At 46.4% G+C, this 72,089-nt stretch overlaps 1 protein-coding gene across 1 annotated transcript; it reads left to right on the top strand.

Moving 5' to 3' along the window:
* Positions 1–26,289: 26,289 nt before the first annotated feature.
* LOC126330608 (phenolphthiocerol/phthiocerol polyketide synthase subunit C-like) lies at positions 26,290–67,177 on the top strand (the record flags this gene model as incomplete). The annotated part of the gene is made up of 3 exons (XM_049996372.1): positions 26,290–26,295; positions 26,341–26,403; positions 66,986–67,177. Coding segments are annotated over exons 1-3 (261 nt in total), but the record flags the coding sequence as incomplete, so codon positions are not given.
* Between the last annotated feature and the right edge of the window lie 4,912 nt (positions 67,178–72,089).

The raw sequence follows: 72,089 nt of genomic DNA, 5'->3' as shown, positions 1-72,089 counted from the left end.
CACACGCTGCAGACTGAAAATTTCATTCTGGATACGTATGGTACACTGACAGCATTGCTGTTTACATAGCTCACATGGTTGTATGATACGTACTCTAAACGTGTTCCGGGATAACTCCATCAGTGTAGTACAATTGTAAGTAGGCTGTTTAGGTTCTTAGGTTGGTAACGTCATCTAGCGCTCTGTATCAAAATCACTGGCTGTGCTGTGTGCAGTATTAGTTACTCGAACTACTGGAGTACAGCGAGCGCCACTACTGCCAGCTAAATAAAATATTCTAACTACTGAGGACACTAACTACTGATAGGCATACTTAGCAAATGAAAGATTTTGATAGAGAACAAAAAATGTATTTACCTTAATAGCGTTCAAAAGTCGTAACACACAGATCAGTTCATGACATCCAATCTTACAAATTTGCTCTCCCTGATGGACACACGTCCAGATCATCCGCTCTCAAAACTCCATCTCACTCCCCACACCCACCACTGGTGGCGGCTCACCTCCAACTGCGCAACGCTACGCGCTGTTCACATCGAATTGCCCAACACTACAATAGCGACTATTTCAACAATGCTAACCAGCCACTGACTTCACAAAGCACATTCAGTGACTTTCATGTAGAGCGCTACGTGACGTTACCAACATAAAAACCTAAACAGCCTACTTACATAGTTTGTAGAGATTATTGAAAGTCAGATTGTGTTGAGCTAAAAATATTGTGTGTCAGTTTGGTGTTGATCAGAATAGGTAAAGAGCGAAATGTCTGAGTACGTTCAGTTCTGCTCAGCTGTTTGATAATAAAATGTTAGAGGTTTAGCAGCACAGTCGTTCATAAATTTTTCTAAGGGGACGTTTCACAGTCTATTTCTGCCTCATGTAGAAATTAATAAGACAACAGCAGCTTCATTTTACAATCAGAATTATTTCTGGACCTTGAGTCATGGTGAGCCAATGGGTTCTGCAGCCGTGGGTAATAAAAGCTGATCTGGCACCAGAATGAGCAGTATTAAAAAAAGTGGAGCTGTAGTCGGTAGCGCCAAAGTTAGCGTTTCATAATGGAAGCAATGTCTCGGGAACCATCAACTGTTAATAATGAAAAACGCCGTGAGGGTCGCTATTTCTTAATAACTACCGGTTTCGATCATAGTAGCAGATCATCAGATATCAGGCTGTAAGGTGCAGTCCCTCAGCAGTGGTAAGAATTCGTACCGCTACTGGCAGTCTTCGCCTTGCAGCACCAAATCGGAAGATGATCTGCTAGACAGAAGAAATCTTCAACATTTAGTAATGAGAACAGTAGTCCAGACGATTTTCATCATTGTAAAGCTATAAAGGGAGGTATACGACTGGATGCAGAGCGCCTCTCTTGCACAGTCTCCCAATTGAGTTGGCTAAATATCTCCGTAACGCTATCACGGTTACCAAATAACCCTGTGACGAAACGCGCAGCTCTTCTTCGGATCTTCTCTATCTCCTCCGTCAACCTGATCTAGTGCGGATCCCACACTGATGAGCAATACTCAAGTATAGATCGAACGAGTGTTTTGTAAGCCACCTCCTTTGTTGATGGACTACATTTTCTAAGGACTCTCCCAATAAATCTCAATGTGGCACCCGCCTTACCAACAATTTTATAAGATCATTCTACTTCAAATCGTTCCGTACGCATACTCCAGATATTTTACAGAATTAATTGCTACAAGTATTTGTTCCGCTATCAAATAATCTTACAGTAAATGATCCTTCTTTCTATGTAATCGCAATACATTACATTGGTCTATGTTAAGGGTCAGTTGCCACTCCCAGCACAAAGTGCATATCCGCTGCAGATCTTCCTGGGTTTCGCTAAAATTTTCTAATGCTGCTACTTCTGTGTATACTACATCATCCTCGATAAGCCGCATGGAGCTTCCGACACTATTTACTAGGTTATTTATATATATTGTGAAAAGTAATGGTCCCATAACACTCCCCTGTGGCACGCCAGAGGTTACTTTGTCTGTAGACGTCTCTCCATTGAGAACAACACGCTGTTTACTGTTTAATAAAACCTCTTTAATCTGATATTCGGTAGTGTAAGATGAATCATGTTTGTGGTGACTGAGACCGCCATCTCCATGTGGGAGAAGTCCTTGCACCACGCCACTAAAGTGTGTGAACTGTTCTTGCCACATTCTCCTTGCTCACCTGATTGTCTGACCTAAAAAAGGAAACGAATATTCAGGAATTTAATACTTTCGATTATTTGTCCTACTCAGAGGACTACTCCCTCCTTATCTCCATTCTGCTCCATTCCCTTTGCTCCTCCCTGATGGTCCTGTTCCATCACCTCCCACAACTGCTCCTTCTTCTCGACCAGAGGAAAACCATCTTCTCTAGCACTCACCCAGGATGGGGATGGGGCTCCCTTCCAGAATTCAATCGCTGTCGTCTTGGAGTCACACGGTACCTGATCTCTGTGGACCTTAGTGCTGCTCATTTCGGGTCCTGATATTGCTGACACTTGCTCCTATCACACACCAAATGAGAAGAAGAAAAAGCACAAGTCTCGGGGTGAGGTCTCTGGACATCTGAAGTGGTGACGCACAGTAGTTCTCAATCGCGATCCGATCTTACACTCGTAGATGTCCCTTCTGTCTTCGCTGATTAGACAATGACTGAGCACAATGACTGATTGCAGTATATTCGATGTCCATCTGGTCTCTTGTACTACTCTCCTCCAGTGGAACTGTAATGTTTACTATGGTTCCATTCGAGAATTGCAGTCTCTGCTTTCTCTCTATTCTGTGACTTGGGTTGCATTGCAGGAACCTCGGTTTGTGGGTAGTCATTCGCTGACTCTTCGCAGTTGCCAAGCCTTCTGCTGGAACAGGGTCAGCTCTTAGAGAGACCAAAGTGGTGTCTGTACGTCGGTTCACATGGAAATACACTCCTGGAAATTGAAATAAGAACACCGTTAATTCATTGTCCCAGGAAGGGGAAACTTTATTGACACATTCCTGGGGTCAGATACATCACATGATCACACTGATAGAACCACATGCACATAGATACAGGCAACATAGCATGCACAATGTCGGCACTAGTACAGTGTATATCCACCTTTCGCAGCAATGCAGGCTGCTATTCTCCCATGGAGACGATCGTAGAGATGCTGGATGCAGTCCTGTGGAACGGCTTGCCATGCCATTTCAACCTGGCGCCTCAGTTGGACCAGCGTTCGTGCTGGACGTGCAGACCGCGTGAGACGACGCTTCATCCAGTCCCAAACATGCTCAATGGGGGACAGATCCGGAGATCTTGCTGGCCAGGGTAGTTGATTTACACCTTCTAGAGCACGTTGGGTGGCACGGGAAACATGCGGACGTGCATTGTCCTGTTGGAACAGCAAGTTCCCTTGCCGGTCTAGGAATGGTAGAACGATGGGTTCGATGACGGTTTGGATGTACCGTGCACTATTCAGTGTCCCCTCGACGATCACCAGAGGTGTACGGCCAGTGTAAGAGATCGCTCCCCACACCTTGATGCCGGGTGTTGGCCCTGTGTGCCTCGGTCGTATGCAGTCCAGATTGCGGCGCTCACCTGCACGGCGCCAAACACGCATACGACCATCATTGGCACCAAGGCAGAAGCGACTCTCATCGCTGAAGACGACACGTCTCCATTCGTCCCTCCATTCACGCCTGTCGCGACACCACTAGAGGCGGTCTGCACGATGTTGGGGCGTGAGCGGAAGACGGCCTAACGGTGTGTGGGACCGTAGCCCAGCTTCATGGAGACGGTTGCGAATGGTCCTCGCCGATACCCCAGGAGCAACAGTGTCCCTAATTTGCTGGGAAGTGGCGGTGCGGTCCCCTACGGCACTGCGTAGGATCCTACGGTCTTGGCGTGCATCCGTGCGTCGCTACGGTCCGGTCCCAGGTCGACGGGCACGTGCACCTTCCGCCAACCACTGGCGACAACATCGATGTACTGTGGAGACCTCACGCCCCACGTGTTGAGCACTTCGGCGGTACGTCCACCCGGCCTCCCGCATGCCCACTATACGCCCTCGCTCAAAGTCCGTCAACTGCACATACGGTTCACGTCCACGCTGTCGCGGCATGCTACCAGTGTTAAAGACTGCGATGGAGCTCCGTATGCCACGGCAAACTGGCTGACACTGACGGCCGCGCTGCACAAATGCTGCGCAGCTAGCGCCATTCGACGGCCAACACCGCGGTTCCTGGTGTGTCCGCTGTGCCGTGCGTGTGATCATTGCTTGTACAGCCCTCTCGCAGTGTCTGGAGCAAGTATGGTGGGTCTGACACACCGGTGTCAATGTGTTCTTTTTTCCATTTCCAGGAGTGTAGTTGGTTCCTGAGTTCCCCTTTGTACCGCACTGGAAGCTGTGGGCTCTGTGGTGAAGACATGCAGCCTTTCTTCCTCCAGATTGGCCTATTCCACCAGCTCTTCTTGTCATCTTAGAGACTTCAAACCATCATCCCTCTCCTTCTTTCGCGTCGTCTCGTTGCAGTGTAGGCGTGTACAATGGGAAGCAAGGAGAGGATATTTTTTGGTGGCCGGTATCTTCTTTCTAGAACACAACTACAAGCACGTATTAACAGGGTTCTTTTGTACCATAAACTGAGCTACGTATGTTAAAGCAAGTTGTCGTGGTACAAGCTCAAGACAATGTGAGCCTCACTGATGGTGAAGCCCAAGTCCCACTGTGTACTCTACTCTGGTCGCCTGGAATGCAGACACTTTGTGTGACTGCAAGTGACTGGACTGCGACTGAGACTAGACTAGCTGACTCACTGGATGAGTGACTGACTGTGTTCTCTGGTTCGTGGCGGTGATCCAAATACTAGCGCTCCAGATGGTGTTGGCGGTGCATTGCTTGCGAGTGTGAAACCTGGTAGTCAAGAGAAGGCGGGATTCGGTTAAGATTGTGTCCGCAATCTATTATTATTGGTTGCTTTTACAGTTTCACACAATCTATTTTAAACCAGTGATTCCAGGCTCAACAATAAATAAAAATACAAGTTAGTAATGTACAAATTACAGGTACTGAAATATTAAAGGCAAATCGCCTCAAAGATAGTAGAAGGCTTCAGACTCCAGCAATGGCAATAAATAAGGTATTAAAGACTTACTGCGTAAATACGAATACCAAATTGGAATTTTTAGGCAAATGCCAACAATCACGGCTGAAGGCCTTACACGCCAGGAACGGAAATAATATAAAAAATTTAGAAACCTGCTGTAAAACAGCAAATACAATAGCAAAGGGTAATTTTTTAAAAAAGCAATTGATCACCGAACGGGTGAAATAAGATGGTAAACTTTGTAACACAACTCCACTGAACCTTACACCGTTCGATTTATTCCAGAAGGCGACCAGAACTATTAACTAGACACACATAACCTTTAATGTAGGCATTACGAGGTACTGTAATAAATAATAATAAAACACAAAAACCAGTACGTAAGTTGAAACTTCCTGGCAGATTAAAACTGGGTGCCCGACCGAGACTCGAACTCGGGACCTTCGCCTTTCGCTGAGCTACCGAAGCACGACTCACGCCCGGTACTCACAGCTTCACTTCTGCCAGTATCTCATCTCCTACCTTCCAAACTTTACAGAAGCTCTACTGCGAACCTTGCAGAACTAGCCCTACTGAAAGAAAGGATATAGCGGAGACATGGCTTAGCCACACCCTGGGGGATGTTTCCAGAATGAATGCCTGCAAGATCTGGTTTACGACGAGGTCGTGCGCCCTCGTGATCACATTCCTTCCATCCGGCAGTCCATGCGTGCCGCCAGCGGTCCCTCTCGTGTTTTTCCACTGCACGGACCTGGCTCCTGCTGGGTCCCTAACCGAACTGGCCCACTCACACCACCTGAAAAAACGATGACATCGCCCCAAAAAAGGGCAACAGTTACTACAAATCGATAACCGCCACTGCTGGCACTAGCGGACTGGCCACGCTCGCGAAACAGAGTGACGCCAGTGAACACGAGAAGAAAACAACCGTAACATGCCAACTAAACGATACCGTCTGGCCTCCAACAGACGGCGGAAACCTACAAACAGCACCAACGCGAGCCGCAGCACGGCTCAGTGTGTATTTGGCCTCTCCTGATAGGATCGCTTGCTTCAGTGCCTACCATCTATCTTCTTGCTTGTCTTTGCCGCATGGTGTGCTAGTGGCCGCTTATGCTAGCACACCTACGTTCTCCTTGAGGATTTTAACATTCATAACCCGCTGTGCCAGGTCGTACTGCGATCACTGTCTGGGGACGGATTGTTGAAGACCTGCTGGCAGGGCTTGATGAGTGCCTCTTCAACACTGGAGACCCCACACACTTTTGTATGGCAAACTGCACTCTCTCGGCCATTGATCTTTCAATCTGTAGCCCTGTATTCCTCCCTCCATGAATGGGGAATTCATTATGATCTGAGCAACAGCGATCATTTTCCGATCGTCTCGTCTTTTCTCCAGCATTACTTGAATGGATGCCCTTCCAGATAAACCGCTACTTATACAGACTGGAATGTCTTTTCCTTGGCTGCATCCCAACTAGTACTGTTGATATTTCAAAAAATGTCGGGCATTCGATATATCGATATTAAAAATACATTGCCTTCACACAGTGAAAGTAAAATTGTTTTACTACAGTTTCAAAAGAACAATTTCAAATATCTACCGGAAATTGCAAAAAAATATAAAATAAAATAATCGGCGTTCGATAATGCCATTTCACTATAGACATATCGGTGAAAATAATACCGCCAACGTATAGCGGTACTAATCTCACACACTACACCACAGAATGGCATTAATGAACCTGTACGGAGTTTGACCAACGCCCTTCTTTTGGCAGCTGCTTCGGCGTTTCGTTCTTAGAGTTCTCCGCAGCAGAAGACTGTCCCTTGGTGGACCCACAAAATTTCTACGGCTATTAAAGATTGCCGTTATGCTCTCCGACGCTAAAAATTTCATCCATCTCCCGACGACCCCTTGGCCTTTAAATGGCTTCTCCACTGGGCTCTTCATCTTCTTAAACACAAGAAAATTATTTTTTTGAGACGATATGTTTTTTCCATAGGGCTGCATACTCACTCTTTGCAGGTATGGGAAAAAATAAGCAGCATTTTTAGCCGCCGTCATGTCCCAGGAATTTCCGTGAATTGTTTTATTGCCACCAGCCTGGAATTTATTGGTGAACATTCTGCTTAGAATTTCGCCCAGGCCTCAGCGTCGGCCCACTATCCACCTATTTTCTGTCTTCTTAAATTATGTTGGGAATGAATCCTTTATCTTTCCTTCCCTGCTGCCTGGAAAATTAAAACACTCAGTTTAGTGAGTGGGGATTCACCAGCGCCCTTGATCTGTCCCATCACGTCTCCTGGACCGGATAGTTCAGTCAAATACTGCAACACTTACCAGTGGCTAGCCAACGTCGTATACGTGTCCTTTCTTAATAGCCTCTTGAGCGAAGGGGAATTCCCTTCCCAGTGGACTGCTACGGTCGCAGGTTCGAATCCTGCCTCGGGCATGGATGTGTGTGATGTCCTTAGGTTAATTAGGTTTAAGTTGTTCTAAGTTCTAGGGGACTAATGACCACAGCAGTTGAGTCCCACAGTGCTCAGAGCCATTTGAACCTTCCCAGTGGCGAGAAACTGTCGTCATTCCTGTTCTGAAATTGTGTAAACTGTCTGCCGTCTGATGATGGGTTTAATCAACGTCTTCTGCAAGTTACTTAAACATACGGTGAGTTGATGGCCGAGACCTTCTGGCTTTGTCCCAGGTTGGTCTCCTCTCAGGCAACTCTACTGCAGATAATTTAGTCCACTGGAGTCTGTTGTCCTAATGGTTTTTTTTATGGCTTCAACATCTTGTTCCGGTCTTCTTCGATCTACATAAAGTTTATAATACATGGCATCACAAGTTTCTTGCCACCTTACGTGAGTGCGGCCTCCATGGCCCACTCAAGACTTGCCGAGAACTTGCTTACACGTAACACTTCTCAGAAATAAGTTGGTGCCTTCTGTAATACCTATGGTTCTGCATGGCTGTTTGGAGTGTCCCTCTCTTTTCAATGTCTACCAATGGTTTGGTGCTCGCTGTGGGGCCTGTCGTGTCTCCCTGTTTGTATGTTCATGATTATTGCACTAATTTTCGTTTGTCCACTTGGTAATTGCTAAACGCAGACTGCAGGGAGAAATACACTGAGCACATGACTTAAACTTTTCGGTTACCAAGACCTGTGTTTCGTATTTCTGTCATCATATAGTGCACCACCATCCGGATCTGAACCATGATGGTTAGTATCTCAATGTGGTGTACTCTATTCTTTTGGGACATGGCTTTCCCAGCTTCATCAACTATAGGAGACATGTTGATAGCTCCTCAGTGCTCTTCACTACCTTACCAGCAGATCACTCTAGACAGCATTAATCCAGTCCCATCTAGGTTACAGGAGTCTCACTTTCTGCTTGACATCACTTTCGACGATACAGATTATGTACTCAATACCCGATAAAGGTATATGACCGATAAATGGTGCTTTTCAGACTAGATCCATGATTGCCTCACAACAGAAGCAGGAGTTCCATCATTGCAGATTCTGCAGCCACAACGATTGATTGCTTTTGTCTGAAGCATCTGCTGCTCCCTGGAGAAACCAAAATACCATGTCCTCTTTTCACATTTGGAGATCAACTTCCTGCAACAGCTACCAAAACCTGGGGTTACGCTCAGTCTCCATTCCACTGAACTCCAAATTTCCCCTTCACTACCTCTTCTTTCGGCCCACCCACGTAAACATCCATGGAGCATCCCCTGTCTACAGCTCTGTCTTGACCTATCACAAGGCCCAAAAGACCCGCCTCATCCTGAAGCCCTCTGCAGCAAATTTTTTATTCTCCATTCTCAGCACTTTTAAGGGTTCAAATTAGACTATACTGATGGCCCGATCATTGCCAGACATACTGACTTTACTTAGGATCATGTGAGATATAATGAACTCTCTTCCTTGCTGGATGGTTGCAGTGTTTTCACTGCAGAGTTGGTAGCCATCTCTCGTGTTCTTGAGCATATCTGTTCCTACACTCGTAAGGCCTTCCTCATCTGTAGCGACTGTTCGATCAGTTTATAAGCTTCTTGACTAGTGTCACCTGGGCCATCCTTGGTCCTGACTAATCAGGATTCCCTTCTTGCCCTTGAACAATGTGCACAATTGGACTTTAACTGTACCACAGGTCACATTGGGATCATGGGGAATGAACTCGCTAACAGGATGGCCAGATTGGCTGCTCAGTCATTTCTTGAGGTAGATATTCTAGAATAGGACCTTTGATCAGTATTACGGCATGACGTTCTAAGGATCTCGAATTCGGAGTAGTATACTCTGACTGAAAAACAAACTGAGGGTGATAAAGGAGACAAAGAATTTGTGGAGGTTCAAGTGGACCTCTTGCAAGGACTTCATCATCCTTTGCTGGCTCTGCATCAGCTATACTGTGCTGACTCATGGATGTTCTCCATCACTAGGATCATTCCATTATTGTTGTGATGTGCGTTTGACGGTGTTCCAAATTTTGCTAGATGTCCTAACCTGGTCACCTTGTTGTAGGTTCTTAATCTTCCTGACTTTCTACCCCTGGGGTCAATGGATGATGCTTGTGGCAGACCTGGACTTTGTTCGTGAAAGGGGTTTGTACCACTCTCTCTCTAAAGAAGGGTACCTCATCACTGTTATCATACTGAGAGGTTGACAGGGAGCCTTGTTGCCTTTCCTACCTGAAATACTCAGTGGCTTACTGGGCTTGGTGACCCACTGCATACCTTGCCCTACCAGCTCTTTTGCTCTTCTCCCCCTTTTAGTGTTTTGTTTGAGTTAGTAGTCTTCCTCTGTTTTCCTGTGCTTCTCTCACCCTATCCATATTGCTAGTAGTTCCTGAGTATCAACAAGTGGTGTGCCTCTGATAAGTGGCAGGAGATATGTCCTCTACAACACTTTGGCTTTAGGACTCTGCCCGCTGCAGAGAAGGTTTACCTTGCTGTTTCCCTTTCTCCCTTTTCTTCTTCCTCGTTCCCTTCTCTAGACTCTGTTGAAGTTGAGGTAGGCCTTGGGATGTTCTTTCTTTGGGTTTCGCGCACTAGGCCCTTTTTTGGTGTGTAGTTTTGTTGACTTGTCTGTTGCAGGTAGGAGGGACTGATGACCTCGTAGGCCTTCTAGTTTATTAGTCCCTTTCATCATTAAACACATCAACCATCCAAGCTACTAAAACAAAAGGGCGGAGAGACAAGTATACCCATTATCTTGTAAAAAATGGCGCAAGAATATCTACCTGTTTCACAAGAACACACAGTGAGGATCTGATACAGCAGTTATGTCTATTAAATGAATATGACAGAGTGAGGATAGAAGCCGTCCTTACGAACAATCTCACGTCGTAGCCTCATGCTAGCTTCCTTTAAATACTACAGTTTCCAGCTCTCATTAGCCGGTCATGGGGGTCGATGGCATACACAGCAATGCCACTCGATTCTACGATTACAATACTGTATGAACCTATGTTCCGACAACACTACATTTCAGTGTTGCCAGCACTGAATGTCTTCGGGTCCACATTCATGTTAAGCACCCAGCCCCCTCCAGATGCTGGAATCTACCAGGTCGATAGGGAGAAGATCAAGACACTAGATCATCGTAGAATTCGGAATCGGACAGAGAACATTCCAACAGCCAGCGCAATACCAAACACTCGTGCTAGGCACTGCTGCAACCTGCCATCCAGAAACACTCCATGGCATCGTGGTTATTGACACCATCGCCTGGGCGTGCCCATGTTCAGATGACTAAACAGACGTCAGTTGCAACCAACATGCAGTTGAATGAGTCATCAGTCGACGATAGTGCGGGACAGCAATGAATTGTAAACACTGTGAATAAGTGACTCAACTTTAATAAGGTTCTACTAGCGAATCAGGGGCTTCAAAAGTTCTTAGCCACCATCCAGACCGCACACAGGGGTTTCTCGCATCGGTGCACTTCGGTCTAAATGTCTCCAAAGATCCACTGCTCTGGAGACCGACAAAAATGTGCAGTTGTATATTTTGACCAGAAAAATAAAATCACCCAAAATAAAATTAGTGGTTTCAGACAGGTAGAGAGACGAAAAAGTTCCTTCCATTAGGGAGTAGTCCTTCGAGGCGAATGTTCGTACTATGTTTTACACAACTCCATGGTTAGGGGATACCAGGTAACTACACTACTGGCCATTAAAATTACTACACCACGAAGATTACGTGTTACAGACGGGAAGAATATGCTGTTTGACATGCAAATGATTAGCTTTTCAGAGCATTCACAAAAGGCTGGCGCCGGTGGCGAAACCTACAACGTGCTGACATGAGCAAAGTTTCCAACCGATTTCTCATACACAAACAGCAGTTGACCGGCGTTGCCTGGTGAAACGTTGTTGTGATGCCTCGTCTAAGAAATGCGTACCATCACGTTTACGACTTTGATAAAGGTCGATTGTAGCCTATCGCGATTGTGGTTTATCGTATCGCTAAATTGCTGCTCGCGTTGGTAGAGATCCAATGGTTGTTAGCAGAATATGGAATCTGTGGGTTCAGGAGGGTAATACGGAACGCCATGCTGGATCCCAATGGCCTCGTATCACTAGCAGTCGAGATGACAGGCATCTTATCCGCATGGCTGTAACGGATCGTGCAACCACGTCTCGATCCCTGAGTCAACAGATGGGGACGTTTGCAAGATAACAACCATCCGCACGAACAATTCGACGTTTGCAGCAGCATGGACTAACACCTCGGGGAGCGTGGCTGCGGTTACACTTGATGCTGCACCACAGACAGAAGCGCCTGCGATGGTGTACTCAACGACGAACCTGGCTGCACGAATGGGAAAAGGTCATTTTTTCGGATGAATCCAGGTTCTGTTTCCAGCATCATGATGGTCACATCCGTGTTTGCCGACATCGCGGTGAACGCACATTGGAAGCGTGTATTCGTCATCGCCATATTGGCGTATCACCTGGCGTGATGGTATGGGGTGCCATTGGTTACTCGTCTCGGTCAGCTCTTGTTCGCATTGACGGCACTTTCAACAGTGGACGTTACATTTCAGATGTTATGACCCGTGGCTCTACCCTTGATTGAATTCCTGCGAAACCCTACATTTCAGCAGGATAATGCACTACCGCATGTTGCAGGTCCTGTACGGGCCTTTCTGGATACAGAAAATGTTAGACTGCTGCCCTGGCCATCACATTCTCCAGATCTCTCACCAACTGAAAAAGTCTGGTCTATGGTGACCGAGCACCTGGCTCGTCACAATACGCCAGTCACTGCTCTTGATGACCTGTGGTATCGCGTTGAAGCTGCATGGGCAGCTGTACCTGTACACTTCATCCAAGCTCTGTTTGACTCAATGCCCAGGCGTACCAAGGCCGTTATTACGGCCAGAGGTGTTGGTTCTGGGTACTGATTACTCAGGTCTACGCACCCAAATTCCGTGACAATGTAATCATATGTCAGTTCTAGTATAATATATTTGTCCAATGAATACCCGTTTATCATCTGCATTTCTTCTTGGTGTAGCAGTTTTAATGGCCAGTAGTGTATAATTTTGAAGACAAGTGCAGTTACAAATAACTTTAGTAAAAATGAAAATGACACTCCCATCTCCAAAATAAGTAACAGCCATCATAAAATCCTTAAAATCAAAATATTCTTGTGGTTATTATGACATATCAATGAATTTAATGGAGGTGGTCTCATTTGACTTCTTACGTTGTTCTCTCATCAGTGGAACATGTCCAGGCTGGCTAAAATCTGCTACAGTTAAGTCTCTTTATAAGAATGTGGATAAAGAGGTACTATCAACCAATTTCACTTTTTCCTGCTTTCAAAAATATTTGGAACAAAAGTGTTAAAGCATCTTCTTAAGCATCTGAAGGCTGATGTATAGACAGACTCACAGTTTGCGTACCTTGGGGATCCCAGTATAGAGGTTATTTGCATGTACAGTGAGAATGTATTTATTAGATAACAAATTGTAGGCTATTGGCATATTCTCTGAGTTGTCAAAAGCATTCTACTGTGTGAATCTCAGAATTCTGTTAAGTGAATTAGAATATTATGTTATCGGCAGTGGTGCAAAATGGTTAGTCTTACGTAAGAGGAAACAAAGGATATCGTTGCGAAATACCTGCGGAGTGACCAGTCAGACTGGGAAATAATTACATGTGATGTTCCTCAATTCTATCCTGTTTCTGTTGCTGTTTGCTGTGTACCTTAATGACATATTGCCTGTTACATTGCGATGCTCAGTTTGATTTGTTCACATGATACGAACATTGCAGTAAATAGCAAGCAAAGCATGGGTTTAGAAATAGATTCTAATCAAACCTTCACTGCCTTTAATAAAGGGTTTAAAGCTAACTCACTCTCATTAAACTTGAAAATACCCATTCTACGCAGGTCAGAAACTGCTAGAGATTTCCTTCTAACATATGTATCACTTATGAAGAAATGCTGATAGAGGTTGACAAAGTGAGATTTCTGAGGCTGCAACTCGATAAAAAATTCAGTTCGGAAGTACACACGACATAATTGTTGAAGCATCTAAACAAGTATTTACGATGCAAATATTAGATTAGGAGATATTAATGTAAAAACACCTTCCGTGTGTTGCTGGCTTTCATATTCTGGGGAAAATCGGCAGACCAAGCAAAAGCTTCGAGCGCAAAAGCGTGTAATAAGATTATTTTGCGGTGTAAATTCAATATCATGATGTAGAAATCTGTTCAATAAGCTTTGTATTCTAACTACTGATTCTCAGTAGATTTATTCCTTAATGAAATTTATTGCAAGTAATATATCTCTATTTGCAACTAATAGCTCAATACATAGTATAAATATTAGGAATGAGAAAAATCTACATACAAGACCAAAAATCAAGACCAAGAAAGGGCGCAAATATTCAGGAACAACCGATTTCAATAAATTGTCAACCATCAAAAATTTGGTTTCACATAAAGCACAGTTTCAACAAAGTTCGAAAGACATTTTGCCTGGTAACTGTTTCTGCTCTATAGAGTACTGCCTTAACAGGGACTGTTAGACCACTTAAGTAAAAATGTCTTACGTTTTTACATCCCTTCGTCATAACATTGAAGATTTGGTATATTGTGTATTATAAATTTATTGAAAGTGCACAACTTTTTCATTCTGACTGTATTAATTCTGTAAATAACAGCAGTTCCAGTTTATTGTAATGTAGTCACTTATTTTGACAATATCCTGACAAATTAACAGGGAATTGAGTATCATCTTATTCTGGGCCTACGGAAAGAAACCTCTACCTCATCCAGTGTTACGTGTTTATCTGATGAAAGATTGGCAAGGATCATGCAGTGACTATTGGGATAGGTGGGGGGTATTTGCTGTCCAACTCCCTAATGTTGTTCACACAAATATGAAGATCGTATGTCTCGTTCAGTGATATGATAAGCCCCAAACTAAGTGTTCTGTTTAGTGTGTAAGTGCAAAGCTCCATGAGCCAACCTGGGGGGAAAAAATGGTAGGTTGGTCAGCACAAGGGTTAAAAATTTTTGCATTAGGACTTTCCTATCGAAACATTAAAAGCTCTTTCTGTGAAAAAAATAGCCCATATCAATTCAAAACAATGAAATATAATATATATTTCTAGAGATGGGCTCTGTTAACAGATTATTTGGAAATCAAAGAAATTGAACACCCACTACTAGATGGGGAGTAGCTGGATGCAAAAGCTATAGGCATTAATGAATACTACCTTCTCTGCCAGTCTGTAAGACCCCAACAGGAAACGTTAGCTTCACTAACCAAATCGAGGGTCTGCTAAAAGATTAAGTAAAAATAATTGGGAAGTGACTGTTTGCGTAAATCTATATTTAGATTTTGTTTTGGATGATAGTTCTAATAGAGGACTCTCCTTCTTGATGAGATTTATCTGACTGACTCACTTCACCATATCTCCCCCCCTTCCCTCCCTCAAGGGACTCAATACTCTTTCGTGGGTTCGTGTTTGGCTATTATGGGACCCCAGCCTTTGCAGCATTTTTCCTCTTCAGTGCTTCATGTCTATCCTATTGCTGTTCTTTTTCCCCTCCCTTGGTGAACATGTTTGGGGAGTTATTGGGAATGTTCTGCATTCTGTTACTGACATAAGTCTCACCATTGTTTTTCGCTCCCTTTTCCTTTCCTAGTTTCTTTTATCCTCTGATTCCTCCGCCTCGGCATTAGAGGTTACTCTTTTTCTGTTTCCTCCCTGTGTGCTCCTGGAGGCTGTCCCACACGTCTGACGTGTAACAGATGAAAGGGTAACGCGTAATTCTCAGCCCCAGATGGACAGGTACGGTTTGCACATACCCCTGGTACAGGCCAGGCCCAGGGAGGGGTGACTGCCTGAGGTGCAACATTCTCAAATTGAGGATTGGTCCCTCTGTCAGGTTTTCGGGAGGAGTGACTTGAGGTCTGAACAATCATTTAAGGTGGTTGGGCCCTCTTGTGAAGGGGGCCCCTGTTCGGAGGAGCACGCCATAAGGCATTGGCAATTATGGAGTATTTTCTCACAATGAGTCAATCATCTTCCCACTCAATGTCTACAAAACGTAAACATAACATGCTAATGTTTCAAAGATCCTTCCCGCTGCACCACTGTTACTCGTGGTCTCAAGTACTGAAGACTGTCAGTCCTTTGCCACGGTAATTCCGTTTATTATTCAGAAATGTGTTGACGCAATTGCTGGCCCTGTGAAATCTAGCTCTCGTTTATGGAATGGCACTTTGCTTTTGGAGACTACTTCTGATTCTCAAGCACAAAAACTGCTTGCTGCCTCGCTTCTCCATGGTTACCCTGCTCGTGTCGAGGCCCATAGAACTTCGAATTCTTCCCGTGGTGTAATTTACAACAGGCTGCTCGATGGTATGAGACCGTAATCCAGTCTTACTTCTCTGATCAGGGTGTCATTGCTGTCCATCGTATAATGAGAAAGGTAGATTCCTCCTTAGTTCTTACCCATATTCTTTCCCACCTTTGATAGTGGTGCTTCCATCCAAAATCAAAGCAGGCTATGAAATTATCACAGTTCCGCCGTGCATTTCGAACCCAATGCGCTGCTACCACACTGTAACGTCTTGGCGACACTTAGCCAAATGTCACCTGCGGTAGGATGTGCACGAGGGTGAATGTCCACTTCCTTCTCCCTGCTGTAAAACTACAATGGCAGCCATGCCACCTCCTCTCGGGGTTGTCCTATGTATCTTGATAAGCGAGCTGTTTAAGAGCTCCAAGTAATGCAAAAAAGTGCCTTACCCAGTCGGTCGCAAGTTACTGGCTAGTCGCAAATCTTGCGGTCTCCTGTCTGATACCTATAGTTCTGTTCTTGTTACCCCTGGCTCCATGAAGGACATGGCCATGCAGACATGCGACCGACAATTCAGCTCTGAGGGTGTGAAATCGCCCAGTGTCATAGTAGTATCGCCATCCCCCTATCAGCTGTACAACAAGCCGTCAAACTCTCACTTTAAGGGGTGAGGCCACCAGCAACACAACTGTTAGGCCGGAAAGTACAGGACTAGTACTCCCATGAAGACTTCCTTGTCCATCCAGCCCAACCACATCTGAGTCTTCCTCTAATCGGAAAGGCTCGAAGAAGTCCACCAAAGGTAACGGTCTTCTCATTTACCAGTGTGATACCTTAGCCCGGCCGGCCTCCATGTCGTCAGTGCGTACCAATAACCATTTTCCAGCGTCGGACTCCACAGACCGACCGCACAAGCAAGCTGATGCTTCTGTGGACCCCATGGAGCAGGATACTCCTCCATCTGTGTCCTGTAGCAGCGACTCTTCCCTGGCAGTCACTCGCCAGCCTCTGAGGTGACACCCCTACATCTCATCATCATGACTGTCCTCAATAGAACGTTTGCGGCCTTCAGTCCCACAAAGAGGATTTAAGACTGCTTTTAGCATCTCAGATCCCCTAGTATCCTAGTATTCTGCCTTCAGGAAACGAAATTGCATCCGCAGGTGGGTTGAACTTTCACGTTTCGTACCGATTCGTTTTGGCCTTCCCCATGAGGTTGGCATTCCATCTCTTGGGGGGGGTGGGGGGGGGAGTGTAATGCTGCTCATAAGGGATGACCTTCATAGTCAACCCATCTCCGTGACTACCCATCTTCGCTGGCCGCAGTGGTCGAGCGGATCTAGGTGCTTCAGTCTGGAACCACACGACCACTACAGTCGCAGGTTCGAATCCTGTCTCAGGCATGTGTGTGTGTGATGTCCTTAGAATAGTTAGGTTTAAGTAATTCTAAGTTCTAGGGGACTGATGACCTCAGACTTTAAGTCGCATAGTGCTCAGAGCCATTTGAATCATATTGAACTACCCATCTTCAAGTTGTTGCAGCTTGCCTTTTACTTCCCTGTCTGACTTTTCCCTCTGTACCGTTAATGTCCCTCAGCCATTCGCTGTCACCAAGGTAGACTACCTTTAGCTTACTGGGCAGCTACCCCCCACCCTGCCGTTTTTGCTACTCAGTGACTTTAAAGTGCATCATCCCCTTTGGGGTTCTCCCAGGACCTGTAAGAGATGCCCTCTTGCCTGACCTCCTTAACCAACTTAACCTCTTCTGCCTTAATACTGGAGCACTCACTTTCCGACTCCTCGTTCCCCTATTCCCATTTGAACCTATCCTTTTGAACAGCACAGTGTGCCCATCGTCTTGAGTGGTCCGTTCTTTCTGACACCTACTGGAGCGACCATTTCCCTGTGCTCTCCATCTGCTGACTCCTACCCCATCTGCATGCACGCCCAAATGGCAGATTACTAAGGCTGATTGGCAGGGTTCGCTCCTCTCCCCCCCCCCCCCCCCCCCCCCGGTGACTTTCAAAGAACAAGATTTCCCCAGTTGTGATGACCAGGTGGAATATCTCTCACACATTATCCTTAGTGCTGCAGAATGTTCCATTCCTCACCCTTCATCTTTACCATGTCGTGCCCCAGTCAGTCCCTTGGTGGACTGCGGCATGCTGTGACACAATTCGAGCATGGAGACGTGCTCTCCACGTTTTTAACCACTATCCTATGATGGCAAACTGCTTTCATCATAAACAGATGCGTCCAAAGTGTCGTAGAGTTCTTTGGGATAGCAAAAGAGCTAGCTGTATTTCATTCAGTAGTTCTTTTAAGAGTTCTACACCGTCCTCTCGTGTGGGCCAACCACCAGTGGCTCTTTGGAACCAAGATCCATTCTCCCATTTTGAGACTGACAATAAGTGCAATATCGTCATGGAGCCTGTTGCTATCTCAAACACCTTGGTCCGCCATTTTTGCGGAATTTTCGAGCTCTTTCCACTATTACCCTGCCTTAATTCATAGGAAAGAAGTGGAGGCGGCTCAGGCAATACCCTTCTCTTCTCAGTCGTGAATGCTACAATGACGCCTTTACTATTAGGGAGCTGGATCATGCTATCTGCCCCAGCACTAGACACTATAGACATTCGGATATTGCAGCACCTCTCTCTTGTGGGCAAGCACTTTCTGCTTAACACATACAACCGCATCTGGGCTGAGGGCACATTTCCTGGACGCTGGCGTGCAGCCACCGTCGTACTCCTACCTAAGCCTGGTAAGGACAAAAACCTTCCTTCTAGCTACCGCGACATCTCTTACCAGCTGCGTTAGCAAGGTCGTGGAACATATGATTCATGCCACGTTGGTGTGGTGGCTCGAGCCTCGCTATTTACTAATGCACAGTGTGGGTTTAGAGCGCGGCGTTCTGCAGTTGACCATCTCGTTACTTTGTTCACCACTGTCATGAACGATTTTCTGCGGAAATCCCAGACTGTGGCCATGTTTTTAGATTTAGAGAAGGCCTAAGACACTTGGAGCAGAACTGCTATTATCTGGACTCTTTACACGTGGGGCTTCCATGGCCGTCTTCACTTTTTTCTTCAGGCGTTTTTACAAGACCGAGTTTTCAAGATGTGTGTGGGTTCTGTCTTGCCGATATCTTTATCCAGGAAAACGATGTGCCTTAGGGTTCCATCCTGAGCGTCGACCTCTTTGCTATCGCCATTAACCCAATAATAGCCTGTCTCCCACAGGGCATCTCCGGCTCCGTTTCTGTCGATGATTTTGCTATTTATTGCAGTTCTCCACGGACCTGTCTCACTGAGTGGCGTCTTCGGCGCTGTCTTTGTTGACACTATGAAATTCCAGGGGCTCGTGCTCGTAGGAAACTTTCCTGATCCTACCATGTCTCTTACCTGGCAGCCCGCTGTACGCAGTTCAATGTAATACGTGTCCTCAATTGTACTTCTTGGGGTGCCGATCGAACCACCCTCCTCCATTTGTACTGGTCCCATGTCCGTTCAAAACTTTACTATGGGTGCTTTGTTTTTGCATCTGCACGCCCCTCCCTTTTACGCTGCCTCAGCACTATCAATCATCGCATCCCTTTGGTCACGGCCACCTTTTACATCAGCCTGTTTGCGTGTCAGTATGCTGAAGCTGCTGAACTACCACTGTCCTACTGCTGTGACTTTGTCCTGAGCAGGTATGAATGCCGTTTGCCATGCGTGGCCACCCCTCCTGTGTCTCCTCTTTTGATGATTCCTTTGATCGTCGGTATGGGGCTCGTCCCTCTTATCCATTACGTCGTTGAGACCGATTTCGCCACTTGGTATGGCAGTTTAACTTCACGCTACCTGCAACCTTCCCAGTGGGTGTGAACCATTCACCACCTCGGCTTCGCTAAGCACCCCTGGCCTTATTCACTTCCTAAGGACACTGCTCAAGCCTCGGTCTACCGCCTTCAGTTTCACTACCTTCACATGGAACTTAACGATAGTACCTTTGTATACACCGATGGCTCTCGGACTGACCATGGGGTCTGGTGTGCCTTGGTCATTGGCACCCGTTCCTTTTGATATCAACTTCAGACACATTCCTCACTATTTACAGCCGAGATTTTCGCCTTGTATCAGGGCACAGAGTACATCCAGGGACACAACCTTTCACAACTGTCCTCTGCTCGGACTCGCACAGCGCCCTCCAAAGCCTGTGTGCGATGTACACTGCTCATCCCTTAGTGCAGTGTACCGAGCGAGGTTGCTCAGTGGCTAGCACACTGGACTCACATTCGGGCGGACGACGGTTCAATCCCGCGTCTGGCCATCCTGATTTAGGTTTTCCGTGATTTCCCTAAATCGCTCAAGGCAAATGCCGATATGGTTCCTTTGAAAGGGCACAGCCGACTTCCTTCCCTAATCCGATGAATCCGATGACTTCGCTGTCTGGTTTCCTCTGCTCGGGTCCAGGAGAACTGTCACTTGTTCACTCTTGGTGGGGCCAATGTCATGTTCTGTGGGTCCCTGGTCATATCGGTCTGTCAGGAAACGAGGCTACTGACACTGCTGCCAAAGCTGCAGTCCTAGTACCTCAGCCTTCGAGAATCTATTCTCCTTCCGATCTCTGCGTTGCTGTCTGTCAGGGGGTGGTGTCCCTTTGGCATCGCCAATGGTCCTCTCTTCACGGGAATAAGCTTCGGCTTATTAAGCCCCTCCCGACGCCCTGGACGACCTCCTCTCGGCGCTCCTGTGGGGAGGAGATTATTTTAAGTTCGCTGGCTTTTGAGCACAGCCTCTTCAACCATCGTCATTTGCTCAGTGGCGCTCTCCGCCACTTTGTATACATTTCGTCCAAATTTTAACTGTCGGCCACTTCTTGCTGGAATGTCCTTTTTTTAACAATTTCAGTTCCAGCTTGGGTTTGCCACCTGATTTATCAGCCATTTTAGTGAATGACTCTTGGGCTGTCGACCGCGTTTCACTTTTTATCATCTGAAGCAATACGGCTAATTCCATTTTTTAGTTTTGGACCTCAATTTTAAAGGTTTTTAGCCCTTTCTCCACGTTTTTTTAGCTGTTTCCTATTCTGTCCATTAGGACTGACGTATTGTCATTTCCGTCCTCTGTGTTCGTGTTCTATCGTTTTGACTTGGGCGCGTGTGATCCAAGTTGCTTTTTGCGCCACAAAACAAATCGAGCAAAACGGGGCCCCAGCCTTTGCAGCATCTTTTCCCTTCCGTGCTGCATGTCTGTTCTCCTGCTATCCTTTTCCCCTGCCCTGGGGAATATGTCTACGGTGTTTTTGGAAAGTTGGTCTGCATTTTCACTCTTTTTCGTTTCTTATTTTTCATTCCCCTTTTCCTATCCTCCCTCCGCTTCAGTGTTTGCGGTACCTCTTTTTTTCCTTCCTCCACAAGCCCTCCTGAAGGCCAGCCCACGCATCTGACACGTAACAGGTGACTGGGTACGCATAATTCCCACCCTGAGGTTCACAGTTAGGGTACAAACGTATTCCCTGGTACAGGCCAGGCTAAGGGAGGGGTGATTGCCTCAGCTGTTACCTTCCCAAATCGCTAGTTGGTCCCTCTGTCAGATCTACAGAAAGTGTGACCTAAAGTGTGAACAATCACGTAAGTTGGATGCGACCCATATGGGGGTGGGGGGGGGGGGGGGCAGCTGGAAGGGGCGCACCATCGCAGATGCTGACATTCATGGGGATTTTCTCGCCATGAGCCAGTTATGTTCAGTCAATAGCTTCGAAACGTAAACGGAATGAGACGATTCAGACCCTCCCAGCTGCACCACAGTTCCTCATGGTTTCACATACTGAAGACAGGGAGTCTTTTGCTGCAGTAAATCCGTTTATTATTCAGAAAGATGCTGATGCAGTAAACGACCCTATGAAATCCTGCTCTCGTTTGTGCAATTGCACTTCTCTTTTAGAGACAACTTCTGATTCGCAAGGACAATAACTGCTTGCAGCTTCGCTCCTCCAAGTCTATTCTGCTCATGTGACGCCCAGCGAATGCAGAATTCTTCCTGTGGTGTTATTTACAGTAGGTTGCTCGATGAGCTGAATGAGGCAAAAATCCAAACGTATCTCTCTGATGAGGGCATCATTGTACTGCATTGAATGATGAAAAATATAGATGCGTCCTTAGTGTCCACACACACTCTTTCCTCACTTTTGAGACACTGTTGTTTCTGTCAAAGATCAAAGCAGGTTATGAAGTTACCAGTCTGGCTGTACATTTCGAAGCCAATGTGCTGCTATCAGTGTCATCATTCCAACCAAACTCGAATGTCCTGCTAACACAGTCCCGAATGTGTAGCCTATGGTAGGGATGCTCACGAGGGCGATTGTTTGCCGCCTCCTGTGTCAACTGCAATGGCGACCTTGCTGCCTTCTCCAGAGGTTGTCCCATGTATCTCGATGAGCAGTCTATCCAGAAGATCAAAGTGAAGGGAAAAGTACCTTACCCGGTCGCTCGCTAGATGTCGGCTAGTTTGAAACCGTGCTTTCTACCATCTGGCACTTGAGGTACTGTTCTTGCTACTCTTCCTTCACGAAGGACATGGCAACGCAGACATGCGACATCAGATTCAGCACTGCAGTTGTGAAATTGCACAGTGTCACGGCAGAGTTCCTGTCTCCCCCTCCTCCTCCTCCTCCTCCTCCTCCTCCTCCTCCTCCAGCATCGCAACAAGGCCCCAAACTTTTGCCTCACATGGCCAAGTCACCTGATAAACAAACTGGCAGGCCAGAAAGAACAGAAGGAACGCTCCTGCGAAGACTTCCTACGTCCCTCCAGCCAAAAAACAACTAAGTCTTCCTCTGACAACCGGAAAGGCTCGAAGTCCAATAAAGGCATACAGTCTTCTCCCTCGTTGACTAAGAGTGTCTCTTCGACGCTGTCGCCACGTGATACCCTCGCCCAGCCGACATCAGTGTCGCTGGTATGCACTGCCAACCGTTTGTCTACCCTGGACTCACCATACGAGGTGCATTCAAGTTCTAAGGCAACCGATTTTTTTTTCTCCGGACTGGAAAGAGATAGAAACATGCGCATTGTTTTAAAATGAGGCCGCGTTCATTGTCAATACGTCCCAGAGATGGCACCACCATACAGCAGATGGAATTTTACCGCCAGCGGCGAGAATGAGAACTGTTTTAAACACTTAAAGTGGGGACGTTTTCCTTACTTGAACAGCGTGCAATCATTCGTTTTCTGAATTTGCGTGGTGTGAAACCACTTAAAATTCATAGCCAGTTGAAGTTATGAATAAGTCGAAAGTGCGTTCGTGGGTGCGACAGTTTAATGAAGGCAGAACATCGTGTGACAACAAACCGAAACAAAGTCGGGCTCGCACAAGCCGGTCTGAAGACATGATCGAGAAAGTGGAAAGAATTGTTTTGGGGATCGCTGAATGACTGTTGAACAGATCGCCTCCAGAGTTGGCATTTCTGTGGGTTCTTTGCACACAATCCTGCAATACGACCTGAAAATGCGAAAAGTGTCATCCAGGTGGGTGCCACGAATGCTGACAGACGACCACATGGCTCCCCGTATGGCATGTTGCCAAGCAATGTTGACGCGCAACGACAGCATGAATGGGATTTTCTTTTCGTTGGTTGTGACAATGGATGAGACGTTGGTGCCATTTTTTCAATCCAGAAACAAAGCTCCAGTATGCTATTCGATTGCTACCTGCCACTTTCCCGATGGGTGTGAACCCTTCACCACCTTGGCTTCGTGCAGCTGTCGGTGTACATCTTGGCCTTCATTCGCTTCATAAAGACACTACTCCAGCCTCGCTCTACCGCTGTAAGTTTCACGACGTTCGCACAGAGCATTGAGATAATACTTCTGTGTACACAGATGGCTCTCGGACTGACCATGGTGTCGGATGTGCCTTCGTCATCGGCACCGACGATTTTCGGTATTGAAACGCTACTCGGTATTTACAGCAGAGCTCTTCGCCCTGTGTTGGGCCACGGAGTACATCCGGCGACAGAGGCTTTTCAATTGTGGCATCTGCTCAGAGTATCTCAGTGCCCTTCAGAGCCTCCGTGTGCAGCACACCTTCCATCCCATAGTGCAACGTGTCCGTGAAAACTGTCACTTGCTCATTCTTGATGGAGCCACAGTGATGTTTATGTGGGTTCCTTGTCATGTTGTTCTGATGGGGAAAAAGAGGCCGCTGGCGCTGCTTCCAAGGCTAAAGTCCTCGTACCTCGGCCCGCTAGTTCTTCCATTTCTTCTGATCTCTGTGTTTCCGTCTGTCAGCAGGTGCTCTCTCTTCATCACCACTTCAAGTGAATTAAGCCTCTCCCAGCGGCTTTGGACGACCTCCTCTCGGCCCTCTCACCGCAAGATCATTTTAGCTAGGTTGCGTATTGGACACTGTGTTTCTAGCCATTGCCATTCGGCGAATGATTTTTATTCTAGTCTTTGGTCACAATAAAAAGGTCCTTCTACATCTACATCTGCATCCATACTCCGCAGGCCACCTGACGGTGTGTGGCGGAGGGTACCCTGAGTACCTCTATCGGTTCTCCCTTCTATTCCAGTCTCGTATTGTACGTGGAAAGGAGGATTGTCGGTATGCTTCTGTGTGGGCTCTAATCTCTCTGATTTTATCCTCATGGTCTCTTCGCGAGATATACGTAGGAGGGAGCAATATACTGCTTGACTCTTCGGTGAAGGTATGTTCTCGAAACTTTAACAAAAGCCCGTACCGAGCTACTGAGCGTCTCTCCTGCAGAGTCTTCCACTGGAGTTTATCTATTATCTCCGTAACGCTTTCGCAATTACTAAATGATCCTGTAACGAAGCGCGCTGCTCTCCGTTGGACCTTCTCTCTCTCTTCTATCAACCCTACCTGGTGCGGATCCCACACTGCTGAGCAGTATTCAAGCATTGGGCGAACAAGCGTACTGTAACCTACTTCCTTTGTTGTCGGATTGCATTTCCTTAGGATTCTTCCAATGAATCTGTATGGCATCTGTTTTACCGACGATCAACTTTATATGATCATTCCATTTTAAATCACTCCTAATGAGTACTCCCAGATAATTTATGGAATTAACTGCTTCCAGTTGCTGACCTGCTATTTTGTAGCTAAATGATAAGGGACCTATCTTTCTATGTATTCGAATCACATTACACTTGTCTACATTGAGATTCAATTGCCATTCCGTGCACCATGCGTCAATTCGCTGCAGATCTTCCTGCATTTCAGTACAATTTTCCATTGTTGCAACCTCTCGATACACCACAGCATCATCTGCAAAAAGCCTCAGTGAACTTTCGATGTCATCCACCAGGTCATTTATGTATATTGTGAATAGCAACGGTCCTATGACACTCCCCTGCGGCACACCTGAAATCACTCTTACTTCGGAAGACTTCTCTCCATTGAGAATGACATGCTGCGTTCTGTTATCTAGGAACTCCCCAATCCAATCACACAATTGATCTGATAGTCCGTATGCTCTTACTTTGTTCATTAAACGACTGTGGGGAACTGTGTCAAACGCCTTGCGGATGTCAAGAAACACGGCATCTACCTGTGAACCCGTGTCTAAGGCCCTCTGAGTCTCGTGGACGAATAGCGCGAGCTGGGTTTCACACGACCGTCTTTTTCGAAACCCATGCTGATTCCTACAGAGTAGATTTCTAGTCTCCAGAAAAGACATTATACTCGAACATAATACGTGTTCCAAATTTCTACAACTGATCGACGTTAGAGATAGGTCTATAGTTCTGCACATCTGTTCGACGTCCCCTCTTGAAAACGGGGATGACCTGTGCCCTTTTTCCAATCCTTTGGAACGCTTCGCTCTTCTAGAGACCTACGGTACACCGCTTCGACGATGACCGGTTTCGATCAGTAATGACCATCTTCAGATTAGTTCTGCACCATGTCCTGATGTTATCACCCCGTAAAGGGATTGTCAAAATATATAAATACACTCAGCAAAGCATCGTCACGTAGAACTAAAATACGGTGTCAAATAGGCCACATCGTATAGTCACTTTGCAGCTGACGTTACTGTACAAAACATACTGAAGTCATTACTAACTGAAAACGGTCATTATCTGAGGACCACGGATGTTAAGTCCCATAGTGCTCAGAGCCATTTGAAAACGGTCATCGTTGAATGACTTTGTTGTGATTAAAGACTGAAATAAAAAACATTTGACATTTTTGTGCAACATTCACTCAACTAGCGACTGGCACTCTTCCAAAATTCTAATCGTTTGAACATCCGTTGTTCATGGGTTTTACAAAATTACTGCCTAAGTGTTCAACAAAATGATATGTTACTCCCAGATGCTTGTTACTTAGCTAGCACCCACATGAAGGTAACTGCCCGATAATAAGTTTCTTAAAATTTTCTTAATTTCCAGATGGAGAAATCAGAATCGACCCGTTTGGTTCGGTCTGTGACGTTAAGTGGATGCACAGTACAGGTAAGAACCACAGGCAGGTATGACTTGCTTTAATCTCAGAATATCCAAAAGTATTGTCAGAGATAACTGCTAATAGTCAATTGTGCCATAGCTAAAACTTCACTGGGATAAAAATGAATCATTATTGTGATAAAATACTTAAGTTTTGTTTATTTTTAACTAAGACTCACTTTAATAAGTCACCGCTCACTAATCGTGATGCACGCTTATCCAAAAACCTGCTGCCATAAGAACAGTCCTTCTGCACTCGCCACGCTGTACCAGCCATGCCTGATGAATTTGTGGAACAGGGTGGGAGTTGGAGACCTCCTGGATCTTCGTCAGTCATGGGCACAAACAGTTTCTCTATGTACAGGCCTACGCCAGTTCTGTTGTCATTTACAGCCTGTCTATGATCGCAGACAGAGAGACAGGTACGTGAAATGTATTCACAGTTGCGACTATGGTCAACCGTAGGTTATATAACGGAATGACAATGAAAATGTGAAATTAGTGACTGATTGAGGATGCATACTCCTCAAGCCACAATACAGTGCGTGGTAGAGGGTATCTTCTACTGTTATAAAAAATCCCTATGAATAATAACTATGAGAGAAACGAAAGGGCGCAACTTACTACACAGTGTGGCACATGTTGGACCAAACGATGCCCATTGTCTGCGCACTGTCATACCGTCGTCATTCCAATGACTGGGTAGACAATTTCCTAGAATCCTTCCAATAAACCGAAGTCCACCATACGTATTGTTTACTACTATTTCTAGTTTCTCGTTCCATTTCATAACTCCTTGCAAGCTACAAACTAGATATTTTATCGATATGACTGTCACAAGCAGCACATCATTAAGTTGTTTTCGAATTTAAAGATCGTTTTTCCTACTCATTTGCATTAACTTAAACACATCAAAAAAGTTTCCCAGAACTCCTGAAGGCTTACGTTGACTGTGGACATTGCATCACAGGCACAGTCCCTTTGACTGTTCACAGATGTCACTAAACCGGCCCAAAGATATAAACTACCATGCAAGAGCAGCGCCTATTAGACGAAGGGGATTCGACATCCGATCATTTCGTTATTCCACCAGGGAGGAGGTAACACGGCTCATGTCCCCCCCCCCCCCCCAGGGGGTCCACAACTCTTTTGTGGATACATGTGTAGCGAGCACACGACCTGGAGCTAATGTGGCCCTCCTTCCTTTCCGGGCTGCATACCTACCTCTTCCGCACCATTCCCTACCCCCATCTTCGCCCAACCCCTCCACTCACCTCTGGCTCTTTCCTTCCCTTTCTCTCCCTCTGGGAGTATGTTTTGTGCCTACATCCGGAGACGGACGCTCGAAAATGTAACACATTCTTCGCTTTCTCTACTTGCATGTCTTCATCCTTCCTTTGTCCTTCTCTTCTTCCTTACCTCCTCTCTTCTTTCCTTTCCCTTTCTGTTTTTCCCATTCTCTTTCTTCTTCCCTGTGCGTGTCTGAAGGCCGATCCACGCATTTTCATGTGTAGCTGGTGACAGGGTAATGCGTAATTCCCCGCCTCGGGTAGACAGTTAGGACAAGTACGTACCCCCTGGCAACGGCCAGGCCCAGGGAGGGGTGATTACCCGAGCTGATACCTTCCGAAAGTGCCGATTGGTCCCTCCGTCCGTTTCTCGGGAGGTGTGACCTGAGGTGTGAACAATCACCTAAGGCGGGAGTGCCCTCAGAGAGGGCCCCAACAAGGGAGGAGCGCGCTATCGGAGACGCCAGTAATCATGGAGATTCTTCCGCAATGGTTTCCTCATCTTCCACTATGTCTGCTCACAAGCGTAAGTTCACTGAATCTCAGTCAACGACAGTTCTTCCATCGTTGCCACAGTTCCTCGATGTTTCTCGGTCTGACGAAGGTCACGACTTCTCCACGGTCAACACTTTCAATATTCAGAAAGGTGTTGACGCAATTGCAGGTCCTGTAAAGTCTTGTTTCAGATTTTGGAATTGCACCTTGTTGTTAGAAACAGTCAGTGCCCTCTAGACACAAAAATTGCTGTGTACTTCACTGCTCCACACCTTCCCTGTTCGGGTGGAAGCGCATCGCACTTCAAATTCCTCACGTGGAGTCGACCTCCGCTGCTCGAAAATTATTCGCCAGTCGAAAGCCCACTGTGCCTCACAGGAAAATACAGCACTGTTCTTGCCTCTCCTCGGCCAACAAAGGAGGCGGCCACGCAGACTTGTGATATCACCTTTAGTGACACGGTCGTCAGATCGGCCAGCGCAAAGGTCGCCCGTTCAACCTGCCCACTTCCGCCTACTTACTCTATGGCTCGCCCTTCATTGGGTTCTGCTAAATATCGGTCCCAAAAGTGAGACACTTGGACTTCAAAAAAGAGCATACTCGTGAAGATTTTTTACGTACGCCAACTTCACAACCATCGGTTCCACCTTCATCCAAATATCCTGTTTCCAAGAAGGCTACTAAGAAACCCAGTTCCTCTCGTTCTCCACCACGGCGTGTCTCATCAACAGTACCACCTGGCGGTAACCCCCTGGGGGTTCGGGGGTTAGAATAGGCCCGCGGTATTCCTGCTTGTCGTAAGAGGCGACTAAAAGGAGTCTCAAACTTTTCGGCCTTACATGACGGTCCCCTGTTGGGTTTGACCTCCATCTCTCAAAATTTTCCGAACAGCGAGCCGATTGGGGAAGGGCGCCTTACTTGGTGCATTATGTCCATCTTTCGATCAGACCTTTCACCAGCTTATACACCGTTAAATTGCAGTCCTGTCCGCTCTCCATCTCTTGGGCATGACTCGGTTTCTGCGTGCAGATTACACCTTGCACTGTGCAGTCCCTCTTTCTGCACTGACGGCGACCATGGACCACATGTTGCCTAACATCCAGCATGGTAGCCAGTCCGTTGTGGTGGGACCGCCATGTACCCTATTGGTTGTAGCCCCCTGACAACACAGGGATCGCTCTACTGATGGGTGCGCCGTTAACTCCCCACATATGCCAAGGAGTAGATGCCTATCCTCCTGGGGTATCGGGACTCCCGGCAACTGCCATCCTGCCAGGTGGCTCTTGCCGTGGCTGGGTGGCGCCCGTGGGGAGGGCCCTTGGTTGTAGTAGGTGGCATCAGGGCAGATGACACGCAATGAAGCGTGGTACATCGTTTCTCGCTGGTGGCCAGCCGCCAGCAGTCTCCAAGCGTTCTCGGGCTCAGTTTAACGCTCAGAAGTACGATCCGAAAACGTTCCGCTCCCTGGCCACACCGTGGGAGGAACGTAAGTCTCAGGATGGCAGTAGCAGTTACTCGCCCCGCTTCTTAGTTTGTACGAGGGCTGGTGGGGAGTCTTTTTCTCTCCACAAAGCCTCAGTTCTTCGTCGAGCATTTAGAGGACAAGTTTGGGGAGGTGAAGGGCTTGTCAAAAATGCGCTCTGGGTCAGTCCTGATACAAACGGCATCCTCTGCCCAGTCACGACGGTTACTAGCTAGTGACAAGTTGGGGGATGTTGCCGTTACGATCACACCCCATAAGAGTTAAAATATGGTCCAGGGAGTTATTTACCATAGGGATCTTATTTTGCAGTCTGATAAAGAGCTGCGCGCCAATTTAGAGCGGCGAGGTGTACATTTCGTCCGGAGCGTTCATCGGGGTCCGAAGGAAAATCGGATTGCTACCGGTGCCTTCATCTTGGCCTTTGAAGAGGATACATTACCGGAAAAAGTCAAGGTGATGGTCTACCGATGTGACGTTAAGCCCTATATCCCTCCCCCGATGCGGTGATTTAAGTGCTGGAAGTTCGGCCATATGTCTTCGCGCTGCACTTCCAGCCTCACATGTCGAGATTGCGGACGCCCATCACATCCCAATACTCCATGTGCCCCGCCTCCTATCTGTGTCAACTGTGGGGAGCACCATTCACCTTGCTCGCCAGACTGCCGAATTTTCCAGAAAGAGCGTAAAATCATGGAACACAAGACCCTGGACCGACTAACCTATAGTGAGGCCAAAAGGAAATACGACCGACTCCATCCTGTGAGAATGACATCTTCCTACGCTGCTGCTACAACACCTGTGCTAGCCCCGTCTGTTTCTCCAATTGTGGCGGGATCGACGAGTAGTACAACTCTTCCTGCCCCCTCGCCAGTGGGGGGGCTCTACCCACCAGGTTGCTCCTGCGCCACCTACCTCAGGAGCAACACCATCCCACCCATCGGGGACGTCCGTCCCCACTTCTAAGCCGGAGAAGTGTCCAACTTCTTCGGGCTTCTCACGCTCACAAGGGGTCCCTTGGGTCTCTCCCTTCCCAGGTTTCCGCCAGCGAGAAGGCTGACGAGCGACAGTGGCGTAAGTGCCCGTCATCCGCTGGTCGTAGGGCTTCACGATCCTCATCCGTGCCGGAGACTGAATCGGTGAAGCCCTCCCAGCTGGTGCGACCCAAGGAACGGCGTGAGAAACCAAAGAAGAGCTCTCAGCCCAAGGAACTCGCGGTGGCAGCCATCCCACCGCAACCTTCCAGATCTGCGTCTGAGGATGCGGTGGAGATTTTGGCGTCCGCTGAAGACCTCAATCTCGCCGGTCCATCAGACGCCGTGGAAAGCACTATCACAGGTGCTAAATCGGAGGCAGCAGGTGACCCAGTGGCGTAATCTCCCTTCCCAGTCCCGTCAAGCCTTTCTCAGCCATGGACAACACCATCCTCCAGTGGAACTGCAGCGGTTTCTTCCACCATCTAGCTGAGCTCCGCCAACTTAGCAGCCTTCACCCTATCCTCTGCATTGCTCTGCAGGAAACTTGGTTTCCGGCAATGTGAACCCCCGCCCTCCGTGGCTACTGGGGTTATTATAAGAACCGGGCAGCTTATGAAAGGGTGTCTGGTGGCGTCTGCATATATGTCCTGAACTATCTTCACAGCGAGTCTGTACCTCTCCACACACCTTTAGAGGCTGTCGCTGTTCAGGTGTGGACGCCACAGGCTGTTACCGTCTGCAGTCTTTACCTTCCACCGGATGGTGATGTCGCACAGCATGTCCTGGCTGCTCTGATAGCTCAATTGCCTCCACCTTTCCTGTTACTGGGCGACTTTAACGCCCATAACCATCTGTGGGGTGGGTCGGTGGCAACAAGTCGAGGCGCCATCGTTGAGCATTTATTGGCGCAGCTCGATCTCTCCATATTAAATGATGGTGCCTTCACACACTTCAGTGTGGCGCATGGCACATACTCCGCCATTGACCTTTCCATCTGTAGCCCTAGCCTCTTACCGTCTTTCTAGTGGAGAGTGCATGACGACATTTGTGGTAGTGACCACTTTCCGATCTTTCTGTCACTACCACAGCGTCAGTCTTCTGGGCGCCCTAGCATATGGGCTCTGAATAAGGCTGACTGGGACTTGTTCTCCTCCACTTCCGCTATTGAGCCTCTCTCTACCGACGCCATTGATGCAGTGGTTCAATCGGTCACCACCGGCATCGTTACTGCCGCCGAATCTGCCATTCCCCGTTCTTCTGGGTCCCCTCGGCGGCGGACTGTGCGTTGGTGGTCGCCGTGGTCGCCTGAGATCGCTGAAGCGATTAAAGCTCGCCGGCGGGCGCTCCAGCGTTACAAGCGACATCCCTCAATCGAACACCTCATCGCCTTCAAACGGCTGCGTGCGCGAGCCCGCCGCATTATCCGCCAACGCAAGCAGGAGTGCTGGGAGCGGTATGTGTCCACCATTGGCCTCCATGTCACTCCATCGCAGGTCTGGGCCAAGATTCGCCGCCTCTATGGCTATCGGACCCCTGTCAGCGTCCCTGCGCTCTCACTGAATGGTGCAGTTTGTACTGACTCCGACGTCATTGCAAAACGCTTGGCAGAGCACTTTGCTCTGAATTCCGCTTCTGCCATCTACCCCTTGGGATTCCGCTCTATTAAAGAGCGGACAGAACGTCGGAGTCTTTCTTCTCGCACCCTCCATCCTGAATTGTACAATGTTCCATTCAGTGAGTGGGAATTCCGCAGTGCCCTCGCCGCTTGTCATGATACCGCTCCTGGCCCAGATAGAATCCACTGTCAGATGCTGAAACACCTTTCAGTGGACTGCCAGCGGCGCCTCCTCGACCTTTACAACCGCATTTGGGTCGACGGTGAGTTTCCGTCGCAATGGCGGGAAAGTCTTGTTGTCCCCATTCTGAAACCGGGGGAAGAACCCTTTGGAGGTGGACAGCTACCGTCCCATTAGCCTCACCAACGTTCTTTGCAAGTTGCTTGAACGGATGGTGAGCCGGCGCATGAATTGGTTACTGGAGTCTCGGGGCCTTCTGGCTCCGTCTCAGGGTGGGTTCCGTAAAGGCCGCTCCGCCGCCGACAATCTGGTGAGCCTGGAGTCGGCCATCCGTACTGCCTTTGACCGCCGTCAGCATCTGGTCGCTGTCTTTTTCGACATGTGGAAGGCGTCATCACATCCTTTCTACGCTTTATGGATGGGGCCTTCGGGGCCCTCTGCCGCTATATATCCGCAATTTTCTGTCGTATCGTACTTTCCACGTGCACGTCACGGCCTCATATAGTTCGTCCCAAGTCCAGGAGAACGGTGTGCCACAGGGTTCTGTTCTAAGTGTCTGTCTGTTTTTAATAGCCTTTAATGGGCTCGCTGCCGCCGTGGGAAATACTGTCTCCGCTTCCCTGTATGCTGACGATATCTGCCTTTACTACAGCTCTATTGGCATTGCAGCTGCTGAATGTCAGCTACAGGGCGCAATCCGCAAGGCGCAGTCTTGGGCTGTAGCTCACGGTTTTCAGTTTTCGGCAGCCAAAATCTGCGTTATGCATTTCTGCCGGCGACGCACTGTTCACCCGGAGCCACGGCTTTATCTCGACGGCGAGCTTCTTACAGTGGTGGAGTCACATAGGTTTTTTGGGGGTGGTTTTTGATGCCCAGTTGACTTGGCTGCCTCATATTCGGCAGCTTAAAAAGGCGTGTTGGTGGCATCTAAATGCTCTGCGATGCCTGAGCCACACCAGGTGGGGCGCCGACCGATCTACTCTCCTACGGGTTTACCAGGCGTTAATCCAGTCCCGTCTGGACTATGGGAGTCTGGCTTATGGCTCAGCATCCCCATCTGCGTTGCGGATGCTGGACCCAATCCTCCACAGCGGGATACGCCTTGCCACTGGTGCCTTCCGTACCAGCCCTGTGAACAGCATACTTGTGGAGGCAGGTGTCCCTCCACTGCGGATACGACGCCAACAATTACTGGCTGCTTATGCTGCCCATGTTTTTAGCTTGCCCAGGAATCCAAATTATCGTGTCCTGTTCCCGCAGTCCGTCGTCCATCTGCCAGAACGTCGGCCCAGGTAGGTTTGTCCGATCGCCGTACGCGTCAAACAGCTTCTCTACGGGCTTCGGTGTTTCCCTGTACCACCACCTTTCCGGGCCCCTCTGCGTACACCCTCATGGTGTGTGCCTCTCCCTTGCCTTCGGCTCGACTTGGCACATGGCCCGAAGGACTTAGTCCCTCCGCTGGCCTCCCGACGCCGCTTTTATTCCATCCTGGCCACGTATCAGGGCTCTGGCGTTGTCTATACCGACGGTTCGATGGTTGCTGGTCGTGTCGGTTATGCACGAACTCTAGGGGACCATTCTGAACAACGTTCGTTGCCGGCTGGCTGCAGTGTTTACAATGCTGAGCTGGTCACCATCTTTCGCGCCCTAGAGTATATCCGCTTTTGCTCAGGTGAGTCCTTCGTTATCTGTAGCGATTCCCTGAGCGGTTTACGAGCTCTCGACCAGTGTTTCCCCCGTTCTCGTCTGGTGATGGCTATCCAGGAGTCCCTGCATACTCTTGCCCGTTGCGGCAGATCTGTGGTCTTTGTTTGGACCCCGGCCCATGTTGGGATACCCGGAAATGAAACTGTTGACTGCCTGGCGAAAGAGGTCACTAGTGCACCATCTCTGGAGATTGGCCTCCCGGCGACTGATTTGCGGGCACTATTACGCTGCAAAGTTTTCGATTTATGGGACACTGATTGGCGCAACCTGCCCGTGCCAAACAAACTCCACCGTATCAAGGAGACGACTACTGTCTGGCGGTCATCCATGCGAGCCAACCGCAGGGAATCAGTCGTCCTTTGTCGGCTCCGCATTGGCCACACTCGACTCACGCACAGTTACTGTGTCGTGAGGATCCCCCTCTTTGTCGTTGTGGCGCGTCCTTGACGGTGGTCCATATTCTGTTGGAGTGCGCCCTTTTAACTGTGCTCAGGCAGACTTTTGCGCTGCCTGATACGCTCTCTGCGCTTTTATCTGACGACTCTTCCATAGCGGACATAGTTCTGCGTTTTATTCTGGCAGGGGGATTTTATCGCTTAATGTAAGTGTGTGTTTTTGTGTTGATTCTGGCCTATGGCCTACGATTTGTCTGATTTTTTTTTCCATGTGTTTCTCGGTGGTTGGCTTTTCCCCTTTTGTTTGTATGGTCGGCCAACCACCGTCACACTCTGTGTGATTTTAGTTCGTCTTGTCTGGTCTTTGTCTAGGTTTCTCTTGTTCTGTGTCGTCTGTCTTATCGTCTGTTGATCGTTTTTATTCTCTGTGGGTGTTCTTAGTATTTGGAAAAAGGGACCGATGACCGTAGCAGTCTGGTCCCTTTAACCCCCACAAACCAACCACCTGGCGGTAGCCGCCCGCTGCCGTCTTCTGTATCGCCGAGGCGCACTGCTGGCGGCCGATCAACCGGCCGGTCGCTGGTGGCAGGAGCTGCTCCTGAACAACCTAGGGATCAGGATCTTCTGCCTTCGGCTGAGTGCCGTTCCACGCTGTCGGTCGCAAGCTCTGAGCAGTCGTTGACTGCAACCTTTGTCACATTCTTCCATTTTCTGTCCACCTTATGTCCATTATCCATTGCAATATACGCTGTATTCGAGCCACTCGGGATGAATTGACGATCCTCATGACCGCTTTGTTTTCCCCCATTTTTAGTCAGTCCGATTTGATCTCCCCTCTGTTGAAGGCACTCCAGCACATGGACTCATTGTTCTCCTTAATACTCTCCATTATCACCCAATCCCCTTAAACAGTTCCTTCCAAGCAGTCGCTGTCCGTCTTTCCTTTTCTGGATACACATTCCATCGTCCACACCAGTGGCACGAGCTTATCTCCTTCATCTTCTTGGTCAGCTTCCGCCCCCCCCCCCCATTTGGTGGTTGGGGACTTCAATGCCCACCACCTGCTTTGCGGATCCCCACATCCTTGTCCATGTGGCTCACTATTGCTAGACGTCTTCCACCAAGCGGATCTTACTTGCCTCAACACTGGGGACCCTAAATTTTTGTCGCCTCCACGACAAATTTCTCTCATTCTGACCTTTCGGTCGGTACTGTTCCGCCAGCTCGGCGCTTCGAATGGTTGCTGGTACACACTCGAGTGACCACTTTCCATGTCTCCTCAGATTGCAGCCACAACTGCCATATATGCGCCCGAGACGCTGAAAGTTTGCCCAAGCCGATTCGACACTTTTTCCGTCTCTAGCGACATTCGATGACCGTCACTTTCCTAGCGTCGACGATGAGGTCACTCATATTACAGACATTATTCTTACAGCTGCAGAACGTTAAATACCTCGCACCTCCGGATTGCCCCGGCGCCCCCCAGATCGTTGGTGGAACGAGGCATGCCATGACGCAATACGTGAGCGGCGGCGTGCTCTTCGCGTTTTCAGACACAATCCTACATTGGCCAACTGTATCCGCTATATGAAGTTCCGTGCGCGGTGCCGTCGTATCATCCGCGATAGCAAGAAGGCAAGCTGGGACTTCTGTACTAGCTCATTTAACACCTTCACTCCCTCCTCGGAAGTTGGCAGTCAGATTCGACGGTTATCAGGCGTGCCTAGTTTCTCCCCGGTCTCTGGGCTCACTGTCACGCATGGTAAATCAGTGGACCCTGTCGCAATTTCTAACTCGTTGGGTCAACACTTTGCTGAGATTTCTAGCTCTTCAAATTACCCGCCAGCCTTTCTCCCGAAGAAACGTGCAGCGGAAGTGCGACCTCTTGCTTTCTCCTCTCTAAATCGCTAAAGCTACAATACTGTTTTCTCCATGTCGAGCTCCTACATTCACTCTCTTCTTCTCACTCCTCCGCCCCAGGACCGGATGGTATCCACATGCAAATATTGCTGCATTTATCATACCATTGTCTGCGCTACCTCCTTCGCCTTCATAATCGAATTTGGACCGACAGTACTTTTCCCAGACGATGGCGGGAAGCTATCGTCGTTCCTGTTCCAAAACCTGGAAAGGAAAAACATCTCACCTCTAGCTATCGCCCCATTTCTCTCAAGAGTAGTGTATGTAAGGTTTTGGAGCGTATGATGAATTGCCGTTTAGCTTCGTGGCAGTCTAACACCTGCCCAATGCGGTTTCCGAAAGCACCGTTCTGCAGTTGACAATCTTGTTGCTCTCTCCACTTACCCCCCTGTGGGTTTGGGGGTAAGAATAGGCCCACGGTATTCCTGCCAGTCGTAAGAGGCGACTAAAAGGAGTCTCAAACGTTTTGGTCTTGTGAGATGGTCCCCTAACGGGTTTTACCTCCATCCTTCTAAATTTTCCGAAGAGCGAGCCGATTGGGGAAGGGCGCCTTACAAGGAGCGATGTGTCCATCATGCATTACCATCTCTAGCCAGGTTTGTCGTCATCGCTTAGCAGTCCCGCTGACCTACCATCTCTTGGGCGTGGATTTGTTCTTGGGTGCAGTTTATTGCAGTCTGCTATGCTGTGTCGCTTTATGCGCCAATGACGATATTGGACTACATCACCTGAAATCCAGCACGGTAGCCAGTCCGTTGTGGTGGGGCCGCCATGTACCCTGTTGGTTGTAGCCCCCTGACTACACAGGGATCGCTCTGCTGATGCCAGCGCCGTTAACTCCCCACGTATGCCAAGGAGTAGATGCCTATCTCCTTGGGGCATTGGGACTCCCGGCAATGGCCATCCTGCCAGGTGGTCGTTGCTGAGGCTGGGTGGCGCCCATGGGGAGGGCCCTTGGTCGGAGTAGGTGGCATCAGGGCGGATGACCCGCAATGAAGCGTGGTACATCATCTCTTGCTGGCGGCCAGCCGCCAGCAGTCTCTAAGCGTTCCAGGGCTCAATACAACGCAACTACATATGACCCCAAATCGTTCCCCTCCCTGGCTATACCATGGGAGGAACGAAAGACTAAGGATGCCAGCGAACCATACTCGCCCCGCTACCTGGTGTGTACGAGAGCTGATGGTGAATCCTTTACTTCCATGAAGCCTCAGTTCTTCGTCGAGCACTTAGAGGACAAGTTCGGGGAGGTGGAGGGCTTGTCCGAAATGCGCTCGGGCTCGGTTTTGATCAAATCGGCGTCCTCCGCCCAGTCCCGCCGGTTACTCGATTGTAACAAGCTGGGGGATGTTCCGGTTACAATCACGCCCCATAAGTCTTAATATGGTCCAGGGCATAATATTCCATCGGGACCTTCTATTGCAGTCCGATGACGAGCTTCGCGCCAATTTATAGCGGCGAGGTGTTCACTACGTCCGGCGCGTACATCGTGGTCCAAGGGATAAGCAGGTTGCCACCGGTGCCTTCATCTTGGCCTTCGAAGGTGATACCTTCCCTGAGAAGGTCAAGGTGATGGTCTATCGTTGTGACGTCAAGCCATATATCCCTCCCCTGATGCGGTGCTTTAAGTGCTGGAAGTTCGGGCATATGTCTTCCCGCTGTACTTCCAGCCTCACATGTCGAGATTGTGGACGCCCATCACATCCCAATACTCCATGTGCTCCGCCTCCCATCTGTGTAAACTGCGGAGAGCACCACTCGCCTTGCTCGCCGGACTGCAGGATCTTCCAGAAAGAGCGCAAAATCATGGAGTACAAGACCCTGGACCGCCTGACATACACTGAGGCCAGGCAGAAGTTCGAACGCCTCCATCCTGTTCGAATGACTGCCTCTTACGCCGCGGCTACTACTGTTATGGCCCCATTAGCTCTCCCTCAGACTGCCACCTCTCAGAGCCGGAATGCTACACCTGCCCCCTTGATGGTGGGGGGCACTTCACTCCTGCTGCTCCTGCACTACCTGCCTCAGGAGCAGCAACCCCCCAACCATCGGGGACATCAGTCCCCACTTCTAAGCTGGGGAAGCCTCAAACTTCCCCGGCTCGAATGGCACGGAAAGGGTCCCTTGGGTCCCTTCCTTCCCAAGTTTCCGCCTCTGGGAAGGGTGACGTCAGCCAATGGAAGAAAAGCAGACCAGCGGCTGGTCGCAGGGCTTCCCGCTCCTCCTCCGTCCTGGAGACTGACTCGCTGGAGCCCTCCCAGCCAATGAAACCCAAGGACCAGAGAGGCAAGACAAAGAAGAAGACCTCTAAGGCCAAGGACCACGCGGTGGCATCCACCCCACTGCTCCCTACAGGCTTGCGTCCGGGGATAAGGTGGAGATCCGGGCGTCCGCTGAGGACCTGGATCTCGCCGGACCGTCAGACACCATGGAAGCAGATTGTACTGGTCCTCCATCGGTGGCAGCAGGTGACCCAGTGGCGTGATCTGCCTCCTCGGCCCCTTCACGCCTTTTTCGGACATGGACAAAGCGATACTCCAGTGGAACTGCAGCGCTTTTTTCCACCACATTGCTGAGCTTCGCCAACTCATCAGCAGTCACCCTTTCCTCTGCATTGCCCTACAGGAAACTTGGTTTCCGGCAATGCGGACCCCTGCCCTACGTGGGTATCGGGGTTATTACAAGAACCGGGCAGCTTATGAGAGGGTATCTGGTGGAGTCTGCGTCTACATCCTTAACTCTGTCTACAGTGAATGTGTACCTCTTCACACACCTTTAGAGGCTGTCGCTGTAAGGATGTGGACGCCTCAGCCTATTACTGTCTGCAGTTGGTATCTTCCGCCAGATGGTGATGTCTCGCGTCATGTGTTGGCTGCATTGATAGCACAACTGCCTCCTCCTTTTGTGTTACTGGGAGACTTTAACGCCCATAACCCCCTGTGGGGTAGCGCCGCGATTACTGGCCGGGGTAGAGATGTCGAGACTCTTCTCTCGCAGCTTGACCTCTGCCTCTTAAACACGGGAGAGCCAACACATTTCAGCTTAGTCCATGGTACATTTTCGGCCATCGACCTTTCTATCTGCAGCCCCGGACTTTCACCATCCATCCACTGGAGTGTCCAAGACGACTTATGTGGTAGTGACCATTTCCCCATCTTTCTGTCACTACCACAGCGTCACTCTTCTGAACGCCCCTCCAGATGGGCTCTGAATAAGGCCGATTGGGGCTTGTTCTCCTCTCTCGCCACTATCGCACCTCCTTCCCCTGACACCATTGATGCGGTGCTTCAGTCGGTCACCACCGGCATCGTTTCTGCGGCGGCATCTGCGATTCCCTGTTCATCCGGGTCCCCTCGGCGGAGGACTGTGCCTTGGTGGGCGCCCGAGATCGCAGAGGCGATTAGAGATCGCCGGCGGGCTCTTCAACGCCATAAGCGGCACCCGTCCTTGGAGAACCTCATCGTTTTTAAACAGCTCCGTGCCCGTGCCCGACGCCTTATTCGCCAACGGAAGCAGGAGTGCTGGGAACGGTATGTTTCCACCATTGGCGTCCGTACCTCTGCATCGCAGGTTTGGGCTAAGATTAGGCGACTCCATGGCTATCGGCCGCCTGTCTCTGTCCCTGGGCTTTCGCTGAATGGAGTGGTGTGTACTGACTCCGACACGATTGCGGACCGGTTAGCAGCGCATTTTGCTCAGTGTTCCGCATCTACGAATTACCCACTGGCCTTTCGCTCCCGGAAAGGGCGGTTGGAAAGTTGGAGGCTTTCCTTTCACACGCGCCACGCGGAGTCGTACAATGCTCCTTTCAGCGACTGGGAATTCCAGAGTGCACTATCTGCTTGCCCTGATACGGCTCCTGGGCCAGACCGCATCCACAGCCAGATGCTGAAACACCTCTCTGTGAATTGCCAGCGACGCCTCCTAGATGTTTTCAACCGCATCTGGGTTGAGGGTGTGTTCCCGTCTCAATGGCGAGAAAGCATCGTCCTCCCCGTGTTGAAACCTGGCAAGAACCCGCTGGAGGTGGACAGCTACCGCCCCATAAGCCTCACCAACGTTCTTTGCAAGTTGCTAGAACGTATGGTGAGCTGGAGGTTGAGTTGGCTCCTCGAGTCTCGAGGCCTTCTGGCTCCGTCTCAGGGTGGGTTCCGTAAAGGCCGCTCTGCCGTCGATAATCTGGTCTCCCTAGAGTCTGCCGTCCGTACAGCCTTCGCACGCCGCCAACATCTGGTTGCCGTCTTCTTCGACATGCGGAAGGCGTACGATACGACTTGGCGATATCACATTCTGGCCACACTTCATGGGTGGGGTCTTAGGGGCCCGCTCCCGATTTTTATTCAGAATTTTCTGTCGTCTCGTTCCTTCCGCGTGCAAGTTGCTGCGTCCCATAGTTCCTCCCGGGTCCAGGAGAACGGGGTCCCACAGGGGTCTGTCCTCAGTGTCTCCGTTTTTAATTGCGATCAATGGGCACGCAGAGGCGGTGGGATCGTCCGTCGCAGCTTCGTTGTATGCAGACGACTTCTGCCTCTACTACAGCTCCGCTGGCATTGCAGCTGCTGAGCGCCAGCTGCAGGGCGCTATCCGCAAGGCGCAGTCGTGGGCTGTAGCGCACGGCTTCCAGTTTTCGGCCACTAAGACCTGCGTTATGCATTTCTGCCGGCGTCGCACGGTTCACCCTGAGCCACGCCTTTACCTTGACGGTGAACCTCTTGCTGTGGTAGAGACGCATCGGTTCTTGGGACTGGTATTTGATGCCCGGTTGACTTGGCTGCCTCATATTAGGCAGCTTAAACAAACATGCTGGCGGCATTTAAACGCTCTCCGTTGCCTTAGCCACACCGGATGGGGTGCCGATCGGTCCACCCTTCTCCGGCTGTATCAAGCGCTGATCCAGTCCCGCCTTGATTATGGGTGTGTGGCTTATGGTTCGGCATCGCCATCAGCGTTGCAATTGCTGGATCCCATCCATCACTGCGGGATCCGACTCGCCACAGGAGCATTTCGGACAAGCCCTGTTGACAGCTTACTTGTGGAGGCTGGTGTACCTCCATTGCGGGTCCGGCGCGACCGACTTCTGGCCGCTTATGCTGCCCACGTTTGTAGCTTGCAAGGGCATCCCAACTACCGTCTCCTGTTCCCGCACTCGATCGTCCATCTTCCAGACAGGTGGCCCCGGTCAGGGTGTACGATCGCGGTTCGCATCCGGGCTCTACTGTGTGGGATTGAGTTTTTTCCTCTTCCGCCCGTTTTCCGGGCCAATCTCCGTCTGCCCCCTTGGTGTGTGCGCCGACCATGCATTCGGCTGGATTTGGCACAGGGTCCAAAAGACTTGGTCCCTCCTCCGGCCCTCCGCCGCCGCTTTGTTTCTCTCCTTGCCGAGTTTCCCGGATCTGCCGTGGCCTATACCGACGGTTCGATGGTCTCTGGTCGCACTGGTTACGCTCTTACTCTAGAGGATCATTGTGAGCAACGGTCGCTGGCACCCGGGAACAGTGTATACACGGCCGAGTTGGTTGCCATCTATCGCGCTCTAGAGTATATCCGCTCCCGCTCAGGTGAGTCCTTTGTCATCTGTAGTGACTCCCTGAGTGGTTTACGAGCTCTTGACCAGTGCTTTCCTCGTTCCCGTCTGGTGATGGCCATCCACGAGTCGCTCCATGCTCTTGCCCGTTGCGGCCGCTCCGTGGTCTTTGTTTGGACCCCAGGTCATGTCGGCATCCCGGGCAATGAGCGGGTTGACACGCTGGCTAAACAGGCAGTGAGTTCACCGGCTCTGGAACTCGGCCTTATGGAGTGTGATCTCCTGTCGCTTTTGCGCCAGAAAGTGCTTGGTACCTGGGGTGACGAGTGGCGCACCCTGCCCACGCCCAACAAACTTCGGGCGGTGAAGGAGACGACCGGTGTGTGGCGCTCCTCCATGCGGGCCTCTCGGAAGGACTCTGTCGTCCTCTGCCGGCTGCGCGTTGGCCACACGTGGCTGACGCACGGCCATTTGTTGCGCCGGGGAGACCCACCGCTATGTCGCTGCGGGGCAGCTCTGACGGTGGTCCACATTTTGGTGGACTGCCCGCTTTTAACAGGACTCAGGAAGACCTTTGCGCTGCCTGATACCCTCCCTGCCCTTGTATGTGATGACGTTGCTATGGCGGACCTCGTGTTGAGTTTTATTCGGGCAGGGGGTTTTTATCGTATGATTTGAGTGTTTGTCCTTTTATTTCCTGTATTGACTTGGGCCTTCGGCCTGTGGTTTTTAACTGTGGGTTTTAATGTCATTTGGTGGTTGGCTTTTCCTTATTTTCATGGTCGGCCAACCACCTTCACACTCGGTGTGATTTTAGTTCTGTTTGTCTGGTCTTTGTCTTTCTTGTATTGTGTCGTCCCTTGTCTCAGTTCTCCGTTTTTAGCGACTGACAGTTTTTTATTTCGTGTGATTTTATCGTGGAACAAGGGACCGATGACCTTAGCAGTCTGGTCCCTTCAATCCCACACCCAACCAACCTCTCCACTTATATCATGAACAATTTTCTCCGGAAACGCCAAACAGTAGCAATATTTTTTGGTCTGGAGAGAGCATACGATACCTGATGGAGGACAGGCATCCTCCGCACACTGTTCTCTTGTGGCTTTCGCGGTCGGTTGCTCCTTTTTCTTCGCGAATTTATGGCAGAGCGCACATTTAAAGTGCGGGTGAACACTACTCCCGTACTTTCTCCCAAGAAAACGGTGTACCCCAGGGCTCCGTGCTAAGTGTTGTACTGTTTACCATTGCCATAAATCCAGTTATGGATTGTCTCCTTCCTGATGTCTCGGGCACCCTCTTTGTGGACGATTTTGCAATCTACTAGACCTCTCAACGGACCAGCCTTCTTGAACGACGTCTTCAAGGCTGTCTCGGTCGCCTCCACTCTTGGAGCATCGAAACAGGCTTCCGCTTTTCTCCCAGTAAGACCGTTTGTGTTAATTTTTGGCGTCGTACGGAGTTTCTTCCACCTTCCTTACATCTGGGAGCTGTCAACCTTCCCTTTTCGGACGTCGCTAAATTCTTGGGTCTTACGTTTGACAGGAAACTGTGCTGGTCCTCCCACGTTTCTTATGTTTCGGCTCGCTGTCTGTGATCCCCTCAACACCCTCCGTGTCCTGAATTGTACCTCTTGGGGAGCGGACCGAGTGGTCCTTCTCCGCCTTTATCGCGCCTTAGTGCGCTCGAAATTGGACTATGGAATCATAGTTCAGTCCTCTGCTCGGCTGTCTATTCTTCGGCGTCTCGACTCTATCCACCACCGTGGATTACGTTTAGTGTCTGGAGCTTTTTACACCCCTGTGGAAAGCCTTTATGCTGAGACTGCTGAACCTCCGCTGTCCAATCGGCGAGCTGTTCTAAGTCGTTATGCTAGCTATTTGTCTTCCATACCTGCTAATCCGGCCCATGACATTTTTTTCGACGTCTCCTTGGACTTAGGGTATGCAGGCTGCCCTTCCTCCCTACTACCACCGGGAGTTCGCTTCCGTCAACTGCTCCGTTCTCTTACCTTCCGCTTTCCTAAAACGTTATTGACAACTTGGGGTACAGCACCGCCTTGGCTCCGTCCCCGGACCTGCCTGCACCGTGATCTTCGTTAGTTTCCCAAGGATGGTACCCCTTCACTTTTTTATCGTCGGGCATTTTCTGCTCTATGCGCACAAATAAAGGATGCCACATTTATTTACACAGATGGCTCAAAAACATCGTTTGGTTTAGGAAGTGCCTATATTGTTGGCGACACCCCAAATCGATTTCGGCTTCCCCACCAGTGTTCGGTTTCTACTGTGGAGCTTTACGCTGTTCTCCAGGCTGTCCAATACATCCGTCGCCATCAGCGGATACAGTATGTTATCTGCTCAGACTCTCTCAGCTCTCTCCTCAGTCTCCAAGCTCTCTACCCTGTCCACCCTCTGGTCCACCGGATCCAGGACTGCCTCCACTTGCTCCACTTGGGGGGGGGGGGCGTCTCGGTGGCGTTCCTCTGGATCCCAGGACACGTTGGTATCTGTGGAAATGAGGCGGCCGATTAGCTGCCAAGGCTGCAGTCTCTCTTCTTCGGCCAGCTACTCGCACGATTCCCCTCGCCGATCTACGGAGTGTTTTATGTCGTTGTGTTGCTCTTTTATGGCATGCACATTGGTCGACACTTGCCCATAATAAATTGCGGGACGTGAAAGCTCTTCCCTGTGCTTGGACCTCTTCCTCCCGAACGCGTCGTCGGGAGGAGGTAATTTTAACTAGACTCCGGATAGGGCACTGTCTTTTTAGCCAACGCATCTTTTAAGTGGCGATCCTCCCCCACTCTGTCCCCACTGCTCTCAGCTGTGGACGGTAAGACACCTTTCACTTGAGTGCCCCTATTTTACTCTGTTACGCGCCCGTCTACAGCTGTCGCCTGAAATATCGCCCATTTTAGCAGATGACACGCGCTCAGCCGATCGCGTTCTCGAGTTTGTTAGTGCCAGTGAGATGTCAGTCATTTGAAGCTCTTTTTGGGTACAACCAACCCCTTTCTGCAGCGGTTTTTTAAGCTTTTCTTCTACTTTGTTTCTCCAATTTTTTGAGTTTCGTTCCCGTTGCTGCTGGTTTCCATTTTCGTTTTTTACCTTTTCCTAAGTCACAGACCGGGGGCTAATGACCATAGCAGTTTTGCGCCCTAAAACCAAAACATAAAAGGCTCGTGTTGTCGTGTAGTTCAACTAATGCCTAGACAGTCAATACCGCGGTTCCATCGCGTCCGCGTTTTTACTTTGTGCCAAGAAGGGCTCTCAACATGGGGAGTGTCCAGACGTCTCGGAGTGAACCAAAGCGGTGTTCTTCGTTCATGGAGGAGATACTGAGAGACACGAACTGTCGATGACATGCCTCGCTCAGGCCGCCCAAGGACTGCTACTGCAGTAGATGACCGCTACCTACGGATTATACCTCGGAGGAACCCTGACAGCAAAGACACCATGTTGAATAATGCCTTTCGTGCAGTCACAGGATGTCGTGTTGCGACTCAATAGGCTGCATGATCTGCAACTTCACTCCCGACGTCGATGGCAAGGTCCGTCTTTGCAACCACGACACCGCCGTAGAAATGGGCCCAACAACATGCCGAATCGTCAGGACAGGCATCTTCACCGATGAGTGTCGCATATGTTTTCAACCAGACAACCGTCGGAGAAGTGTTTAAAGGCAACCCGGTCAGGCTGAACGCCTTAGACACACTGTCCAGAGTGTGTAGCAAGACAGCTTCCCTACTGTTTTGGGGTGGCATTATGTGGGGCCGATGTAAGCCGCTTGTGCTCATGGAAGTAACCGTAACGGCTGTGCAATATGTGAATGCCGTACTCCGACCGATTGTGCAACCATATCGGCAACATATTGGCGAGGCATCCGTCTACAGGGACGACAATTCTCGTCCCCACCGTGTACATCTTGCGAGTGACTTCCTTCAGGATAACGACATCGCTCGACTAGTGGCCATAATGTTCTCCAGACATGAACCCTGTCGAACATGCCTGGGAGAGGTTGAAAAGGGCTGTTTATGGACTACGTGACCCACCAACCACTCTGAGGGATCTACGCCGAATCGTCGTTGAGGAGTGGGACAATCTGGACCAGCAGTGCGGTGACGAACTTGTTTATAGTATGCCACGGCGAATACAGGCATGCATCGATGCAAGACGACATGCTACTGGGTATTAGAGGTGCCACTGTGTACAGCTTTGTGGACCACCGGCTCTGAAGGTCTCGCTCTATGGTGGTAGAACATGCAATCTGTTTTCATGAGCAATAAGAAGGGCTGAAATGATATGTTGATCTCTTCTTATTTTCTGTACAGATTCCGGAACTCTCGGAACCGAGGTGATGCAGAACCTTTTTTGGTGTATTTTTCTACGTTTAGAGCAAGCTGCCATTCATTGTAACAAATAGCAATTGTTTAAATCATCCATTTGCAGTCACTCAATAACGGTTCTTTCCCGTATACTGCAGCATCATCACTTTGTTAGTTGATTTAGGTTTATAGATGACACGAGCGGTCCTATCACATTACCCTGCGGCACTCCTGACGATACTCTGCTCTCTGAACAGTCGCCGCTCAAGACAACGTTCTCTGCTATTATTTACGAAGTCTGCCACCCCACTCACTCCTTACCCTCGGACTTTCGTTAACAGTATGCTGTAGGGTAACTCGTCGAACGCTTTACGCAAATCTAGAAATACGGTTAGTACGATATCGTGTGGAAAAAGACAAACTGAGTTGCTTTCCAAATTCGTGCTGATTTGCGGGCAGAAGCTTTCCTGATTGGAAGAAATTTGTTATATTACAACTTTGAGTAAGCTCAAGACTATTCTGCAGCAGATCGATGTTCAGGATACTGAATTGTAATTTTTCTGGTCCTTTTCTTTACAATTCTTATACACAGGAGTCACATGCACTTTCTTCGAATCGATGAAATTTCCCGTTCTGAGTGTGATTCACGATAAATTTAAGTTCAGGTGCGTGCCGTAAAATATTATCTGTAAAACCTAACTGCGATTCCAGTCGGACTGGGAATCTTATTTGTTTTCAACTCTGTTGCCTCACAGCACCAGAGGTGTATATTTCTATGTCCTCCAAAAAGTGACACGACTGACAAACGAGATTAACTGTGTACGATCCTAGTTGTGAATGATTTTTTAAAAGCAAAATTTGAGACTTCAGATTTCCTTTTGATGTCTTCTATTGCCAAAACACACTGGTCCACGAGTAATTGGACAGCAGCCTTCCAGGGACCATAATTTTCTCGGTGGAAGCTGAAATCTTAGAGCGTTTGTTCTGTTGATTCACGAATTTCCACTATCTTTTCGTCGACATTTCCGTGTTGGTTTATTGAACCGAAAGTGCAGCAGCCTCTGCTTCAACATTTCCCAAACTATATTAAATCATGTTGGGTTCTCCTGTATTTAATCCACTCACTCTGAACGAACTTCCTCTGATCAAGATTTAAAATTAATGTAAACCTTGCCCGTAACTCCTGTACTTTTTTTGACTCATCAGTCTTCTGACTGGTTTGATGCGGCCCGCCACGAATCTTCTCCAGTGTGAAACACATCACTTGCAACTTGCGTCCTCAATTATCTGCTGGATGTATTCCAATCTGTCTTCCTCTACAGCTCCCTCTAGTACCATGGAAGTCATTCCCTGATGTCTTAACAGGTGTCCTATTATCCTGCGCTCTTCTGCTTGTCAGTATTTTATACAAATTGATTTCTTGCACGATTCTATGCTGCATCTCCTCATTCCTCACCAGTCCACCTAATTTTCAACATTCGCCTGTAGCACCACATCTCGGATGCTTAGATTTTCTTCTGTTCCGGTTTCCCCACAGTCCATGTTCCACTACCATAGTGCTGCGCTCCAAACGTACATTCTCAGAAATTTCTTTCTCTAATTAAGGCCTCAGTTAGATACTAACAGACTTCTCTTCCCCAGGAATGCCCTTTTTACCAGTGCTAGTTTGTTTTTGATGTCCTCCTTGCTCCATCCGTCATTCGTTACTTTATTGCCCAGGCAGTGGCATTCTATGAATGTGTGGTGTTTGTTCTTTCAGAAATGTCCGAAAGAATAGACACTACGCACAATTCGCAGCTGTTATACATTATATGTGAATTGAAGGTGAAGGGGAGAAGAAAGGAAAGGGGAGGGATCACTGCTGTCAGCTGCACTGGGAAATTACGCGGAATCGGCTGGCGGCGAGTGAAAATGTGCACCGGACCGGGGTTCGAACCCGGGATTTCCTGTTTCCCAGGCAGGTGCAGTAAGCACTGCGCCATTTGGGACCCAGTGTTATCGCAACTGGACGGACTACCTATGCTCGCCTCACGGCCGCTCCACACTCCCATCTAGCGCCACCTATGCCCAGCCCCTGTCCAATTCCTCCATATTCGCTCTTCCAAGATTCCCACAGGAGGTCCGACGTATTTGTGCATCCGCACTGAAGGTGGATTCGTTGCCCAGCTGGGCCTATCAAATTATGAGGGTGTTGCGTCTGTTGTTTCGGACATGTTCAAAGCGGAAATCACCGTAAGTAAAAAGCAACATATTGTCAATCAACAGTTTTTTCATCTCGAAAACACAAATCAAACTATACATATCTTTACCTGCAGCCCACTGATGATACTTTCCCTCAATAAAACGAAACGTGTGTGGTGAAAAAAACACGCATTTTCTTTTGGTTGCAACGACAGAACGAAAATACCCTCAGGAACTGTAAAGCAGCAATGGACAATATCGCCCTACAAATGAAGCACTTTACGTTCGTTTATTCTGTGGCATTTCTCAGTGCCTCGTTTTCGAATTTTTCCACAAATAAGTTTGTTACAACCGGACTCAGCAAGGACACACCGTTCGCATTAAGTCCACAAATTTTCTCCTGCTGGATCGCCGTGGTGTTGAGTTTACTAATTGTCATAATAGAGTTTTCAACAACATTTTAGTCGCGTAAGTGGGCGCACCAGTGGCACTTAGCGATATGTCTCCTTCGTGAATCTTTGACGACGCATATGCCTCAGTGGTAGCGCAGCTGAACGTAAGACTTCTGCATGTTCAAATCGAATGAAGAGTTTTTACGAAATTGTTAGTTCCGAGGACGTCATCGGTAAGGTCTATGTTCAGATTTTTATATGTTTGCTTATGCAATAAGTAGGTGTTTTTAGTACCACGGTGGACCGCCTTCACAATTACTTTTGCAGTGCCCTTGTCAGCGGGAAGTAAAGCACCGTCGTCCTCATGAAGGCATCACGTGGCGTCTCCATTACAGGGAGATCTTCATAAGCCTGAACTACTTACATGGGTCACATTTTCCATTCGGGAGTTCGTAGAGACTGGAAAGTTGTTCTACTCATATCTGAGAGAATGAAAACTATCACCCATTGTTGGCAAGCTGATTACAAGTCCACGACACGTAGGAAGGCGGCCCAATTTTCGACCGTTCTGCGCGTCCCCCTCCATTAACCACTGCAGCCAATAAGATTCATTCCGTTCCGACCGGCTGGTCGCGAGTTAACAGTTGGACAGCGAGAATATCTCTCCTGCATGCTGCGCTGCTGCCGTACTTCGCGACAACTGAATTATTTATTCAACCATCGGTGCTTTTTTTCTCCTTGTAGCAATTAGTTTTAAATCCATATTTGTAAATGTTTTAACGCGCTTAAAAATTTCCGGCGTCGGCAGTAAACGTGAAGTGGTTTACAAGCAAGCGAGGGAGATTCTCAAGCGCATTTATAACTTTTTCAAACGTGAATTTCAAAGTGGGGGTTGCACTGTTGACGTCAAGCACACAACAACGGACTGCTTAAACACGTGGTGTTCGCAAGAAAACTATAAAGGAAACTGTCAACAAAAGTTTCAGTTAAAGGAAGCTCAGGAAAAGTTGATTTTGTGTCACTTGGAAAGCATCGAAATTAAAAGATACCTGTAATGCAAATGGATGGTTTTGACAACGACATTTTAAAGCGCTCCGTGTGAATGCTGTATACCAGACATCAAAAAACTTGTTACAGTTACTCATGGCTTCAAAGGTCGCGCTTCATCAATGTAAAGAATTTTAAGACATAGGTTTCAAATAGAGTATGTTAAGAAGAGTTTTTAGTTGAAAGAAGGGACATACGCGCAGCACAAACCATCTCCCACATAAAGATGCACGATATAAGAGAAGAATGTATTTAAACAGTGCGCCACCTTGATGAAACATAGGTGAAACAGTCATTCCAGGAAAACGCGCAGGAAAATGTATGATGATACTGGCAGTTTTAACTCTTTTGAAATGATGGCGGTCTGTTTCGTGAAGTGGTTCACTGAACAGTTCTTGCCATACCTCGCTTCGAAGTTTGTCACTGTAATTACCATCTTAGTTATCATTCAGCTGTTGTAGAGATAACGCCACGTACACACTAAGAAAACAGATATTTTGCCCTGGCTTAAAAATAAAAATATTTCGCATAATACGAACCAGACTCTTATCGAACTCCTGTAGCTCGTTTATTTATATGGTCAAACTTTACTCCATTGCACGTGAATGTTGTCACACAGTTTTGCGTTCGCCTTCATATTACTGTCAGTATAATCCCATGGAATTGATTTGGGCAAAGGTCTAAGGCCATGAGTGAGGAAAAAAATTATTCAGGCTAACTACTCTGAATCACTTGTGCATAAAGCAGCAGAAATCATCTCCTCCTCCCCCCCCCCCCCTTCAGATAGGGCACATTGGGCACATTCTGTGAGGCATCCTGAGAAGCTACAGAGAGACGACTTCGATAGGGAGGTGTGGATTGAGATAGGTCCTGAGCCTATTATCGTAAACTTCGTCAGATGGTTCGGACTCGCTCAGATAGCAGTGACGATGGTACAACGATGTAAATTTTGGAACAAAGTATAGTAATAATAGTTCTTAAAGACCCATGGTTTAGGAAATGGTTGTCAACATTTCAATCGCACAAGTAGTATTCGAGAACTTCCTAGACTTTATTGATTAGGAATTTGTATCCGATGAAGTACTCAGACTATAGTATTCAACATAAACCGACCAGCCAAGACATTACAACCACTGCCCACCGCCTGGTGACAGTGTGGGCATGTGACGCGGTGACAGCAGCATGTAAGCGGAGGAGACACGGACGGGGGATCGCACTAGTGAAGATATGGGCTGCAAATAGGTAAATTCACTGAGAAAAATGCCTTTGACAAAGAGCAGATTATTATTACGCAGAGCCTGTTACTGTCGAAAATAGCGAAGCTGGTCGAATGTTCACGTGCTACTGTCGTGATCATCTATGTAATGAGGTAAGAGAATGACACTACCAATAGACGACAAATTATTGGACGTCCGCGACTCTTCATAGAATATGGGGCTCTGTAAAGTAGGGCAGATGATGTGTTGTATCTCTGCTGAAAGGGCACGTGGAGCATCGCACAGACCACCGCCACAATTTTACACATCGACCCAGCGACATCGTCAGTTAAGATTGCAGTGGGCACGAGAACATCGGAATTCGACCGTCGTCAGTCGAAACGTGTCAGCCCTTGAAGTAAATGACACTTTTGCTACACTACGTCGTCAAAGGTGAATGGCGGCTCGAAACGTGCAGCCCGCCATGAACGCAAGTTGGTGGGAGCAGTATTATACTACGATAGACATTCTCCTGCGTTTACGTAAGACCTGTGGTAGTAATCGAAGACAAGCTGATAGCTGCGAACCATCTACATTCCTTCATGCTTGACGTCTTTCCCGACGACATCGTTTCAGCAGTCTAATTGTCCGTGTCTCGGAGTCAGAGCCGTGCTTCATTGGTTAGAGGAGCGTTATAGCGAACTCACGTTGCTGTCTCGGCGACCAACTCATTTAGGTCACTATCTGGCGCCATCATCGAGTAGGCAAATCAGTAGCTCGTTACTTACGCGAATTAAATCACATGTGGCATTAGATGTCTACGCACAGAACTGCACAAATCTACAAACTGTCGAATGACTGATACACAGAATCGATGGTGTATTTCGTTCCAAAGACGGACAAACAAGCCGTTAAGCAGGTGGCTGTAATGTTTTGGCTCGTTAGTGTATTGCCCAAGGAGAAGTTAAACTTTTTCCAGCTTGTTGTATGCTCTAATAACTAGCGCGAAAGCGGCAGTATAAATTCGTTAAAAACTCCATTTCCACAGGTAAAACAGTCATTTTCACGGCACGAATTTGGAAATACACTAGAATGACAGGGACGGTTACCTGTCGAGATACCGGTGGTTTTCGATGTTATTGGGCAGCCTTCCCTTCAGTTATTCACAGAAGATGGTTCACTGGTTGTTTGTTCAATGGATTATAAATGTGGTGTCGAACGGATTTATTTGCGCTCATAATGTCCACTGACAGCGAAAAATACAACATGCCGACCATTTTTACAATAGTCTTTTACATTAGTTTCTTCTACCAACAAGTCTTTTTTCTGCAGACTGAGTACACTTAATTACACACACACGCCTTATACAAATTTGCAAATATTGTGTGAAGTAGCAGCAGTTGTCGAGCAAATGTGATTCTGGTTGGTGTTAAAGTTAATTTTGCTGTTTATTACGTTTTTATTTAAGAAACAGTCCAAATCGGTATAAATAGAATTATAGCAGGCAGTTTCAATTACCTTCTCATTAGGCAAGTCATTTTGAGAAAATTGTACTTGGCCCCTTCAGAAAGCTGTGTCAGTAGTTCTCGCCTTCCGACGTCACGTAGACTAAAGCTGTGGACCAGTGGACGCAACGTCGTCAAGATCTGAAGTAAGATTTCTCTCACGACGACTGGTAGAAATGGATTTTAAAATTTATTATTCCCGTGATAGATTTGAGCGTATAATACGATGGTGTATCGTAGGCGAAGGTACCTGAGTGGTGTTCGCAGCAGCACAGTTCGGCAACGTGGACTTTGTCTGAAGGCCCTCTGCTGCCACGCACTCGCAGATCGCATCCCTTCCGTTCTTCCCTGCCCCTCCACCTCTATTCGCGGAAGCACCGTCCAATGTGAAGCGGGTTAGCCTCGTCGGTGGCGGTTTGTGAAGTCTGAGTGTAGTTAAGGCTGCGTGACAGTCACGAGCAAATTGATTCGTAAGCAGTCTTTAGCTGGCAGGAACATGCAGTACACTCTTAGAGAGCGGCTTTTTAATGGGAAAGGATGTGCACTCGTATTGGATACAACACAATGGGCATTCCGGAGAGAATCATTGTGCGCGATGTTCCAACAAAGACAATTTTTTCGATTGTAAGGAAGTTGGAGACAACTGGTGTACCAAACAGTGACAGTGATAAAGGAGGACTATAAGTCCCGATATTATTGGTAATGTTCGAAGAGCTTCCATAACTGTCAAAGGAAACAGTTCCGTCGGTTCATGACACAAGAGACAGAGCTTTGATAAATCGCCATTGTCGCCGTAATAGTGCACATGATGCAAGCAATGCAAGAGAAAGATAACGAGATAAGAATGCGTTACTCTCGACGGTTTCGGGGGTTTCTTACTCAACACCCAGACGTTCTCTCCATAACATCGATTATAGATGAGATATGGTTCCGTATGTCAGATAACATCGACACGCAAAACAGCAGATAATGTGCTAATGTAAATCCCCGTATCATATGCGAAACACCTTCCAGGATTGCTATCTTCATACAGTGAAACAAATACAGTTGTTCATCAATGCTGATGGAGGGCACTTCCAACATTCGCTGTAAGAACTATGTATGTATGTATGCATGTATTTACATTTACATCTACACATATACTTCGCTAGCCACCAAGCGGTGTGTGGCGGAGGGCATTATTGGCGCCATTCATATTCACCCCCCCCCCCCTCCCTCGCCCTCCGTCATCCACTCGCGTATCGCGCGAGGGAAAAAAGACTGTCTGAAACCTCAGTATGAGCTCTCCCTTATCTTTGAATGGTGGTGATTGCGCGATTTGAAAGTTGCTGGTAATAATATATGCTCTACATCCTCGTCGAAGATCAGACTTTGGAATTTAGTGAGCAGCCCCTTATGTTTAGCGCGTCGTCTATCTGCAATTGTGTCCGACTTCAAACTTTGTGAGATTTGGAACGCTCTCGCGATGGCTAAATGTAAAAGTCACGAATCTTGCTGCTCTTCTTTGGACTTTCTCAATCGCTTGAATCAGATCCAACTGGTATGGGTCCCATACAGCCTAACAATACTCTAATACTGGACGAACTAAAGTATTGTAAGCAATTTCCTTTGTTTAAGGACTGCATCGCTTCAGAATTCTACCAATAAATCGCAATCTAGAGTTCGCTTTACCCGTTTCTTGTGTAATTTGATCGTTCCATCTGAGATAATTTCGAACAGTCACACTTAAATGCCCAGTCTTTGCAAGCAGTAAATCCGTCAAGTATCTATTTTGTACTCCTACATTAATGGGGATTTTCGCTTTGTTATACGCAGTAGGTTACACTTACTAATATTGAGAGATAACTGCCAGTTATTACACCACGCATTTATTTTCTGCAAATTCTCATTGATTTGTTCAAATCTTTCGTGCGATACTACTTTCTTGCCGACTAAAGCATCATCGGCAAACAGTAACGCCGCTGTCAATACCATCAACCAGATCGCTTCTCTAAATCGTAAAAAGCGGGGGACCTATTACGCTGCCCTGGGGCACACCTGGTGTTACGCTTGTTTCTCTTCCAGTCTCCCCATTGACAACGACGTACTGCTCTCTGTCTGTTCGAAAACTTTCTATCCAACCGCTTATGTCATCGGAGAGTTCGTAAATGCGCAATTTTTGGGAGCAAGCGACAGTGCGGAACTGAGTAGAACACCTTCCGAAATTCGAGGAAAATGGCATCAACCTGGGAGCCGCTATCTAGAGCCTGTTGTATATCATGCACAGAGGGCCAGCTGTGTCTCGCATGACCGCTGTTTCCTAAAACCGTGATGGTTTCTGCAGATGAGAGCTGCTCTGAGTCTAGAAAGGTCATTATGTCCTGAGCACAAAATGTTCCATGATTCCACAACAAATTGGTCAGTGAAATTGGCCGGTAGTTACGTGCATCCGATTTTCTACCCTTTTTATGAATTTCTATGACCTGGGCCTTCTTCAAGTCTCGTGGAACTTTCCGCTGTTCCAGTGATCTGACAGATAAGAATGGTTCTATATTTGTAGCATAGTCAGCATAAAATCTTACGGGGATACCGTATGGGCCAGGTACCTTCCTGGCGTCTAAGGATCTTAACTGTTTTACAATCCCAGGTACTCTAAACGATATGTCAGCTATCCTTGCGTTTGTTCCGTAGTTTAATGGGGGAATGGTGCTGCAGTCCTCCACCGTATTCGAGTTTTTGAAAGCTAGGTTCAGAATTTCGGTCTTCTGTTTATCATCTGTTACATTACCCGTACTGTCTGCAGGAGAAGTTACTGAATTATTTGTAGCGTTCATAGATTTTACGTAGGACCAAAATTGTATCGGGTCATTTTTAGAATCTGCAGATAAAATATTGCTTTCAGATTCGTTAAAAGAACCTGTCATTGACCTTTTGACAGATGGTTTCATTTCGCATTATTTGTTTGTCAATGTGTGTTATCCTCTCCCAAATCGGCATACGAGTCAGATTATTGGTTCAAACGTTATGACCCAATATAGTAGTTCAGGTTCATGTGGCTAGTACTGTCCTCTTTCACTTACATACTGATTTCTGCACATATCAATACGTACGTACTGTGAAAGCCTGCTTCGTACACAGGCTAAAATTTCCTCCGTAGGCTCAATAAGTTAACGGCAAAATTCCTATCACTGGCAAGCAACGACCTATCGTCATCATACCGGGTGATTAAGAAGTCAGTATAAATTTGAAAACTGAATAAATCACGGAATAATGTAGATAGAGGGGTACAAATTGACACACATGCTTGGAATAACATGGGGTTTTATTAGAACCAAAAAATACAAACGTTCAAAAATTTCCGGCAGATGGCGCTTTATCTGATCAGAGTAGCAATAATTATTATAACAAAGTAAGACAAAACAAATATTATGTTCTTTACAGGAAATGCTCAATATGTCCACCATGTAGTCGACGAATAATGTTGTGAACAGCACTGTAAACCATGTCCGGAGTTATGGTGAGGCATTGGCGTCGGATGTTGTCTTTGACTTGCCTAGAGATGTCGGTCGATCACGATACACATGCGACTTCAGGTAACCCCAAAGCCAATAATCACATGGACTGAGGTCTGGGGACCTGGGAGGCCAAGCATGACGAAAGTGGCTGCTGAGCACACGATTATCACCAAACGACGCGCGCAAGAGATCTTTCACGCGTCTAGCAATATGGGGTGGAGCGCCATCCTGCATAAACATCGTAGGTTCCAGCAGGTGTTTATCAGCCAGGCTGGGGATGATGCGATTCTGTAACACGATTGTCATGCGCAGTCACTGACGTTTTGCTGTCCAGCGCCATCTGTCGGACATTTTGTGAACTTTCTTTTTTGGTTCTAATAAAACCCCATGTCATTCCAAGCACTTGTCAATTTTTACCTCTCTATCTACATTATTTCGTGGTTTATAAGTTTTCAAATTTATACTGACTTTTTGATCACCCGGTGTAATTAATATTCACAACAGTGCGTGAAACGGCTAAATAGTGTGTCGTCTGATCACACTGGAAATTACCAACATTCGCTTCCCTTATAACACCATGCAACAGTCTATCAATTTTATCCCTGTCACCAACACAGAATTTATTAGTGGGTAGCAATCTAAAACAGACTACTTAGTGCTGTGGCTGCCAAGTTCTGACGTGCGCAGAACGCGCTTTCGTGCTAACTCCGCCTCCGTCTATTTGAAAATCCGTGGCAGCTTAGCAGGTTCGAGTAGCCCAGAAACTTCGGAATAACGACTGCTCTGCAACGACACGTAGGTGTGAGGGGAGAGCACACAAAAGCTTCCTCTGGAGGTCTTCCAGCGTCACTCAGCTCTTGAAGTCTTCTCGCAGAGGCGTATAATCGTAAAATGTAAACTCTCGCGGATGGAAATGTCAAACTTATTAAAAGTTTTGAAAACGCATTGATGGTACACCTCTGAGCAGTCAGTAGTGAGACACCAGACGTTCATAGAAGCTGCAAAAACCCCTCCACAGGATCTCTGCAGATGAGGACGGAACGTTCCATTCGGCCACGGCAAATTTTAATAAGCGTGGCATTTCCGCCCGCGAAAATTCATTCACATTTAATAACTTGTAATACAGTAGATGGTTTTTGTATGTTCTAGACCACAAGACCACCCACTAGTGCAATACCGCAATTTCTTACTAATTTAAACGATTTGTTAAATTCAGTCTATTTAAATCATTCGAACCGATTTCTAAGCTTCAGCTCAATACCTAATTTTTTGAATAACACTACCGATTTTAGCAATTTACCTCATTTTTTCCTTAACCAACCGATTTCTAAGTTTATTTTCTTGTAAAATGTGAACGTAAGAAAAATGTACACCCCATTCTATAAAAGGTGAACGTAAGAAAGAAAAAAAATAATGTATCAGTTAACGAAGGTAGATTATTTAAAATATTTACAAAATTTAATAGGAATTCACACAGAACTGTATATCATGAAATGCACTATTTTTAAGTTTATTCATTCCTTTATATTTGTTTCATTTGCCTTTCTCCAATTATTTAAAAATCCCAACCATCAATTGATATGGAATATCTATTTGGTACAGGAATTTTAAAATCATTATTAAGCTCCATACAAATTTTTTCTCCAAATCTAGTATTTAAATATTCACAGCCAGTAACATACAAAACATCTAGCTCATCTATTTTTAATCTCTCAAGAGACACTCCATTGAGCTTCTTGATTATAATCTCCATTTATACAGAAATTTATAACTTGTAATGTCCATATGGTAATGTATCTACTCCATTTTCCAAGAAACATCTCTTGTTATGTGGACTCAAAGCTTTCTTGTTTATCTCAACTGTGAAGACTTCCTGTTTCTCACTTCGAATCAAATTAATTCTTCTGTACAGTTCTCTATTGTTAAACTTTGTAATCTTGTAAACTTAATCTGTGATTAACTACATATTTCTTAACTCCTTCAGATTTTTCTCTATTTTGTTACCAACTTTATATGCATACATTTTTGCTCTTAATTTATCATAAGATTTATTTCCATTGTCAATCGCAACATCAGATTTTCCTTTCTGGCGCCCTTAGCTTTCCGAAAGCAAAAGGGAAACTGAAACTTCCTGGCAGATTACGGAAACTGATAATCACAATTTTCTTTCCCGTTCTTAAAATCAAAAATGCTCTGAGCACTACGGGACTTAACATCTGAGCTCATCAGTCCCCTAGAACTGAGAACTACTTAAACCTAACTAACCTAAGGACATCACACAGATCCATGCCCGAGGCAGGATTCGAAACTGCGACCGTAGCGGTCGCGCGGTTCCGAACTGAAGCGCCTAGCGGCCAGCTCCCGTTCTTCAGCACATTATTCTTGTCAGAAACTTGGATGCATGAGATTTTAACCTGATAGTGCGATACTTACTTGTTCTTGAGATGCTCTGTACTATGCGGATGATAGTTTTGAGAAAGTTTTCTGACTCATAGGTCCTACACGTTAAACTAAATAGTCGCTCGGCTGCCACGTCACCAATAATATCGGGAGTTTCGAAAGTGTTATCTCTGCCTTTTGCCTTATTCAGTCTCTTTCAAAGATCTGTTAAACCTCTTTCCCCCGTAGATGTCTTCAACCTATTTTACCTACCAGCTCTCTCCTACGCGCGTACCACTGGGTTCTCATTGCGCTCTTAATGTCGACACCGTAGGTTTATCTAGTGGCTAGCGTTGTTGAATCGGGATCACGGGGTCCCGGGTAAGATTCCCGGCCGGGTTGGGGACTTTCTCTGTCCGGAGATTGTGTTAGTGTTTTCCTCATTATTTCATCATAAAAAAATTGTGCTGTGTCCAAATTGGGACTTAGTACGGTCGCTGATGACCGCGTAGTTGAGCGCCCCACAAACCAATCATCATCAACGTAGCTTTAAATTTCAATGAAAGTTTTTTGAATTTTCTGTATACTGTTTCGGTCCAACGACCATTTATCTGTCGATTACTTCGTGTTTTTCCTTTACGCATTTCACCTGTGCTTCCATACACTCACATTTACTTTATTCCTGAGTGGTTTACATTTCTGTATTCCTGTCACTTATTGAACATCGGTTGACCTTGTTTCTCTCGTCCAGCATTTAAAGTTTTCTTCCTCTACGCAAGGATCTTTCGTAGATACTTTCTTTAACCGGTGTTTCTGTCCAACTTTTGTGATTGGCCCTTTCGGCGCTGTCCATTCATTTTCAAATGAGCTGCGTAGTGTGGTATTCATTAGCGCATTATTTATAGCTTTGTAAAACTTCAAACGCGTCTCATCATTCCTCAGTAAGTCAGTATCACACGTCTTAGTACACTGATCCCCCAGACGAATTTTTTGAACATCAGTGTACTCATCATTAGTGATTAGTGACAAAGGTCTATATCTACTGCTGGGTGCGTCGTACAATCCATTATCGGATCTTAAAATCTCTGTCCGTAATGTAATCCAGTGGCAATCTTATCGCTTGCGGCGCCTTTTCCAAATATACCTGTGCCTCTAATGATTTTTGAATTGTGTACTCTGTTTTACTAACTGCAATGTACTGCAGAACTCGTTAGGTTTTTCTCCGCTCTCGTTCGCACTACGAACCGACCATAATCTTCCGTAACTCCCCCCCCCTCCCCCCCCCCCCCCCCGGGGAGGTCGCACACTATATTTGCATGGTAGAGTAATTATGGTGCTTAAGCAGCAATCGCCGACATTGTGTAACTGAGGTGGAATAAAGGGAACCAGTCCGCATTCGCGAGGTAGATGGAAAACCACCTTAAAAACCACTACGGCACGTGTACCTGAGCTGTTGTTCCTGAGCTGTTGTTGTTGGCGTCAATTTATCGTAGACTCTGAGAACAAACATATCATTGAACTGTTCGCTGTAACTCTCTTTCTTTCTCTATCTCTCTATCTCTCTATCTCTCTATCTCTCTATCTCTCTATCTCTCTATCTCTCTATCTCTCTATCTCTCTATCTCTCTATCTCTCTATCTCTCTATCTCTCTATCTCTCTATCTCTCTATCTCTCTATCTCTCTATCTCTCTATCTCTCTATCTCTCTATCTCTCTATCTCTCTATCTCTCTATCTCTCTATCTCTCTATCTCTCTATCTCTCTATCTCTCTATCTCTCTATCTCTCTATCTCTCTATCTCTCTATCTCTCTATCTCTCTATCTCTCTATCTCTCTATCTCTCTATCTCTCTATCTCTCTATCTCTCTATCTCTCTATCTCTCTATCTCTCTATCTCTCTATCTCTCTATCTCTCTATCTCTCTATCTCTCTATCTCTCTATCTCTCTATCTCTCTATCTCTCTATCTCTCTATCTCTCTATCTCTCTATCTCTCTATCTCTCTATCTCTCTATCTCTCTATCTCTCTATCTCTCTATCTCTCTATCTCTCTATCTCTCTATCTCTCTATCTCTCTATCTCTCTATCTCTCTATCTCTCTATCTCTCTATCTCTCTATCTCTCTATCTCTCTATCTCTCTATCTCTCTATCTCTCTATCTCTCTATCTCTCTATCTCTCTATCTCTCTATCTCTCTATCTCTCTATCTCTCTATCTCTCTATCTCTCTATCTCTCTATCTCTCTATCTCTCTATCTCTCTATCTCTCTATCTCTCTATCTCTCTATCTCTCTATCTCTCTATCTCTCTATCTCTCTATCTCTCTATCTCTCTATCTCTCTATCTCTCTATCTCTCTATCTCTCTATCTCTCTATCTCTCTATCTCTCTATCTCTCTATCTCTCTATCTCTCTATCTCTCTATCTCTCTATCTCTCTATCTCTCTATCTCTCTATCTCTCTATCTCTCTATCTCTCTATCTCTCTATCTCTCTATCTCTCTATCTCTCTATCTCTCTATCTCTCTATCTCTCTATCTCTCTATCTCTCTATCTCTCTATCTCTCTATCTCTCTATCTCTCTATCTCTCTATCTCTCTATCTCTCTATCTCTCTATCTCTCTATCTCTCTATCTCTCTATCTCTCTATCTCTCTATCTCTCTATCTCTCTATCTCTCTATCTCTCTATCTCTCTATCTCTCTATCTCTCTATCTCTCTATCTCTCTATCTCTCTATCTCTCTATCTCTCTATCTCTCTATCTCTCTATCTCTCTATCTCTCTATCTCTCTATCTCTCTATCTCTCTATCTCTCTATCTCTCTATCTCTCTATCTCTCTATCTCTCTATCTCTCTATCTCTCTATCTCTCTATCTCTCTATCTCTCTATCTCTCTATCTCTCTATCTCTCTATCTCTCTATCTCTCTATCTCTCTATCTCTCTATCTCTCTATCTCTCTATCTCTCTATCTCTCTATCTCTCTATCTCTCTATCTCTCTATCTCTCTATCTCTCTATCTCTCTATCTCTCTATCTCTCTATCTCTCTATCTCTCTATCTCTCTATCTCTCTATCTCTCTATCTCTCTATCTCTCTATCTCTCTATCTCTCTATCTCTCTATCTCTCTATCTCTCTATCTCTCTATCTCTCTATCTCTCTATCTCTCTATCTCTCTATCTCTCTATCTCTCTATCTCTCTATCTCTCTATCTCTCTATCTCTCTATCTCTCTATCTCTCTATCTCTCTATCTCTCTATCTCTCTATCTCTCTATCTCTCTATCTCTCTATCTCTCTATCTCTCTATCTCTCTATCTCTCTATCTCTCTATCTCTCTATCTCTCTATCTCTCTATCTCTCTATCTCTCTATCTCTCTATCTCTCTATCTCTCTATCTCTCTATCTCTCTATCTCTCTATCTCTCTATCTCTCTATCTCTCTATCTCTCTATCTCTCTATCTCTCTATCTCTCTATCTCTCTATCTCTCTATCTCTCTATCTCTCTATCTCTCTATCTCTCTATCTCTCTATCTCTCTATCTCTCTATCTCTCTATCTCTCTATCTCTCTATCTCTCTATCTCTCTATCTCTCTATCTCTCTATCTCTCTATCTCTCTATCTCTCTATCTCTCTATCTCTCTATCTCTCTATCTCTCTATCTCTCTATCTCTCTATCTCTCTATCTCTCTATCTCTCTATCTCTCTATCTCTCTATCTCTCTATCTCTCTATCTCTCTATCTCTCTATCTCTCTATCTCTCTATCTCTCTATCTCTCTATCTCTCTATCTCTCTATCTCTCTATCTCTCTATCTCTCTATCTCTCTATCTCTCTATCTCTCTATCTCTCTATCTCTCTATCTCTCTATCTCTCTATCTCTCTATCTCTCTATCTCTCTATCTCTCTATCTCTCTATCTCTCTATCTCTCTATCTCTCTATCTCTCTATCTCTCTATCTCTCTATCTCTCTATCTCTCTATCTCTCTATCTCTCTATCTCTCTATCTCTCTATCTCTCTATCTCTCTATCTCTCTATCTCTCTATCTCTCTATCTCTCTATCTCTCTATCTCTCTATCTCTCTATCTCTCTATCTCTCTATCTCTCTATCTCTCTATCTCTCTATCTCTCTATCTCTCTATCTCTCTATCTCTCTATCTCTCTATCTCTCTATCTCTCTATCTCTCTATCTCTCTATCTCTCTATCTCTCTATCTCTCTATCTCTCTATCTCTCTATCTCTCTATCTCTCTATCTCTCTATCTCTCTATCTCTCTATCTCTCTATCTCTCTATCTCTCTATCTCTCTATCTCTCTATCTCTCTATCTCTCTATCTCTCTATCTCTCTATCTCTCTATCTCTCTATCTCTCTATCTCTCTATCTCTCTATCTCTCTATCTCTCTATCTCTCTATCTCTCTATCTCTCTATCTCTCTATCTCTCTATCTCTCTATCTCTCTATCTCTCTATCTCTCTATCTCTCTATCTCTCTATCTCTCTATCTCTCTATCTCTCTATCTCTCTATCTCTCTATCTCTCTATCTCTCTATCTCTCTATCTCTCTATCTCTCTATCTCTCTATCTCTCTATCTCTCTATCTCTCTATCTCTCTATCTCTCTATCTCTCTATCTCTCTATCTCTCTATCTCTCTATCTCTCTATCTCTCTATCTCTCTATCTCTCTATCTCTCTATCTCTCTATCTCTCTATCTCTCTATCTCTCTATCTCTCTATCTCTCTATCTCTCTATCTCTCTATCTCTCTATCTCTCTATCTCTCTATCTCTCTATCTCTCTATCTCTCTATCTCTCTATCTCTCTATCTCTCTATCTCTCTATCTCTCTATCTCTCTATCTCTCTATCTCTCTATCTCTCTATCTCTCTATCTCTCTATCTCTCTATCTCTCTATCTCTCTATCTCTCTATCTCTCTATCTCTCTATCTCTCTATCTCTCTATCTCTCTATCTCTCTATCTCTCTATCTCTCTATCTCTCTATCTCTCTATCTCTCTATCTCTCTATCTCTCTATCTCTCTATCTCTCTATCTCTCTATCTCTCTATCTCTCTATCTCTCTATCTCTCTATCTCTCTATCTCTCTATCTCTCTATCTCTCTATCTCTCTATCTCTCTATCTCTCTATCTCTCTATCTCTCTATCTCTCTATCTCTCTATCTCTCTATCTCTCTATCTCTCTATCTCTCTATCTCTCTATCTCTCTATCTCTCTATCTCTCTATCTCTCTATCTCTCTATCTCTCTATCTCTCTATCTCTCTATCTCTCTATCTCTCTATCTCTCTATCTCTCTATCTCTCTATCTCTCTATCTCTCTATCTCTCTATCTCTCTATCTCTCTATCTCTCTATCTCTCTATCTCTCTATCTCTCTATCTCTCTATCTCTCTATCTCTCTATCTCTCTATCTCTCTATCTCTCTATCTCTCTATCTCTCTATCTCTCTATCTCTCTATCTCTCTATCTCTCTATCTCTCTATCTCTCTATCTCTCTATCTCTCTATCTCTCTATCTCTCTATCTCTCTATCTCTCTATCTCTCTATCTCTCTATCTCTCTATCTCTCTATCTCTCTATCTCTCTATCTCTCTATCTCTCTATCTCTCTATCTCTCTATCTCTCTATCTCTCTATCTCTCTATCTCTCTATCTCTCTATCTCTCTATCTCTCTATCTCTCTATCTCTCTATCTCTCTATCTCTCTATCTCTCTATCTCTCTATCTCTCTATCTCTCTATCTCTCTATCTCTCTATCTCTCTATCTCTCTATCTCTCTATCTCTCTATCTCTCTATCTCTCTATCTCTCTATCTCTCTATCTCTCTATCTCTCTATCTCTCTATCTCTCTATCTCTCTATCTCTCTATCTCTCTATCTCTCTATCTCTCTATCTCTCTATCTCTCTATCTCTCTATCTCTCTATCTCTCTATCTCTCTATCTCTCTATCTCTCTATCTCTCTATCTCTCTATCTCTCTATCTCTCTATCTCTCTATCTCTCTATCTCTCTATCTCTCTATCTCTCTATCTCTCTATCTCTCTATCTCTCTATCTCTCTATCTCTCTATCTCTCTATCTCTCTATCTCTCTATCTCTCTATCTCTCTATCTCTCTATCTCTCTATCTCTCTATCTCTCTATCTCTCTATCTCTCTATCTCTCTATCTCTCTATCTCTCTATCTCTCTATCTCTCTATCTCTCTATCTCTCTATCTCTCTATCTCTCTATCTCTCTATCTCTCTATCTCTCTATCTCTCTATCTCTCTATCTCTCTATCTCTCTATCTCTCTATCTCTCTATCTCTCTATCTCTCTATCTCTCTATCTCTCTATCTCTCTATCTCTCTATCTCTCTATCTCTCTATCTCTCTATCTCTCTATCTCTCTATCTCTCTATCTCTCTATCTCTCTATCTCTCTATCTCTCTATCTCTCTATCTCTCTATCTCTCTATCTCTCTATCTCTCTATCTCTCTATCTCTCTATCTCTCTATCTCTCTATCTCTCTATCTCTCTATCTCTCTATCTCTCTATCTCTCTATCTCTCTATCTCTCTATCTCTCTATCTCTCTATCTCTCTATCTCTCTATCTCTCTATCTCTCTATCTCTCTATCTCTCTATCTCTCTATCTCTCTATCTCTCTATCTCTCTATCTCTCTATCTCTCTATCTCTCTATCTCTCTATCTCTCTATCTCTCTATCTCTCTATCTCTCTATCTCTCTATCTCTCTATCTCTCTATCTCTCTATCTCTCTATCTCTCTATCTCTCTATCTCTCTATCTCTCTATCTCTCTATCTCTCTATCTCTCTATCTCTCTATCTCTCTATCTCTCTATCTCTCTATCTCTCTATCTCTCTATCTCTCTATCTCTCTATCTCTCTATCTCTCTATCTCTCTATCTCTCTATCTCTCTATCTCTCTATCTCTCTATCTCTCTATCTCTCTATCTCTCTATCTCTCTATCTCTCTATCTCTCTATCTCTCTATCTCTCTATCTCTCTATCTCTCTATCTCTCTATCTCTCTATCTCTCTATCTCTCTATCTCTCTATCTCTCTATCTCTCTATCTCTCTATCTCTCTATCTCTCTATCTCTCTATCTCTCTATCTCTCTATCTCTCTATCTCTCTATCTCTCTATCTCTCTATCTCTCTATCTCTCTATCTCTCTATCTCTCTATCTCTCTATCTCTCTATCTCTCTATCTCTCTATCTCTCTATCTCTCTATCTCTCTATCTCTCTATCTCTCTATCTCTCTATCTCTCTATCTCTCTATCTCTCTATCTCTCTATCTCTCTATCTCTCTATCTCGCCCCCCCCCTATAAGCTGTGTGTCACTTGTGTAATTTATAAGCTTCTGATGAATAATTGTGTTAATTTGATGTTAAGCAGCAGTGTTACATTTGAAGATACATATCTTTGCTACTCTTGTTATGTGCTCCTATTATGCACCTTTTAAGTCGTAATATTCAGGGTGCCTTCGAAGAGAAGTTGCTGGAACACGCGATCTAGTGTTCATATTGGTCATTGGCCTCCAAACATAGTCGTCTACCAACGCACTCGACTGTCTGATGTAACGTTAACGCTGGAAGGCAGACTTCAGCTAATTTAGAAAACGGAGTAAAATTTCTCTGTGACATATTTTACCGTGTCAATAGTATTGTATACAGCAAAGCAAGAAACTTTCAGTAGTGTTCTCAATAAGTACTTATAAAAGTCAACCTTTTCTTACGTCATTTTTACTAGCAGAAATAGAATATATTGACATTCCATCTGAATTCATATTTCATCTAACCAATAATAATATAAAAATCAGCCCGTATCTCGTGGTCGTGCGGTAGCGTTCTCGCTTCCCACGCCCTGGTTCCCGGGTTCGATTGCCGGCGGGGTCAGGGATTTTCTCTGCCTCGTGATGGCTGAGTGTTGTGTGCTGTCCTTAGGTTAGTTAGGTTTAAGTAGTTCTAAGTTCTAGAGGACTGATGACCATAGATGTTAAGTCCCATAGTGCTCAGCCATTTGAACCATTTGAATCATATAAAAAATTTTATTATTATTTTTGAGCAACGCTGCGCAGTGATTTCCATTTCCTTCTGCATGCTTATGCACTTGATCGTTGCTGAATCTTCCGCTTTTTAGGAGCATTTTCTCATCCTAAGGACAAGGGGTTGCCCTTAAACTCTATCCACTCCTCCGCCGTCTTTAGCAATGCCTCTGGCGGAACGTAGGCTACTCCTTACACTGAGTGCTTTCATTAAATATTAAAGCAGTGGCTGGATTCGAATCTAGGACCCAGGACGTTTTGATTATAAATTAAAGGCTCTACTTTTGTGTTATCTTTACGTAGGGGCTGTTCTTAGTGGAAATTTCCTCTATCTTTCCTGGGCGCAAATTTCACATGGTGCAATTAACAGGATATCCCTGGCACCGAAGGTAAGGCAGCTGGTGCCAGTAGCACAGCGTAACACCTCTCCCCGGTCTGCAACTGTAGGTTGAGGACGCTCCGCTGCCGGTGGAGCTGCCAGAGGATCACGTGGAGGTGCGCGTCTCCCACTGTGGCCTCAACTTCACCGACAACTACCTGCGCCTGGGCATCATCCTCAACCTGGACTTCCACGTTCTCATGGGCAGCGAGTGTTCCGGGACCGTCACACGCGTCGGAAGACGCGTCGACGACGTCCAGGTAACGCGAGCTTACGCTGGGATAGGGGCGTGGCGGACGTGCTTTATTCGACCTATCTGTTCAGATGGAAAGCGATGGGCCTCATTAATGCATGTCGGCTGAACTATTCAGTCGGAAGAGTCCGCATATATCCACTTGCCGCAGAGATTCCAACGTAGATATAAGCATAAGTGCTATCTACTCTAGCTGTGCTCCAGTAGATGACCAATACAAAAACACTGTTAATGTTGTGCTTTCGTGTTTATGCCGTAGTTGTTGTTTTTCATCACTTAACACTTCCGGGCTGAGATGCCGTGGTCCATACATGACTCTCCCCTGACGTTTCACCTTCGACTGCGGAAGGCATCCTCAAAGGACAATGGTCGAACTGCAACGAGAGCGCGAGTGAGCGCCGTATGTCATCCAGAGGGCGCCGCTGTCAATCACGTGACGTCGCCTATGCTATGATCTGATATTGCCAACTTTCAGATTTCTCAGTTGAAATTAATGGGTTGTCACGCTTTTGCTGCAATGTTGACATCCGTATCTTATCCAGCGTAATGCCTTCATCTTTTCTGTTAAAATTATTGCAGTGTTTGGCCATCTCAATGGTATTCTCTGTACATTCGAGCAAAATAATGTGAAGTCTTTGCTATGAGGGTCGTCTCACTAAACTTTATTTCATGATCACATTCCTGAAACACATGTTCCGCTACAGCTGATTTATCAATATGTCCGAGGCGGAGGTTCGTTTTATGTTCACCCAGACGGGTGTTGCTGTTTCTTTTTGTTGTGCCTAATAGACCTTCCCACAACTGCACGGAATGTTATAGACACCTGGTGTAGCTAGAGGTTGTCGTTTATCTTTTGCGGATCTTACACATTTTATTTTCGTGGTGGGTCTGAAAACAAGTTTTCACATCGTACTTGCTTAAAATTTTTCCATTGCGGTCAGTGACCTTACTGATCAATGGTAAGAACAACTTTCCCCCTTTGGTTTGTGTCGATCCTCGTCCGTCCTGGTTGTCAGTCTAGGGCGTAGTGAACGGTCTCTCTCTGTGTTGGAATACCCATTCTTCCTGAAGGTCGCTCTGAGGTGTTCGATCTCATTATCTAAGTGAGCTGGTTCATATATTTTGTGCGCCCTATCTATTAATGTTTTAATCACCCTTCTTTTATGTATTGGGTGGTGGTTGTTTCTGCATTGATTTCTTGGATTAATAATGTTCAGATGTAACAGGAAGGCATCCAGTTCCTCTTCCCCATGGGTCCATATAACAAATGTATCGTCTATATAACGATACCATCTGACCGATCTTTTTCTAGCTGTTTGCAGCGCCCGTTGTTCAAAGTTATACGTGAATAACTTAGCCACAGCTGGACTAAGAGGACTTCCCATAGCCACCCCGTCAACCTGTTCATAAAAAACATTGTTATATTGTAAATAAGTTGTTGTGAGGCAATGTTTGAATAATGACAAAATATCACTAGGAACAATGTCCGCAATACATGTGATCGCTTCATTCACCGGGATCATGGTAAACGACGACACCTAATCAAAACTGACCAGCATATCATTAGGGCCCACACTAATTTCCTTAATAATATCTATGAAGTTATATGAATTTTTAACATGAGTCTCAGTTCCACCAACATGAGGTTTCAGCAGCGAGGCCAGATGTCCGGCAAATTCATGGGTGGGAGACCCAACTGCTATATCAAAGATACCAGCGGTTTATGGTCCTTGGGTAACTTAGTCTGGGTGAGTAAGCTTCTGATTTAAAGAGTTCTTTCTTGTCAACTGAAGAGCTGGAACACGCTTTCACCAACTGATTAGCCATTTTTAAAATCTTCGATGTCGGATCCTTCTAAAGTTGTTTGTAATTGTTGGGATCCAAAATGTCGATGATTTTTTCATGATAATCTTCACTCTTCATTACGACAGTAGCACTGCCCTTGTCTGCAGCAAGCACGATGTCATATGCGTTGATGTCCGTCAGTGCTTTCTTTTGTGCCTGTGTTAGATTATTATTAGGTGGCTTACATGTGCGCAAAATTCTAGCTATTTCCATTCTTATAACATCAGTGGACTGCTGTGGTAGCTGACGGATACCTGCCTCAACACTAACCACACTACGTTCCGGGGCGTCACTGCAAAATTTCCACCCTTGGCAAGTACTGAAACTTGATCTACAGTCAAGACTTCATGTGACAGGTTAATAACTGTCTGAGAATTATTCTCTCTTCTGCCTCCCGACGTGATCGTCAGGGGAGAGTTTTATGTATGGACCACGGCATCTCAGCCAGGAAGTGTTAAGTGATAACACCTGCCGTGAAAGCCTTTATTCTATGTTGATTTCATGTTTATGCATGATATTTAGACGACCGAACCAGGGTTCTACTCTGCATGCTGTAAGCTCAGTTGTTCGTTTCGTTACTAATCTATTCAACCTGACATTTATGGCTCTTTGGGCCCCCATCTTAAATGTACGCGGGACAGTCAAATGAAAACCTCTCTCTCTCTCTCTCTCTCTCTCTCTCTCTCTCTCTCTCTCTCTCTCACACACACACACCACAATGGGACCATGGAATGATTAGTAATCACCAGACGTGCTAAGACATTTGCCTCACTGGTAGACGAGATGGTTAATTCCTGTTCCGTACAACGTTCTCTGTCGATGGCGGATTGATGAGTGTACCCACTCGTATACTACTTGGTCTGACTGAAAGTGACTTCTATGCATGTCTTCCTTCAGGTCGCCAAATATGTGATCACTTGGTGAAAGATCGAGGCTGTACAGAGGATGTTGCAGTGTTTCCCAACCAAATCGCTGGAGGTAGCGTTTTCCGATTGGCAGTGCTATGATGCCGGGCTTTCATCGTGCAGCAGATGATTCCGTCCCACAGCATTGCTGGGCGGTTTGACTATGGTCACAATTAATACAAAGTGTCTTCATAGCGCTGAGCACTGCTTGCGGTTGCACAATTTAGGATCTCGAGACGCAGAGGGGCTCTCTGCGTCTCGAGATCCTAAATTGTGCAACCGCAAGCAGTGCTCAGCGCTATGAAGACACTTTGTATTAATTGTGACCATAGTCAAACCGCCCAGCAATGCTGTGGGACGGAATCATCCTGTTGCACGATGACGCCCGGACTCGCACTGCCAATTGGACAAACGCTACAATTCAGCGATTTGGCTGGGAAACGCTGCAACATCCATTGTGCAGTCCAGATCTTTCACTGTGATTTTCACACCTCTGGCGACCTGAAGGAAGACGTGCTAGACGTCAGTTTCAGTCGCACGAGGGAGTGGAAGAGTGTGTACTGTCGACTATCCGTCAGCAGCCGAGTGTGTTCTACGAAACAAGGATTGATCGTCTCGTCTCCCAGTGGGATAAATGTCTTCAGGAGTGTGGTGATGACTTTAGAATGGAATCATTCCATGTTCCCGTTGTCGCCGATGTTCGGTTTCCATTTGATTACCCTTTATAACTAGGCTTTCTACATACTTTGCGTTAGGGTCATTAGGATAAGCATATTTTAAGTTGACACTGTTTAAGGTACAGTATTACATAACATTAAGAAATTACAGTGAAAAATAAAAGAAAAATCACAAGTTTATATTCATTCATAAAAAGCACAACAGTGAAGTCAAATTACAGGTAAGCTGATTATAAACTATCGGTAATGGCGACAGGTTTTCAATCGAAAGTAATAAAATAAAATGAAGACATGGGAAAATGGCGTGACTGGCTGCGGAAGAAGATGATGATGATGATGATACGAGTGGCGACTCTATATGGAAAACAAAATAGAAGATTTAGAGAACGTTCATTTTCGTAACAAATTACTAATTTATAAATTCAACAGGCTACATTTCAATCTGAAGAAATACCAGAACAGGTTTGCGTTTCTTACAGAATCAGTAAAGATGATTTAATAACTTCTATACGTAATGAGCTTCGATGATAAGTTAAACTGAATGGATAGTATCTTGAAAAGAAACTGAAAGAGTACCAAAAATAAAACAAGATTAATATAATGTAGTCGAATTAAATGATAAAGAGGTAATTAGTTTAGAAAGTAGTAGTTATGACTTCGCTATTTGAGTAGCGAAAGAACTGACGATGACTGAAGTAAAATGGATATAAAAGATTGGGTTTAGCTGGAAAAGCTTCTCTAAAACTGAACATTTGTTAATATCAGATATAAATTTAAACGATAGGATTCCTTTCCTGAAGATATTTGCTAGGAGTGTAGCCTTTTACGGAACTGAAAAGTGGACGTTAACAGTAGACACAAGATGAGGACAGAAGGTTTTGAAATGTGGTGTTAAAGCAATTGCTGAAGATTAGATGAATAGACTGAATGTTGATTACATCGGTGCTGCTTTGAAATGGAAACAGCTTTATGGTTCACTTTTAATGAAAGAATGGGTTGATAAGACTCATTCTTAGGCATAAACGAAGTCAGTTTGGTTGTGGTTGGAAGTGAGGGAGAAGGCGATCACAAATCGGTGTAAGATTGTCAAGGCTTGAATACAATTAGCATGTCCCTGTGGATGTGGCTATCAATACTTACGACGTCCAGTAGGTATGAAACACTTGCATAGGACTAACGTAGACACCTTTAACAAAACCTTCAGAATGAGGAAATAGTTAAAACACCACATTACTACTGCCCAGCAAAACTAACTGAAGATCTGGCAAGGGTGACATCACCATTGTGTTTACACCCGAGAAACTGGGAGGGAATGTGCTAACAGCGTCATTTCGATATTCTTAGAGGTGGAACATTGTCACACTCTGCTTCTCTAAACGCCAATGTCTCGCAGAGCACAAGCAAGGTACACTGTCACCATTGCCTGACAACACTCCTTTCACTCTTGGTCAATATTCCTTCACACTCTAACCAGTTTGAAATGGCGTTCCGT

Source organism: Schistocerca gregaria, unplaced genomic scaffold, assembly GCF_023897955.1.
Source record: "Schistocerca gregaria isolate iqSchGreg1 unplaced genomic scaffold, iqSchGreg1.2 ptg001311l, whole genome shotgun sequence".
Taxonomy (NCBI): domain Eukaryota; kingdom Metazoa; phylum Arthropoda; class Insecta; order Orthoptera; family Acrididae; genus Schistocerca; species Schistocerca gregaria.
Note: the sequence above shows the minus strand (reverse complement) of the source record. Positions and strands in the feature narration are given on the sequence as shown.